At 52.3% G+C, this 70580-nt stretch overlaps 6 non-coding genes and 2 pseudogenes across 6 annotated transcripts; 6 read left to right on the top strand and 2 right to left on the bottom strand.

The window, feature by feature from the left end:
* Positions 1–18358: 18358 nt before the first annotated feature.
* Positions 18359–18452, top strand: TRNAI-UAU (transfer RNA isoleucine (anticodon UAU)). The gene is made up of 2 exons: positions 18359–18396; positions 18417–18452. It is a non-coding gene; the product is annotated as a tRNA-Ile (tRNA).
* A 2454-nt stretch (positions 18453–20906) lies between these two features.
* Positions 20907–20988, bottom strand: TRNAS-UGA (transfer RNA serine (anticodon UGA)). Its single transcript has one exon. It is a non-coding gene; the product is annotated as a tRNA-Ser (tRNA).
* A 6143-nt stretch (positions 20989–27131) lies between these two features.
* On the bottom strand, positions 27132–27213 carry TRNAS-CGA (transfer RNA serine (anticodon CGA)). The gene has a single exon. It is a non-coding gene; the product is annotated as a tRNA-Ser (tRNA).
* Positions 27214–42098: 14885 nt separating this feature from the next.
* Positions 42099–42172, top strand: TRNAN-GUU (transfer RNA asparagine (anticodon GUU)). The gene has a single exon. It is a non-coding gene; the product is annotated as a tRNA-Asn (tRNA).
* Positions 42173–53533: 11361 nt separating this feature from the next.
* On the top strand, positions 53534–53714 carry LOC140896568 (U2 spliceosomal RNA; annotated as a pseudogene).
* An 8213-nt stretch (positions 53715–61927) lies between these two features.
* LOC140896579 (U2 spliceosomal RNA) lies at positions 61928–62102 on the top strand (annotated as a pseudogene).
* Positions 62103–63673: 1571 nt separating this feature from the next.
* TRNAN-GUU (transfer RNA asparagine (anticodon GUU)) lies at positions 63674–63747 on the top strand. The gene has a single exon. It is a non-coding gene; the product is annotated as a tRNA-Asn (tRNA).
* A 3242-nt stretch (positions 63748–66989) lies between these two features.
* TRNAN-GUU (transfer RNA asparagine (anticodon GUU)) lies at positions 66990–67063 on the top strand. Its single transcript has one exon. It is a non-coding gene; the product is annotated as a tRNA-Asn (tRNA).
* Positions 67064–70580: the final 3517 nt, after the last annotated feature.

The following is a 70580-nucleotide window of genomic DNA, read 5'->3' as shown; positions in this document are numbered from 1 at the left end:
CCTCTTCATTCCCCAGGGGGGCCCACAAATATGTTTGGTGCCAGGCCCACAAAAAGTCAATGCTGCCCTGTTCCTAGAATGAACCCTCATTGAGTGGGGCGATCCCCAGGGAGCAGCTCAAACCTCCAAGGTGTCTGGCCAGTGGCAGGACATGAGCACGGCAAGGGAGGGGGGTGGCAGTGACATCACACAGGCCTTTTGCAGGAGCTCAGCCGATTGGTCAAAGGTGGTGGGGAGGTGGTGACCTCACAGACAGATGCTGACATCAGCCAGGCAGGACGGGGAGGGGCCAGGGAAACCTCGGCGACCCCTGTGGCTTCACTTCAGCGAGTCTCCTTCTCGAGGTCTCTCCATGAGGACTGAGAGGGGATCAGGGGTCACGTATGTGAGCACCAGGGGGAACCTCTGTAGAGTTTTCTCCTTTCCTTTCATTGATTTATTGATAGAAAACAGATGTCCCTTGAGAAGGTAAGAGCCTCCTCAGGTCTGAAACCTCTTCAGTCGGATCCATCTGATGCCAGTTGAATTCTAGGTGTGGAAAACACAAGCTTAAGGAGGCAGAATTTTATTCTGCACCTAAATTCTGTCTCTTAGAATCACTGGGGACATGAGGGTTTGTCCTTTTTATTTCACCTTTTCCTCCATTCCTCCCTCCTTTCTCTTCTTCTCTTGCATCTTTTGTCTTTTCTCCTCTTCCCCTCCCAGCACCAGGAGGTGTGTGTGTGTGTTTGTGAATCCACTGATCTTCCTTCATGTGGGAACAGATGATACCGATAGATTCTCATTGCAATGTATCAAGGAAGACTATGCCAGGCTGGGGAAGAAGCTTTAGGAAATTGAGGCTCAAGTGATCTTCAGTGGGTTTCTGCCTATTCCTAGAGGTGGGCAACAAAGGTGTGACAAGATTATGACTATCAACAGATGGCTCAGGCAGTGGTGCTGTAAGGAGGGCTTTGGGATGTATGGCCACTGGGAGGCCTTCATGGACAGAGGACAGTTCTCTCCGGATGGACTTCATCTGAGTAGGGAAGGAAATAGACTTCTCGGATGGAGGCTGGCACAACTGATGAAGAGCTTTAAACTAGGAATCTGGGGGAGATGGTTGGGGGATGTCCAGGTAATCTCCACGCCGGATTTTAATATTGAGAGGGAAGAAAACAGCTGTGAGTAGGAGAATGGACATAAGGAGGAAGGGCAGTGTGGGTCCCAGTCTAATAGGTCATACTGGCTGTAGAATATCAGGGCCTAATCGGGTACAGAACGCGAGCGAGGCCAAACAGCAGGAATGAAGATGTTTGTACCCCAGTGCGAGGAGCCGGGTAACAAAATGGAGGAACTAGAGCTACTGGTGCAGGAAGTGAAACCAGCTATTCTAGGGAGAACGGAAACAGGGTGGAAGAGTCGTCACGACTGGGCTGCAGGGATTGAGGGGTCTGTGCTGTTTAGGAAAGACAGAAATAAAGGCAAAGGTGGGGGAGTCGCATTGTCTATCAATGATGAGGTAGACTGTAAAGAAATAAGAAGCGATGGAATGGATAAGACAGAGTCTGGGCAAAACTCACATTGGGAAAGAAAACTACTAGAGCCTGCCCTGGGATGGTGCTTGGGGTGGGCTATAGACCACCGGGATCTAATCTGGATATGGATAGAGACCTCTTTAATGTTTTTAATAAAGTAAATACTAATGGCAACTGTGTGATAATGGGAAATCTTAACTTCCCAGATATAGACTGAGGGATAAGTGCTAATAATAATAATAGGGCTCAGATTTGCCTAGATGCGTTAGCTGATGGATTCCTTCATCAAGTAGTTGCTGAACCAACAAGAGGGGATGCCATTTTAGATTTGGTTTTGGTGAGTAGTGAGGACCTCATAGAAGAAATGGTTGTTGGGGACAACCTTGGTTCGAGCGATCATGAGCTAATTCAGTTCAAACTAAATGGAAGGATAAACAAAAATAAATCTGTGACTAGGGTTTTTGATTTCAAAAGGGCTGACTTTCAAAAATTAAGGAAATTGGTTAGGGAAGTGGATTGGACTGAAGAATTTATGGATCGAAAGGTGGAGGAGGCCTGGGATTACTTTAAATCAAAGCTGCAGAAACTATCAGAAGCCTGCATCCCAAGAAAGGGGAAAAAATTCATAGGCAGGAGTTGCAGACCAAGCTGGATGAGCAAGCATCTCTGAGAGGTGATGAAGAAAAAGCACAAGGCATACAGGGAGTGGAAGATGGGAGGGATCAACAAGGAAAGCTACCTTATCGAGGTCAGAACACATAGGGATAAAGTGAGAAAGGCTAAAAGTCAAGGAGAGTTGGATCTTGCAAAGGGAATTAAAACCAATAGTAAAAGGTTCTATAGCCATATAAATAAGAAGAAAACAAAGAAAGAAGAAGTGGGACCGCTAAACACTAAGGATGGAGTGCAGGTCAAAGATAATCTAGGCATGGTCCAATATCTAAACAAATACTTTGCCTCAGTCTTTAATGAGGCTAATGAGGAGCTTAGGGATAACGATAGCATGAGAAATGAGAATGAGGCTATGGAGACAGATATTACCATATCCGAGGTAGAAGCCAAAAACTCGAACAGCTTAATGGGACTAAATCGGGGGCCCAGCTAATCTTCCTCCAAGAATATTAAAGGAATTGGCACAAGAAATTGCAAGTCCATTAGCAAGAATTTTTAATGAATCGGTAAACTCAGGGGTTGTACCATATGACTAGAGAATTGCTAACACAGTTCCTATTTTTAAGAAAGGAAAAAAAGTGATCCGGGTAACTACAGGCCTGCTAGTTTGATATCTGTAGTATGCAAGGTCTTGGAAAAAAATTTGAAGGAGAAAGTAGTTAAGGACATTGAGGTCAATGGTAAATGGGACAAAATACAACATGGTTTTACAGAAGGTAGATCGTGCCAAACCAACCGGATCTCCCTCTTTGAGACAGAAACAGATTTTTTAGACAAAGGAAACGCAGTGCATCTAATTTACCTAGATTTCAATAAGGCATTTGATACGGTGCCACATGGGGAATTATTAATTAAATTGGAAAAGATGGGGATCAATATGAAAATTGGAAGGTGGATAAGGAAGTGGTTAAAGGGGAGATTACAGTGGGTCATACTGAAAGGTTAACTGTCAGGCTGGAGGGAGGTTACCAGTGGAGTTCCTCAGGGATCGGTTTTGGGACCAATCTTATTTAATCTTTTTATTACTGACCTTGGCACAAAAAGTGGGAGTGTACTAATAAAGTTTGTGGACGACACAAAGCTGGGACGTATTGCCAATTCAGAGAAGGACCAGGATATTATACAGGAAGATCTGGATGACCTTGTAACCTGGAGTAATAGCAATAGGATGAAATTTAATAGTGAGAAGCGTAAGGTCATGCATTTAGGGATTAATAAGAAGAATTTTAGTTATAAGCTGGAGACACCTCAATTGGAAGTAAGAGAGGAGGAGAAGGACCTTGGAGTATTGGTTGACCGCAGGATGACTATGAGCCACCAATGTGATAGGCTGTGAAAAAAGCTAATGCAGTCTTGGGATGCATCAGGCAAAGTATTTCCAGTAGAGATAAGGGGTGTTAGTACCATTATAAAAGGCATTCTTCACCTGGAATACTGTGTGCAGTTCTGGTCTCCCATGTTTAAGAAGGATGAATTCCAAGTGGAACAGGTACAGAGAAGGGCTACTAGGATGATCCTAGGAATGGAAAACCTGTCTTATGAAAGGAGACTCAAGGAGCTAGGCTTGTTTAGCCTAACCAAAAGAAGGCTGAGGGGAGATATGATTGCTCTCTATAAATATATCAGAGGGATAAATACCATGGAGGGAGAGGAATTATTTAAGCTCAGTACCAATGTGGACACAAGAACAAATGGATATAAACTGGCCAGCAGGAGGTTTAGACTTGAAATTAGACAAAGGTTTCGAACCATTATCAGAGGAGTGAAGTTCTGGAACAGCCTTCCAAGGGAAGCAGTGAGGGCAAAAAACCTATCTAGCTTCAAGATTAAGCTCAATAAATTTATGGATGAGATGGTATGATGGGACAACATGATTTTGGCAATTAATTGATCTTTGACTCTTCGTGGTAGATGGGGCCCAGTGGCCTTTCATGGGATGTTGGATGGGATGGGATCTGAGTTACTACAGAGAATTCTTTTCTGGGTATCTGGCTGGTGAGTCTTGCCCACATGCTCAGAGTTCAGCTGATCGTCATATTTGGGGTCGGGATGGTATTTTCCCCCAGGGCAGATTGGCAGAAACCCTGGGGGTTTTTCACCTTCCTCTGCAGCATGGGGCACAGGTCACTTGCTGGAGGATTCTCAGCACCTTGAAGTCTTTAAACCATGATTTGAGGACTTCAATACCTCAGAGAAAGGTGAGAGGTTTATTGCAGGAGTGGGTGCATGAGATTCTGTGTCCTGCATTGTGCAGGCCAGACTAGATGATCATGATGATCCCTTCTGACCTTAAAGTCTATGAGTTTATGACTGTTATGGCTGGGTCAAAGACAGCCAGACCTACTGGTCAGAGCCAGAGTCCACACTCACAGGACAGGAGTCATGAGTCAGCTGGGTCAGGATACTGGAAGATCAGAAGCAAAAAACAAACTTGCGATCACAACCACAAATCAGATGCCAGGAAATCAAGCCAGGGGAGCGGCAGCAGAAAGAGGCAGCACATGGTCCAGAACAGGGAGCAGCCCTGGTGTTCAGACAGCTTCCTCTTCCTGCTGCTGTCTTACGCAGGGCCAGGTGGCCAATTAGCTGCTCTCCAACTCCTCCAACAGGACCTCAGGAGTGGAGCCTCAAACTGGGGTTGAACGTCGTGGGTCCTAGGTAAGCAATTTTCAGCAGGCTTTCAGGTGGAGGGTTGGAGCGTGGCTGCTTCCGTGAACCCTGCAGACCCGTGGGTCATGACAGTGAGTGATCTCTGCCCGCTCAAACTTCCTGCAGGAAACAGTCTCCAGGATCCTGGACACATCCTCTGAGAATAACATGAGGATATCATGATGAGAAATAGGTCTCTGTACCAGGGCTGGGATCCAGGGACAGGGAAACCTCCCAACAAGGATATGTAGCAGGAGCCCCCTGTTTGTAGCAAGGGCCCCAAGTGGCAGGACGAGTGAACAGTTCTTACCTCCAGGAGATGTATGGGATCTTCCATCTGAGTCTCAATGGGACCCATGTTGCTTGGTTTCACAGGATGAGATAACCTGTCCGCACTGCTCCCTGAGTTGGGCTGGCTGCAGGATATATCTGAGAGGCTGGGACAGAGCCTGAAAGACACGTATGACAAGCAGGGTTTTGTCACCCCAGGGGGAGAACAGAGGGTCTGAACCCCAGAGAATAAGCAACTGAACCAACCACTTCCTATTCTGGATCTAGAGGCGGCTTCAGTTTGTTAGCAGGAGACTGTACAGGAGACCTTGCAGCTGGGGGGTGACCCAGGCACTAACATGGGCATGGAAGTTTGAGGAACAGAGCAGAGGCTTGTGTGGGACTAGGAGGGCAGGGATTGGAGAAACAAGAGCAGAGGATCAAACACGTTGTTAAGGTGGGTCAGGATGATCCCCACTTCAAAGATAGAGAAAGTGAGGCACCAGGTGGGAGAATGACGTGGCCAGGATCATGTTACCACTCAGTGGCAGGGCTGCACTACAACCTGTTCCCTGCTCTCATCCCTGGACCCTGCTGCCCCTTCTGTATGACCAGTCCGGCCATCCTCTCCCAGAGACCATCCCCACCACTCTCCATTACTGGCTTTTTCCACAATGGAAGCAGGCTTGTAACAGAGTTCACTCACCGATAGGTTCCCCTTCCTGACAAGGCCTGGTGCCACAGCTTTCTTGCTGGGCTAACACCCTGGCCAAGAGTCGGTAGGGCACTCTGGCAGTTTTTTGCCTGGGAACTCAGCCCTTCAGCCAGGTGACCATCTTTTAGTCCACTCCTTCCTGGGTCGCGCTCATCCGAAACTAAAAGTCCAAAAATGTCTTTGTCATAAATATAAAGGGAAGGGTAAACCCCTTCAAAATCCCTCCTGGCCAGAGGAAAAGTCCTCTCACCTGTAAAGGGTTAAGAAGCTAAAGGTAACCTCGCTGGCACCTGACCAAAATGACCAATGAGGAGACAGGGGACTTTCAAAAGCTGGGAGGAGGGAGAAAAACAAAGGGTCTGTGTCTGTCTGGGTGATGCTTTTGCCTGGGTCAGAACAGGAATGGAGTCTTAGAACTTTTAGTAAGTAATTGAGCTAGGTATGCGTTAGATTATGATTTCTTTAAATGGCTGAGAAAATAGCTGTGTTAAATAGAATGAATATTCCTGTCTGTGTGTCTTTTTTGTAACTTAAGGTTTTCCCTTTAGGGATTCTCTATGTTTTCAATCTAATTACCCTGGAAGGTATTCACCATCTGATATTACAGAGGTGATTCTTTTCTTTTTTACTTCTATTAAAAGTTTTCTTGTAAGGAAACTAAATGCTTTTTCATTGTTCTAAGATCCAAGGGTTTGAGTCTGTGGTCACCTATGCAAATTGGTGAGGATTTTTACCAAACCTTCCCCAGGAAGTGGGGTGCAAGGGTTGGGAGGATTTTGGGGGGAAAGACGTGTCCAAACTCTGTTTTTTCAGGAACCCAGATAAAGTTTGGTGGTGGCAGTGGAAATCCAAGGGCAAAGGGTAAAATTAACTTGTACCTTGGGGAAGTTTTAACCTAAGCTAGTAAAAGTAAGCTAAGGAGGTTTTCATGCAGGTCCCCACATCTGTACCCTAGAGTTCAGAGTGGGGAAGGAACCTTGACATGGTGGCAGAGTGGTGGGATTAACCTGAAATCATTTTCAGATCAATTTGAGATTTTTTGAACCAGAAAAACAGATTTTAAAAAGGAAATATTTTTTTCCTTTGGGGCCGCTGGAAAGGAGGTCCAACTGAAAGCAGCTAGTTTTTTCTCTGCTTTGGGGCCAGAGCAGAGACAAAAGGGGATTATCTTTGTGAATTGCAGGTTTTCTTTGCCTGGAGGCAGAGTAGTTAACCTCCTGCAGGGAAATTCACAGTCTTCACAAACCTGAGGTTTTTTTCCCCTAAAAGTAAATAGTGGGGTGTTCTATACCCATTTGCCTGGAAACAAAAGTGGTAGGGGTTTTTTTTAGGATTTTGATTTTTTTTACAAGGAGCACAGATTTGAAAAGCAATTTTTTTTCCCTTTGGGACTGCTGGAACGGAGGTTTCCAAGTAGTGGAGGTTTTTTGCTTTGATTTGGGGCCAGAGCAGAGACAAAGGGAATTGTCTTTTTCTGTAGGCTGACAATCACTATCAGAGAATAGGTATCCTATTCCAGCACTGCAAAATTTTACAGCCAAGTTTTGTTTGTTTATTTCTAAACCTCGGATGTAAAGTTAGTTAAAAACAGAGAGGTTAGGATGACAGACTCCACGACTCAACAAAAGCTGGAATTAGCCAGATTTCAGGCTGAGGAAAAACAAAAGGAACATGAAAGACAGATAGAACTCATGTGGCTGGAGAAGGAGGTACAGGAGGCTGCCCACAGGAGGGAAATGGAGGCAAGGAAGCATGTGGAGGAGGAGAAGGAAAAAGAGAGGAAGCATGAACTGGAGATGGAGAAGGTAAAGGCTCAGAAGAATATACCAACAAACCCTAGCAATCCTTCTCCAGGTACCACTTCCCATTACAGAAAGTTCCCCACCTACAAGGCAGGCGATGATACGGAGGCCTTCTTAGAAAACTTAAAAAGGGCCTGCCTTGGGTATAGCATCTCTAATGACCAATACATGGTAGAGCTGAGGCCGCAGCTCAGTGGACCCTTAGCTGTGGTGGTGGCTGAAATGCCTAAAGAACACATGAACAAGTATGAACTGTTTAAATCCAAGGCGAGAGTCAGAATGGGGATAACACCCAAGCATTCTCGTCTGAGGTTCAGAGCCCTAAGGTGGAAACCAGACATGTCAGTTACCCAACTTGCCTACCACATTGTGAAACATTGGGATGCCTGTATATCAGGAGCAAGTGTTGAATCTCCAGTAAATTTGCCCTTCCTAATGCAAATGGAACAATTCTTAGAGAGTGTTCCTGAGGAAATAGAAAGCTACATCCTAGATGGGAAGCCCAAAACTGTAATCGAGGCAGGAGAGATTGGAGCCAGATGAGTGGAGGTGGCAGAGAAGAAGAAAACTGGTTGCAGTTGGAGCGGAGACCAGAAGGGACAACCCCAGACCCCACCCTATTACCAGGGGCCACCCAAGGCCCCACCTACCTCCCAAAGAACCCTCCAGACACCCTATCGTCCCACCACCCCATTCTCCAGCGTCCCACCACCCCATTCTCCAGCAACCCGCCTCGCCCCAGTGACCCGTCAGCTGGACGATGTTTTAAATGTAACAATCTGGGGCATGTAAAGGCCAACTGCCCCAAGAACCCCAACAGATTACAGTTCATTGCACCAGAATCACACCAGGGATCCACAGGCTCAGATACCTCCCAGATACCCTTGGAGAGGAGGGAAACAGGTGGAGCTCACTCTCTAATCCATTTGGCTTAGCTCCAGGCTCATTCTGTAATCAGCTTGGCTAGGCCCCAGGCTGTGCAGACCAGGGGAAAGCATCCTGTTACAGGCCTGGTCTGCCCATTCCTACTCTTACTGGCCTGGGGTCCTTCTTCCCCATTTCAGACCTGGTTTCCAGAGGGTCCGAGTAACACAAGCCCCACTGCCTGGAACTGGAGATTGCTTGTTCTGGTGACTCTGACATTCAGGCCCTTCATCATTCAGAGGGTGACAGGTATGGTGAGGGGGCTGGAGAAACCCCACTGCTGAGCGGAAGGAAGTTAAAGGATGGGGATTCTGGGAGATGATGGGTTCGTTTGCCCTGCTGTGGGAAGTGGAGCTGGAGACTGGAGATACCATGTGAACAAGATTATCTGATGCTCTCTTCATGTCCGAGAGGCTGGAGCCTCCTCCCAGAAACGCTCTCAGGAGTGAAGGTTCAAGGACTTCTCTGGGGAGCTCCTTCCTAGGAACAAAACCAGGGTGGTACAATGATGGAGATGTCTGTCCCAGAGCTAGGAAGCCAGGAATGGCGGAAGCTCCCAGCCAGGCTATGCATCGGGGATCCCATTTCTCCCCCAAGAGACCCACATGCCCCAAAGAGTAAATAGCTCTTACCTCCAAGAGGTCATTGTCCCCATCTTGGGATCAGGCTTTAAGTATTAGGCATAAGTGCACTGTCGCATGCCCTGCTCTCCTGTGCTAACCTTCTCACCACAGCCCGGGCATGCTCTTTTTGTCAATGGGCAGAGCACGTCCTGCGCTGATTTCCCTTTGCAGGATCTCTGACAGGTGTTGCTGCTACTCCATGAAGATTGCCAGCTGCGTCTGTAGCTCTTCTGCACTTCCTACTGCTTCTCTTGGTTTTCTAGGAGCTTCTGGAGAACCCCTAGACCTGCTTTGGCTGCTTAACCAGTTCCTGGAACTGAAGTGGAAAATCCAGTGACCAGCTTGGTCCCTCAATAGGCCCACTTGGAAGGACAGACCTTCCTTCAGCAACCAAGACTTCCATCAGCAACCAAGACTTCCATCAGCCCTCACGGATCACAGGGGGAATTAAATCCTGCCGACTATGCAAATCATAAACAAATCTGTTCATCGTTACATGCTCCCTGGTGACCAGGCACAGAATCACAACCCTCTCGCTGGCCTAACGTCCCCCATTGATGGTCCCTCGAACACCATGGCAGTTTCTCCGCCTCTGGCCAGGTCACCACCTATAGTCCACCCTTCCAGGGCCCAGCTTGCCTCACACTAAAAGTCCAAAGAGGTCTTTCCACAGAAAGAAGCCCTTGTGCCCTCGGTGGGGCTCTTGCTCAGCCTGCAGCCCCCTTGCTGTGTTTGGTAACCCTTTCTGGGTGTATGTATGCCCCCTTCTTTGACACTGGTAGCAGCCCAGGGCCCTGTACCCAACAGCTAGGTCTGCTCTTTTCTCTTTGCTGAAGTTTTCCCTGGCTACTTCCTACCTGTCTTCTCAAGTTCCCCTCAGGACTTTTCTTGCTGCTCTGAGCTTCCTACCTTATTCTCATTCCAGTTCATAGTCCAGCTGGGTTTTTATCACCGCTGAAGTCTGGCCTTATAGGGGGAGCTACATGGTCCCCCTCAGGTAGGGCTCATTCTGTAATCAGTTTGGCTGGGCCCCAAGCCTGCAGCCCAGGGGAAAGCACCCTGTTACAAGCCTTCTCTGCCCAGTCCTGCTGATACTGGGCTGGGGTCCTTGCTCCCCATTTCAGAGCTGGTTTCCAGAGGGGCCGAGTACACACAGGCTCCACCAGCTACAGCTGGAGTTTTTCTTCTTCTGGGGACTGTGACATTCAGGCCCTTCATCTTTCAGAGGGTGACAGGTGTGATGAGGGGGCTGGAGAAACCCCACTGCTGATCAGAAGGAGGTCAAAGAGTCCAGACTCTGGGAGCTGAAGGGTTTGTTTGTTCTGCTTGGGAAAGTGGAAAGCGGAGATGCCATGGGAACAAGACGGCATGGTGCTCTCTTCCAGAAACACTCTCAGGAGTCCAGGATCAAGGACATCTCTGGGGAGCCTCTTGCTAGGGAACAAACAAGTGTGGAACATTGATGGAAACGTCTCTGTCCTGAGGCTGGGATCAAGGGGTGGGGGAAGCTATCAGCCAGACGATGTATCAGGGATCCCATTTCTCCCCCAAGAGACCCCCATGTCCCGAGGAGTCATAGAATCATAGAATCTCAGGGTTAGAAGGGACCCCAAAAGGTCATCTAGTCCAACCCCCTGCTCGAAGCAGGACCAATTCCCAGTTAAATCATCCCAGCCAGGGCTTTGTCAAGCCTGACCTTAAAAACCTCTAAGGAAGGAGATTCTACCACCTCCCTAGGTAACACATTCCAGTGTTTCACCACCCTCTTAGTGAAAAAGTTTTTCCTAATATCCAATCTAAACCTCCCCCACTGCAACTTGAGACCATTACTCCTCGTTCTGTCATCTGCTACCATTGAGAACAGTCTAGAGCCATCCTCTTTGGAACCCCCTTTCAGGTAGTTGAAAGCAGCTATCAAATCCCCCCTCACTCTTCTCTTCTGCAGACTAAACAATCCCAGCTCCCTCAGCCTCTCCTCATAAGTCATGTGTTCCAGTCCCCTAATCATGTTTGTTGCCCTTCGCTGGACTCTCTCCAATTTATCCACATCCTTCTTGTAGTGTGGGGCCCAAAACTGGACACAGTACTCCAGATGAGGCCTCACCAATGTCGAATAGAGGGGAACGATCACGTCCCTCGATCTGCTCGCTATGCCCCTACTTATACATCCCAAAATGCCATTGGCCTTCTTGGCAACAAGGGCACACTGCTGACTCATATCCAGCTTCTCGTCCACTGTCACCCCTAGGTCCTTTTCCGCAGAACTGCTGCCTAGCCATTCGGTCCCTAGTCTGTAGCTGTGCATTGGGTTCTTCCGTCCTAAGTGCAAGACCCTGCACTTATCCTTATTGAACTTCATCAGATTTCTTTTGGCCCAATCCTCCAATTTGTCTAGGTCCTTCTGTATCCTATCCCTCCCCTCCAGCGTATCTACCACTCCTCCCAGTTTAGTATCATCCGCAAATTTGCTGAGAGTGCAATCCACACCATCCTCCAGATCATTTATGAAGATATTGAACAAAACCGGCCCCAGGACCGACCCTTGGGGCACTCCACTTGATACCGGCTGCCAACTAGATATGGAGCCATTGATCACTACCCGTTGAGCCCGACAATCTAGCCAGCTTTCTACCCACCTTATAGTGCATTCATCCAGCCCATACTTCCTTAACTTGCTGACAAGAATACTGTGGGAGACCGTGTCAAAAGCTTTGCTAAAGTCAAGAAACAATACATCCACTGCTTTCCCTTCATCCACAGAACCAGAGTCCATGGCTCTTACCTCCAGGAAGGAGCAGGGTCTTCTATCTAAGCCTCTTTGAGAGCCGGCGTTGCTTGCTTTGATGGGACGAGGTGACCAGTCTGCACTGCTCTGTGATGTGGCTCAGCTCCGGGAGGTTGGGAGGCTGTGCCAGATCCCAGGGCCTGGGAGAGAGCTGGGAAGGAGGCTCCTATTTATTTCCCACCCAGAGACCCCATAGAAGGGCCAAGGGAGAATAAAGGGCAGGAGGTGAAGCTAGTCCTGAGCATCTGTCCAACCCCCACCTCCTCAAAAGTGGATCTTTCCGAGCTTCAGTGGGGCTGGGGCCGTGGCCCTGACACAACGGCCTTTCTGCACCATATGGGGCAGGGAGAGCTCTGCCTGGGAGCAGGGGGAATGGGATGGGGATGGGTGTGAGGGAAAGAGCTCCTGTCCCAGAGGAAGGAATCTGAGGGGGGAGAGAGTGCCGGGGGCTCCATTTCCCCTTCCGCTAGCTCCCCACCTACAGGGACCAGAGCACGACCTGCAGCAGGGAGTGGGAGTTGCTGGTGGCCTCAGAGGCAAAGCCCCTGCAGTGCCTCGGGCACCTGGCGCAAATGCCGGATGACGTGGACCTGGTGCCTAATATTGGCCGTGACGGCCTCCTGCTGCAAGGGATCGAGAACCTGTCATAGACTCAGATGCTCATGAGGAATCAGGGGGGATTAAGGGCACCTGGAACCAGCAGCATTTGCACCCAGCGCCTGCCCACCTCTGCGGGATGGATTCACCCTCCTGACCCCCAGAATGGAGTCTTGTTGTCCTTTCGAGTGACCTCCAGTGGCAACCCCCCGCCTTGTAGGGTGAGCTCCTGCCACCGCCCCCTCAGTGCCCCTGACAGCTGTTCCACCTCCAATCCTCAGCCCAAGTTCTCAGAACCGTCTCCTCCACCTCTACCCAGGCAGGGCAGGGAGGCGGCTCTAGCAGGAGGGAGAAGGGATTCTGGCAGCAGTGAAGTGGGATGGGGGGAGGTTGAGACCTGTCCCAAAGTCATCCTGGCCATTCATGCTGAAGCCACAGCATGGCAGCCCTGGGGAATGGGGCAGATCAGCAGCCCCTGCTGACTGAATCCTCCCGTTCTCTCTAGAGCGGGTCCAACCCTGCCAGCAGCAGGACAAGCTTCCCCCGCCCATGTGTCTCACAACTGCCTGGGCTGTCACCATGACCCGTCAGTCCCTGGCCTCCCAGGCTGCAAGTGATGGGAGCAACTCTGGGTGGTGGCTCGGGTGACAGGAGAGGCTTGCAGAGGGCACTTAGGGGACACTGCTGCTCTTCCCAAGAGCGATAACACCGTGTCCTAAGAACATAAGTCCGTGATGAGGTAATGCTTGTCATTAATTAACCTTGCTAAAGAGCTGGGTTGGAGCTGCTCCAGGGACAAGCTGGCTCCCTCCTGCTCATGGAGGTGAATTCATCTCCCTTCCCAGGAGCACCTCCTCTCACCCTCATTCCCCACCAGGCTCCTTGCTGCCAGGCCAGCGAATGGCCATAGGATGGGAATGAGGCCTGGGCCCTGCCTCAATCTCCTGAGTCTAATGCAACCCCTTACCTTGTCCCCCATCAGCTGCTGGCCTTTCCCTAGGAGGGAGTATGTGAGGAGCAGCCCAGCCTGCCTGACATGCAGCAGGGGGTCGTGGATGGCCAGCACTGCCGTGCGGAGGAAAAATCTTCTCTGCTTCTCTGAAAAGAACTTCCTGAAGACCTAAACCCAACCATATGTGAGGCTTCAGCAGATTGCCCAGAACCAGGCTCCAAATTCTGGACTAGAATGGCATCTCCGTCTAGTGGCTCCAGGAGGCAGCCACCCCCACTCCCATGCTCTGGCAGAGCGTCCTTACCTCCCCCACCCTGGCTGTGTTCTTGTAGCCCAGGTCCTGGTGCCAGTCCTGGTGCCAGTCCCAGACCCACAGGTCTTCGGCCTCATGGATGGTCAGGCCCAGGAAAGAGAGACACACACATTTGTGTCCTTCTAATCCCATTGGTGGCTGCACAGTGGGCAGAGTCCTCGCTGCGTGCCTGGCCCAACACAATTGCAGGGGGTGGTGTAGAACACCGAAAGAGATAGAGAGAGACTCATCCCCCAGCTGGGGTCAATCTGAGAGAAATTGGCTGGGGTCCCAGTCTCACTCTTCTAGCGGGTGCCATTTCCCAGCTGAGTTCCTTACCCCTCTGGTGCAGCAGCAGCTGGTAGAGCCAGTAAACCCCCTCCCTAGCCTGGTGGCTGATGTCCTTCGATGGGTCACAGATGAACAAAGCCAGATTTGCCACATGGTGACACATCCTGGGGAATTCGGCTGAGTTTTAATGGAAGGGAGAGGGAGAGGGAACTCCATCAGCATTTTCCTGTCAGCTCCCAGTCCCCAGCCCGGGCCAGGACTCTCCTTCCCCTTAGCCCCTCTGCAGGAGATGCTAGAGCATAGGAGCTATAACTAGACCCTTAATTTTCTCTCCCTACAAGGGAGCCTGGAGCACAGGGATGTGGGCAGGGCCTTCCATGAGGATTTGCTTCCCTGGCTGCTCCAGGATGACAGGAAGGCATGAATCTGGAGCAGCGTTCCCTTAAAAGCCCAGAGTCCTCACTTAACCAGGACAAGAACTTGACTCAAGCCAAGCTCTTTTCATAGATTCATAGATTCATAGATATTTAGGTCAGAAGGAACCATTATGAGAAAACAATCTTTAGATATTTTTTCCTCAAAAATCCAATTTAAATAAAAAAAATCAGATTATTTGATTTTTTTAAAAAAGTCATTGATTTTTATCCACCCTCTACCCTAGTCTGACCTCCTGCACAATGCAGGCCACAGAATTTCACCCACCACTCCTAAAAAAAAAAAGCCTCACACCTATATCTGTGCTATTGAAGTCCTCAAATCGTAGTTTAAAGACTTCAAGGAGCAGAGAATCCTCCAGCAAGTGACCCGTGCCCCATGCTACAGAGGAAGGCGAAAAACCTCCAGGGCCTCTTCCAATCTGCCCTGGAGGAAAATTCCTTCCCGACCCCAAATATGGCGATCAGCTAAACCCTAAGCATATGGGCAAGATTCATCAGCCAGATACTACAGAAAATTCTTTCCTGAGTAACTCAGATCTCACCCCATCTAATAGCCCATCACAGGCCATTGGGCCTATTTATCATGAATATTTAATTACCAAAACCATGTTATCCCATCATACCATCTCCTCCATAAACTTATCGAGTTTAATCTTAAAGCCAGATAGATCTTTTACCCCCACTGCTTCCCTTGGAAGGCTATTCCAAAACTTCACTCCTCTGATGTTTAAAAACCTTTGTCTAATTTCTAGTCTAAATTTCCTAGTGGCCAGTTTATATCTATTTGTTCTTGTGTCCACTTTGGTACTGAGCTTAAATAATTCCTCTCCCTCTCCGGTATTTATCCCTCTGATATATTTATAGAGAGCAATCATATCTCCCCTCAACCTTCTTTTAGTTAGGCTAAACAAACCAAGCTCCTTGAGTCTCCTTTCATAAGACAAGTTTTCCATTCCTCGGATCATCCTAGTAGCCCTTCTCTGTACCTGTTCCAGTTTGAATTCATCCTTCTTAAACATGGGAGACCAGAGCTGCACACAGTATTCCAGGTGAGGTCTCACCTGTGCCTTGTATAACGGTATCCCAAGACCAAGGGCTCTATCCATATCCAGATTAGATCCCGGCGGTCTCTAGCACGCCCCAAGCACCATCCCAGGGGAGGCTCTAATCGTTTTCTTCCCCAATTTAATTTTTGCCCAGACGGACTCAGTCATATCCATTTCATCGCTTCTTATTTCTTTACAATCTGCCTCATCATTGATCTACAATGCTACTCCCCCACCTTTGCCTTTATTTCAGTCTTTCCTAAACAGCACAGACCCCTCAATCCCTGCAGCCCAGTCGTGACGACTATTCCACCGTGCTTCTTTTATCCCCTGGTTTCACTTCCAGCACCAGTAGCTCTAGTTCCTCCATTTTGTTACCCGGCTCCTTGCACTGGGGTACAAACATCTTCATTCCTGCTGTTTGGCCTCGCTCACGTTCTGTACCCAATTAGGCCCGGTCATTCTACAGCCAGTAGAACCTATTAGACTGGTATCTACACTGCCCTTCCTCCTACCCACGGCTGTATCCTCTCTTACTTCGTTTTCTTTCCTCTCAATGCTAAAATCCGGCGTGGAGATTACCTGGACATCTCCCAACCATCTCCCCCTAATTCCTAGTTTAAAGCTCTCTTAATCAGTTGTGCCAGCCTCCATCCGAGAAGTCTATTTCCTTCCCCACTCAGATGAAGTCCATCCCGAGAGAACTGTCCTCTCTCCATGAACGCCTCCCAGTGGCCATACATCCCAAAGCCCTCCTTAGAGCACCACTGCCTGAGCCATCTGTTGATAGTCATAATCTTGTCACACCTTTGTTGTGCTTCTCTAGGAACAGGCAGAATCCCACTAAAGATCACCTGAGCCTCAATTTCCTTAAGCGTCTTCCCCAGCCTAGCATAGTCTCCTTTAATAGTTTCCAGCGAGAATCTAGCCGTATCATTTGTTCCCACATGAAGGATAATTAGGGGATTCTTTCCCGCTCCCTTTAGAATCCTTTTCAACCTCAGGTCTACATCCCGTATCTTAGCCCCTGGAAGACAGCACACCCTCCTATTCTCCGGATCAGCTCTGGTTACAGGCCTATCTATTCTTCTCAGTAAAGAGTCCCCAATCACATAGACCTGTCTTTTCCTGGTGACGGTGCTATTCTCCAGTCTATCACCTGTTCCCTCTGGCTGCAAGTTCTTTCCATTCCTATTCTCCCTTGTAATCCTCTTTAACCCATCCTGTATCCTCCTGGGGCTCATATTTGGTGTAATCTCCATTAACTCTTCCCCTTTTCCTATAGGACTAGCCGCTCTTCTCTTCTTCCTTGCCCTTCCACCTTCAGTGACTACCTGCTGAGCCCCTTCTTCATTTTCCAACTCTGCATACCTATTCTTGAGCTCTATTTCTCCTTCACTAGCCCGTCTTTTCCTCTGCCTGGTTCTTTTAGTCACATGCTTCCACTGACCATTTTCCTCACCCAGTCTCCCCTCAGAATTCCCCAGCCCTGCTCAGAGCTTACCTCAGGGCTTTGGTCTCCTTCCCCTGGTGAACCTAGTTTAAAGCCCTCCTCACTAGGTTAGCCAGCTTACTTGTGAAGATGCTCTTCCCTCATCTGGCTCTTAATCTGAAGGCTGAAGTTACAATTCCCTGTTCGGGTACTTGGGGCTCCTCTTCAACAGTACAGCACACAGTCCGCTTAAGCCCCCACCCAGTAATCTGGGGAAACTAACCAGGGCCACTGGGTGCCTCTAAGAGGCAGTACTTTCCCCACTCACCAGCACTGAGTGGAGAAAAGAAACTTTAATAAAAAGGAGGAAAATCACCTTGTCTTAACTTTGGAAAACACCACAATCAGGATTCATAACACGACACTATGAGCAAAACACCCGCCCACAGTACGCTGGGCGGTGTCCTTTTGCCTCGGGCTCTGAAATCCAGAGACCAAAAGCTCTTTGGAAGAGCCCCTCCCTTCACTGCACCTCACTCCCAGCTGCTGTCCTGGGTCAATGAAAACCCAGAGATCACCTCTCACCTCCTGGGGGGAAAGCCCCTTTCTCCCTCCCCTGTCTGCCCACATTGCCGGTCACTTGCCATTCCACCCTGTCACTGCTCTGCTGCCCACCCTCTCCCCTCTGGGATGTCTTGCGGTCCCACTAAGAGCGGTGCAGGCTCCCTAAAAGCAGCGGCCACCGGAGCCCGAACAGTAGCCCCATCCCTTCCTCTTGACTCCACGCACCTGCATCACCCCTTCTCCCCAAGGCCCCACTCCTGCGCTGACTCTTCCCCTTAAGACCCTGCCTCCCGATCACTGCTCTCCGCCCCCTCCCCACCCTCCCTCGTCCCTACGGTCATTACAAAGTGGTAAGGCAGAGCCCTTCCATTTCTAAAAGTCCTGGAGCATTGTGCCCCCCCCGTTCACGCACCCCTAGGTCCCGGAGCTTCACACAGCTCTCACTGATCTCAGCTGTTAGCGAGGGAGCCTCACGGCTCGTACAGACTCAGCAGTTTCCTGCCTGAGAGACACTGTCCCAAAGCAGGACTAACGCTTAGACCTGGTTCTTGGGGATTTCAGATCTGTTGATCTGCGTGAAGACTCTCCATTGAGTCTTAATCAGCTCTGGTATCGGACAGAGAAGAACAAGAGGGTCAAATGACCATTTGACCGGGAACCCTTCAGAAGAACCCACCCCACCAAGGACCAACACTTGTCTCCTCCCGCTCTCAGCTCCACTGAGAAGTTTTGGGGGGTCATGCCTCGCCTTTCTCACCCTAGGGGCCTGGGAGAGCAGCCATAGCCAGGTGCCCCAGTGGTGCAATTGGTTAGCACACAGCACTTATAGGGTAGTGCTGAGAGGAGCTATGCTGAGGTTGTGAGTTCAAGCCTCACCTGGAGCACTGTTTTTTATTAACCAAATGGCTTCACCCACTTGTTTGTTTGGCCCTGTGGAGTGTAGAATGCCAGCCCAGGGGATACTGAGGATGGGGGAGGACTCAAAAATGCCCCCTTCAATTATTCCCTCCCCTCCAGAGTGCAGGTCAGAATCTACAATCCTTTCTCCCCCACCAGCCGCTGTGCCAGGATGCCTCAAGTCCTGCGGATCCTTGACACCTGGGGAGGGAAAGAAGCAAGGTAGCCATTTTGTTAGAGGGCTTTCTCTTCCCTTGCCCTCTTCCCCAGTTCTTGTCACGCAAGCAACAAGCAGCAAAAGACCAGAAATCCGAAGTGCAGACAATGCGATGTTTCCTGGGGTTAGTTTCCAAGGAAGCATATTCTGAAGCCCTTCACACCACTGGGGCTTATCTCTATACACTGATAGACTCTGTTCCCCAGTGTTCCCTTCCCAGCTCCGACACTGCAAAGCGTTTACCCCGCGTCCCCCTTCCCGGCTCCGACGCTGCAGAGCCTTGCCTGTGTCTCTCTTCCCTGTTCCCATTCCCCCACTTCGCAAACATGATTCCAATTTCCACTTCCACTTCCTGTTTGACTCCAGATAATATGGTAATATTCTCAGCTATACCTTAACCAATCATTTTACTGAAATGTAATTAACCAATCCTAATATATTGTAAAATAATTCTCTAACCAATTATATCCCACTACACTAATGAACTTACACATAGCAAAATTAATTATACAACAGTCAGAAACAATTAGAGAACCAGACAGATTGACAACAGAAAAGTGGGGGCCATAAAGATAAAAGATATTGAAATGAGGGTTTCACAACCGCAACCATTGAGAAGGGATTTCTTGCCAGACAGGAGGCTCTCTTAAGATCTGTTTCTGTATCTGGTGGTGATGGGCACTATCAGGACAGGATCGTCTTCCTAACCGCCCAATACCACCGTATTTCAATGGGACGGGTTGGGGATGTGAGGATATGACTGTTCGCGTCCCAGTTTATGGCTGCCCCTGCAGTTTAGCCAAAGGCCTTAGCCTAAGAACCCAGCCTCAGACTCTCCTTGGCAGAGAAGGCCCGCACACAGGCAGACCGTGATTTTGATTCATTGTTTTGCACCCCGTAACTAGCTAAGTGATGAAAACACACAGTAAAAATACACTGTGATAAAAAAAAGCCTGTACTCTTAAAGTATAGGCTTTACAGGCGGGCCTGAATATCTCTATTCTAACAAGGATCGTTTGGGAAATTAGCCTTTGCTGACAAGGTTTGTCTCTGTTCCTATTTCACCTTCCGGTGTTATGCAGAGGGATCTTTGGCATATTTTTGCGAGCTTAATAACTATCTCCGAAACTTTATTTACTCAAACTTCAAAATTGGTGTCACCTGATTTTTGCATCGCCCTGTGAAAAAACAGCGGACACGTGGGGCTTTCTGCAGGGCGTCATGATGCTAAAGTTGGGGAATTCAATCGCTGTACTCGTGTGTGGGGGGGTGTTTCTCCACAGCTGACTCAGAGCTTCCAGCCTCGGGCTGCCCCTGCCACACTGCCAGGCACCCCGGGCTGTTAGCTGCACCCACTGTCCTTGCCAGGGGTCCCGGCTGAACCCTGCGGGTGACTCTGCAGGTGGAGAAGGTGCTGTGTAGCGATGTAGAGCAGGTGCAGGAAGGAGCCGGGGTCACTATTCAAATTCTGAATTGCACAATTTTCCAAAGTTGGGAGTGTCCAGAACCAATTCTAACGGGAAGGCGAATGCAGAGCAGTTACACTGAAGGGGCCCAGACCTGCAGTGGGGGCACAGTGGAAATTAATAATGGGCAGATCATTTGTTAAATTAGTCGTCACTGACAAGATTTGTCTCTGTTCTTATCTCACGTTATGGTGTTATTTAGAGGAATCGGTACATATTTTTACTGTAGTAATTAAACCCTTAACTTTATTTAATCAAGCCAAAAACTTTGCGTCACTTATTTTTTCTCTCTCCTAGCAGGAATGAATTGAATTTTGTGACATTCTGGAAAGTGCAGAGAGACTAACTGTGGGGAATTCAGTCTCTGTGTTTGTGAGCTGATGTTTTCCTCTCACAGTTCAGTGTCTGCATGGAAATCCTAAGAGGGATCTAAGGGCTGGTGTACGCTGGACACCTAACTGGCAGAGCTACGTGTCTCAGGGTGTGAAAAATCCACACCCCCAAACCAATACAGTTAAGCTGACCTAAGCCCTGGTTAGATAGAGCTAAATAGAAGGAAAAATTGTTCCGTCAATGTAACTATTACAGCAATGGGAAAACCCCTCCACTCGCTGTAGCAACTGTCTACTCCAAAGCGCTATCGCAGTGTCACAGCAGTGTTTTAAGAAGTGTAGACAACCTCAGAGTGAGACCAGATCTGGCTCCAGTTCACATGCTGCAGCACTAAGATTGCAGTAGTCATAACATTCTTGTGCTTCCATCGTTGGCAGGATTTGAACCTGCATGGGGTGACCCCAATGGAATTCAAGTCTATCACCTTAACCACTCGGCCACAACTACGTGATGTATGGCTATTTCACTACACTATGATTCAGTTCTCACGGAATTGTCACTTCAAATTGCTCAGATCCACTTCCCCAGCACAATCACGGCTGTGCATTAGTGTAAGTGTGTCCATGGCTGAACAGCAAGAATTCCTGCCCTTTTCCCTTCCAGCTGGAGCACGATGAGAGTGTGTTTGTGTTAACAACATTGCTGTAGATCATTGTTCATTCCCCAAATTGACAATTCAGACAGTCCCTTTCCTAGTCAAATCTCCAGCACATCATTCCAATAGCAGGGGGTCAGGATTTCTCTGGGGCATGGACATTTTTCAGGGGGTTGGTGCATGAACTCAGCCTTGCATGTTTCATGGACTAACAAGAGCAGCATAAAGAGCCGAGCCAATGTCTCCCTGTCAGGGATGCAGGTGGCCACATCCCCTCTGTCTGACCATTGCCATTGCAGGAGAGAAGGGTTCACTGGAGTTGAATGCCCTGGCTCAGAAAAGACACATAGGGAGGTTTTGCTGTTCATGAATCTTTGCAAAGGAAATTGTGTCTCTGTGTTTTCCCCAGTGACTCCTACATCCCACCCCCAACATCTTCTGCGTGAACGAGGATGGGTCATTCAGAAAATCATCTTGTTTGGACGTAAAGATGTGAAATGATGGGAAAATTGACCCTTCTTCCGAGTTTAAATTCTGTAACTTCTACATTGGACAATAATACTCAGCTCTTCACTGGCCGTATGAGGTCCGGGGCTGGGGAAGGAATGTGTTCGGAGACATGACTCAGCATGACAGACTCAGGGTTCTGAATCCAACCCAGCCAGCAAAGCACTGACACATGGAAAGGAGGTGTCCACAGATCCCATTCGCCACCACCGCGCAATGGGAGCTGATGTTCAGTTCCACCATGTCTCCGAAGTCCTTTCCGGAGTCACTGTCTCTTGAACATCCCATTGGGGCGGCTCACCCCTCACAGTGATATCCTGCTCCGGCTACAGATTGCATGGCAGCTCCACAGTCCAGATCCCCAGTGGGATTTAGTGGTCTGCCGTATGAGAGACAATAACTCCACCGGAGAACCACAAATGTTCAAACTATAAAAAAGTGACCTCTGCATTGTAGGCCACACTCACTGCTGGGGACCTACACTGGCATAGGGCTGACACTCAGAGGAGCTCTGCGCTTCTGGTCTACATGGAATTATTTGGGCATTAAATCTATCAGGATGAAGGGGTTCGAGTTACCTGTGCCCTGTTCCTTTAAGGCATTGGAGCAATGCTGGGGAGATTGAAGGAAAAGGACCTAGAGGTGACAGTGGACGAGAAGCTGGATATGAGTCAGCAGTGTGCCCTTGTTGCCAAGAAGGCCAATGGCATTTTGGGATGTATAAGTAGGGGCATAGCGAGCAGATCGAGGGACGTGATCATTCCCCTCTATTCGACATTGGTGAGGCCTCATCTGGAGTACTGTGTCCAGTTTTGGGCCCCACACTACAAGAAGGATGTGGATAAATTGGAGAGAGTCCAGCGAAGGGCAACAAAAATGATTAGGGGACTGGAACACATGACTTATGAGGAGAGGCTGAGGGAGCTGGGATTGTTTAGTCTGCAGAAGAGAAGAGTGAGGGGGGATTTGATAGCTGCTTTCAACTACCTGAAAGGGGGTTCCAAAGAGGATGACTCTAGACTGTTCTCAATGGTAGCAGATGACAGAACGAGGAGTAATGGTCTCAAGTTGCAGTGGGGGAGGTTTAGATTGGATATTAGGAAAAACTTTTTCACTAAGAGGGTGGTGAAACACTGGAATGCGTTACCTAGGGAGGTGGTAGAATCTCCTTCCTTAGAGGTTTTTAAGGTCAGGCTTGACAAAGCCCTGGCTGGGATGATTTAACTGGGAATTGGTCCTGCTTTGAGCAGGGGGTTGGACTAGATGACCTTCAGGGGTCCCTTCCAACCCTGATATTCTATGATTCTATGATTCTATGAAGGGCACAGAGCTGGGGAGCAGTGTGTGCTCCAAGGAAAGTTGTTGTGCTCTGGTGACACAGAGTGGGTGTGGAGGTTTTGTAAGCCGTGGGGTTTGTATGCAGATAAAGTTTACTAACCCACAGGTTCAAAGCTGTTCCTGCTCGGGCTACACAGGGCAGTCTTTGCTGAGAGTGTAGCTCAGTAGGTGAATATTTGCCTGGAGGACAATAGGTTCCTAGTTCAAATCCAAGTGCTTCCCTTTTTCAAAAGAAAATCAATTTCCAGACCTATCTCCAGTGTGTTCAGGAGTCCGCTGAATGGGGATGCTTGAAATGATTGTAAACACTCAGCAGTTCCCCTTGCGAATGTAGAAAACCCAGCAGAGCTGTCCAGCAGCTGAAATCCGCTCCAGTCCTCTCGTCTCCAAGAGGGACACTCTGTATTTGGGGCATGTGCGACACCTCTGGGACGGTGACAGGTGAAAAATGCTGGATTCCATGACAGCTGAGACCACAGGAGGGGAAGGTGAATGGCAGCACCGCACAGGGTCATAACACTCAGACCCGGGGCTTCACTGTCGCTACCCTTGTGTTTGCCCTCATTTATATCCTAAGAAACACACACTTCTCCCTCCCCCACACACTGTCACACCCAACCTTTTCCCCTGGAGCCCAACCCAACCCTGCCCTACCCCTGTCCCACACACACACCATGGGACACAGCCTCTCTGTGACTCACCCAGGTTGGGACTTGCCTCTGCATTGCCCCAACAGGGGAGCAGAGAGCCTGAAGGGCCACAGGAGACAGATGGAGATCGGCCGGAATAGAAAAGTCTTCCCTTCGCTTCTTCAGAGTCTCATTAACCTCACCCAGGAGAAGTTCCAGCACCGGGTGGGCTCAAAGCACCAACCTTCCCCTCAGCAGCGGAAGGTGGGAACCAGCTCGATCACACAGAAGGAGGCTCCCCACCTCTGTTGCTGCTGTCCTGCAGCCTTTCCTATGGATTTGTTTTAGGTAATGCAACCCCCTCGCCCCCCAGTCCATCCGTGGAATAATGAGACTCCAGTGAGGCAATGGTTTAGCCCACATTACCTAGAGAGCAGTGCTGTGTAGAGTGATGTTTACGTTACGAGTTCAAACCTCAACCGAAGCACCCACTTTCTTTAAGCGAGTGGCTTCTGCTAATCATTTTGCCCTGCGGAAAATACAATTGCAACCCAGCAGACACCGAGTTCCCTTCCTTTACTGAGTGCAAGGCAGATTCCACACATCTGCAAGGCTCCGCTCTCCACCCGCCACCTGTGTCAGGAGGGGTAAAGCCGAGACAAGAGCTCTGCCCATCCTGTGATTCTTCACCCCTTGACTCCTCCTCAATCTTTGATCCCCAAACCACCTTTGTGCACACTTTTGTTTTGTGTTCTTTGTTTATGAGTTGTTCTCTCTTGGGACTGACAGAGGCCAGACAGAAATCCATCTTCCTCATCCAAGTCTAAGATATTGCAGCCAGTATAGGTAAGCCAGGCAAGGCGGATTGCTTTATCTTTTGTTTTATGTGAATTTTCCCTGTGTTAAGATGGAGGCTTATTCCTGTTTTCTGTAACTTTAAGGTTTTGCCCAGAGGGGGATCCTCTGTGTTTTGAATCTGAATACCCTGTAAAGTATTTTCCATCCTGATTTTACAGAGATGATTTTTATCTTCCTTTTTTTTAAATAAAATCCTTCTTTTAAGAATCTGAGTGATTTTTCCATTGTTCCAAGATCCAGGGGTTTGGGTCTTTGATGATTTTGTAACCAATTGGTGAGGATATTATTCTCAAGCCTACCCAGGAAAGGGGGTATGTAGGGCTTGGGGGGATATTTTGGGGGAAGACGTCTCCAAGTGGGCTCTTTCCCTGGCCTTTGTTTAAAACGCTGGGTGGTGGCAGCATACCGTTCAAGAACAAGGCAAAGTTTGTACCTTGGGGAAGTTTTTAACCTAAGCTGGTAAGAATAAGCTTAGGGGGTCTTTCATGCAGGTCCCCAAGTCTGTACCCTAGAGTTCAGAGTGGGGAAGGAACCCTGACAGCTAGACTGGATGCACCTGGAGCTCACGCCCTAGCTTTTGTGATGCCCAACCCCCAGCTCCTTCCCAGGGCTCTAGCTGAAGCCAGAGCATTGGCCTGAGCGGCAGAGAAGAGGTTTCAGTCCTGAAGAAATCAGGACTTTCAGCACAAAGGGAAAACTGCACAAGCCCATCTGCGAAGGGACTTGCGCCCTCAATTGCCTGATCGGAAGTCAGATGCCTTATCCATTAGACCACAAGAGAAAACCCTTTCCAAGCACTTCTTTTGAAAAGGTGGACACTGTGTTTCTCAGGTCAGCTACTGAGGGGGGCAGAGACTCTCTGGGCACAAGAAGTCGAGTTCCCAGCGAGACGTGAGACTTAATTCTATGGAGCCAGGTGCAGGACTTTGGCAGGGAGGCTTAGGCATGGGGTACTGGGGTGCAGGGGCGGGCCGGCTGTCTAGGTGCAGAGATTTATTGACCCTGAGGTGCAGGAGGGAGGAAGAGGAGGAGGAATCGGCAGTGGGCATGGAGAAAAAGAGGACGGGGAGAGGCTCTCAGCAAGCCTGGCCAGCTCAGTCCATGGAACATCAGGCTCTTAATGGGAGGGGCCAGGGTTCAAGCCCCTGTCCAGGCACTCAGCTCTTGAGGTCCAGGAGCCAAATCATTCCTGGTGGTGTCCAGAGCCATGTGTGGGAAAGGGAGGCTGAGACTTGTGCACCCTGCTCTGTGGCAGGGATCCTGGTAGCTCAGACTCAGGAAAGGCTTCTGTACTCAGAGGTGCTGACTTGGAGACTTCCTGAGGGTTGCTTGACCACCGCCCCCACCCCATCCAGTCTCTTGCCATGCCGCCCTATTTCTTCCTCTCCCCAGTCCTTCCGCACGCCTGACCACTGGCAGGTGGGAGGAGCTGAAGGAGAAGAGGAGGAGCTTGTGGGCCAGGCCTGCTAGCAGGTGGGAGGTGCTGGTGGGGAGCTGGCTGCCAGTGGGCGCTGAGCACCTGTTTTTTTGTTTCTGTTCGTGCTGCAGCCCCATAGCACCCAGGGAGTCGGCGCCTCTGGCTGCACTGACGGCTCCTTTCACACTCTAGAGGGAGGAACAGAATCAGGGTTATGGCTGATCTATGGGGCAGGGGGTGTTAGGTGAGTGGCAGAGGCTTCAGATGCTGAGAGTTTGCCTGACACCTCAGGGGCACAGTGTGAGGTGGTGTCCCAGGGATCTCTATGAAAGGAGCAGAACAAGATTTACTTGAGGTGGGGAGAGACGTGAGAGCATCTCAGGGGTTGTAGAGAGTATTGGCTGGGTTAGAAACTGGCTGTCATAAATATAAAGGGAAGGGTAAACACCTTTAAAATCCCTCCTGGCCAGAGGAAAAATCCTTTCACCTGTAAAGGGTTAAGAAGCTAGGATAACCTCGCTGGCACCTGACCAAAATGACCAATGAGGAGACAAGATACTTTCAAAAGCTGGGAGGAGGGAGAAAAACAAAGGGTCTGTGTCTGTCTGGGTGATGCTTTTGCCGGGGACAGAACAGGAATGGAGTCTTAGAACTTTGTAAGTAATCTAGCTAGATGTGCGTTAGATTATGATTTCTTTAAATGGCTGAGAAAATAAGCTGTGCTGAATAGAATGGATATTCCTGTCTGTGTGTCTTTTTGTAACTTAAGGTTTTGCCTCGAGGGATTCTCTCTGTTTTGAATCTAATTACCCTGCAAGGCATTTACCATCCTGATTTTACAGAGGTGATTCTTTTTTTACTGTTTCTTCTATTAAAATTCTTCTTTTCAAGAACTGAACGTTTTTTTCTTGGTTCTTAAGATCCAAGGGTTTGGGTCTGTGGTCACCTATGCAAATTGGTGAGAATTTTTACCAAACCTTCCCCAGAAAGTGGGGTGCAAGGGTTGGGAGGATTTTGGGGGGAAAGACATTTCCAAACAACGCTTTCCTAATAAAATAAACCCGGATAAACATTTGGTGGTGGCAGTGGAAGTCCAAGGGCAAAGGGTAAAATAGTTTATACCTTGGGGAAGTTTTAACCTTAGCTGGTAAAAGTAAGCTTAGGAGGTTTTCATGCAGGATCCCACATCTGTACCCTAGAGTTCAGCGTGGGGAAGGAACCTTGACACTGGCTAAAACACAGGCCTCGCTGTGAGCAGGATTCGAACCTGCGCAGGGCAACCCTATTGGATTTCGACTCCAACGCCTTAACCACTCGGCCCTCACAGCTGCGAGCACACTAGTGCTTCAATGCCACAGAAACTGGTGAATAATCACAATGCCCAGGCTTGACGTCATCTGAAATATAGAATTCCCACAGCAAACCTGGCTCCGAAAGCACAGGGGGGATTTGGGGTTTGTTCTCTTTGCTTTGCCATGTGCAGTCGCACACAGAGGGCTTTCAAAAGTCTCCCCTCCCACAAAGCGGGAATGGGAAATGATTCTCAACTTGCAGCTTGATGTGAATGAGGATGTCTGGAGCACAGGGCCCAGGACTGACCTGTGCTAGAGAAACCAGTGACACATGGAACCATGGAATAGCAGCAGGACTGTGCAGGAAAATGTCTCACAAGAGGCATTAGTGCATTCGTGGTTTGGTAGCAGAAGTCACAGAGATCGGGGGGAGGTCTAGCTTTGGGTTCTGGCCAACAGAGGGATGAGTTTTATTGTCTCCAAATTTCAGTAGAAAAATTCAGACCCAAACTGTGTGTGGTGGGGGTTTCTGGGGTTTGCATTTGGCTTGTTTTGTTTTTCTCATTTGAAATGTTCTTGATAATTTGTCTGGGAAAACTGTTTGGACAAGGGCAAGGACAAGTTAGAACAATTAAAAATCTCCATGGGAGTGAGGGGGTCCTTCAGCGCCGGGAGAGGGGTGGAGATTTTCATGAGGGGAGTTGAGGCGGTAAATGAGAGGCTTTTGCTCCAGCAGCAGGAGAGGCTTGGCAGGTTCATTTTTACCAAGTGAACCCCTCCCCGCCCAACACACACACAAACACACACACACATTGCTCCCCTGATGCTGCTGCCCCAGCTCAAACCCCACTGTCACCCCCGGCATGTGACCTACAGCTTCCTGCTGACAAAGCCCTTATATATCAGAGACAAACTCCCCTGTTCAGAGTCAATGAGGAGTGAGGGATCTTGGGGCTTTTCATTTCTTAGCCTCTGGCACCATGACATGGCCATTTCAGTTTACTCCTTATAACAGTGCTCAGCGCCTGTCGATCCTGCAGCCTCGGCCTGTCGATTCCGATCTCTAGCCCACTAAAAGTCCAGCAGCACAGCGGGGCTCAGAGGCTGCCTGCCTGCCCTGGCCTCCGGCCCCTCCCAGACCAGGCTGGCTGCTGGCACATCTCTGCAGCCCATGGGGAAAGGGGAGGATGATGCAGCTCCACGCGCTGCCCCCACCCCCAGAACTGTCCCCGCAGCTCCCATTGGCTTGGAACTGGCCAATGGGAGCTGTAGGGGCAGCGTTGCAGGTGCGGGCAGCACATGGAGACCTGCTGCACCCCTCCCTCCCAGGGGCCGCACGCACAGAGATGCCAGCAGCCAGCTGCTGACTGGGAGCCACCTGTGGTAAGCGGCTCCCAGCAGGAGCCTGCACCCCAACCCCCAGCCCGGCGCTCCCTCCAGACCCCACACCCCAACACTCTGCCCCAGACCAGAACCCCTCCTGCACCCAAATTCCCCCCCCGAGCCTCCACCCCACAGCCCCTCCTACACCCCAATGTTGCTGGCACCCAGTGCCAGAGGCAAGCAACAGCAGGGATTCGTTGCCCGGTATGCATCACCCAATAATCACAACTGGGTGAAAAAGCAGAAAAGTTTATTTGAAGCTTCAAAGAAGGTACAGGGAGAATAGAATCTCAAATCCTGCACACAGAGCAGGAAGTTACACAGGCTTTTATACATCCTTTCTTCGACATACTTATCCAAGAGCAAGCTGCCCTAAGTATCCATATAGCCAGCCAATCCAGTTACCAGCTAGTTCCCTTGTTCTCTGTACCATCTGTTAAACCATACATAAAGCTGCTTTATTCAACATAGTTCTTCCATATCTGCCCTGTTTGGCCTTGGTTAGTTTCAGGCAGTCTGACTCTGCAACATATTGTTGCAGATCCTCAGCATAACTGCTGTGAGTGCCTCCAGGCTGGGGGTCCAAGGACACTTGGGCCTAGTGCAAGGGGGCTTCATCGACACTCGTGGTCTTCCATCCCCTCGAGTTACCTAGTGGCCATGCCCAGTGTCCCCAACAACTCCCTCCTTTGAGAACACTCAACAGCCTTGGCTCCAAGTTTTCTCACTTGGGCTACTTATTTCTTTACAATAGGACTTAGGCAGAGACGGGCTCCACCTTACGAAGAGAGGGAAGAGCATCTTTGCGAGGAGGCTGGCTAACCTAGTGAGGAGGGCTTTAAACTAGGTTCACCGGGGGGAAGGAGACCAAAGCCCTGAGGTAAGTGGGAAAGCGGGATACCGGGAGGAAGCACAGGCAGGAATGTCTGTGAGGGGAGGGCTCCTGCCTCATACTGAGAATGAGGGGCGATCAGCAGGTTATCTCAAGTGCTTATATACGAATGCACAAAGCCTTGGAAACAAGCAGAGAGAACTGGAGGTCCTGGTGATGTCAAGGAATTATGACGTGATTGGAATAACAGAGACTTGGTGGGATAACTCACATGACTGGAGTACTGTCATGGATGGTTATAAACTGTTCAGGAAGGACAGGCAGGGCAGAAAAGGTGGGGGAGTAGCACTGTATGTAAGGGAGCAGTATGACTGCTCAGAGCTCCGGTACGAAACTGCAGAAAAACCTGAGTGTCTCTGGATTAAGTTTAGAAGTGTGAGTAACAAGAGTGATGTAGTGGTGGGAGTCTGCTATAGACCACCGGACCAGGGGGATGAGGTGGATGAGGCTTTCTTCCGGCAGCTCGCGGAAGCTACTAGATCGCATGCCCTGATTCTCATGGGTGACTTTAATTTTCCTGATATCTGCTGGGAGAGCAATACAGCGGTGCATAGACAATCCAGGAAGTTTTTGGAAAGCGTAGGGGACAATTTCCTGGTGCAAGTGCTAGAGGAGCCAACTAGGGGGGAGTTTTTCTTGACCTGCTGCTCACAAACCGGGAAGAATTACTAGGGGAAGCAAAAGTGGATGGGAATCTGGGAGGCAGTGACCATGAGTTAGTTGAGTTCAGGATCCTGACACAGGGAAGAAAGGTAAGCAGCAGGATACGGACCCTGGACTTCAGGAAAGCAGACTTCGACTCCCTCAGGGAACGGATGGGTAGGATCCCCTGGGGGGCTAACATGAAGGGTAAAGGAGTCCAGGAGAGCTGGCTGTATTTCAAGGAATCCCTGTTGAGGTTACAGGGACAAACCATCCCGATGTGTCGAAAGAATAGTAAATATGGCAGGCGACCAGCTTGGCTTAACGGTGAAATCCTAGCGGATCTTAAACATAAAAAAGAAGCTTACAAGAAGTGGAAGGTTGGACATATGACCAGGGAAGAGTATAAAAATATTGCTCAGGCATGTAGGAAAGAAATTAGGAGGGCCAAATCGCACCTGGAGCTGCAGCTAGCGAGAGATGTTAAGAGTAACAAGAAAGGTTTCTTCAGGTATGTTGGCAACAAGAAAAAGCCAAGGAAAGTGTGGGCCCCTTAATGAATGAGGGAGGCAACCTAGTGACAGAGGATGTGGAAAAAGCTAATGTACTCAATGCTTTTTTTGCCTCTGTCTTCACTAACAAGGTCAGCTCCCAGACTGCTGCGCTGGGCATCACAACATGGGGAATAGATGGCCAGCCCTCTGTGGAGAAAGAGGTGGTTAGGGACTATTTAGAAAAGCTGGACGTGCACAAGTCCATGGGGCCGGACGCGTTGCATCCGAGAGTGCTAAAGGAACTGGCGGATGTGATTGCAGAGCCATTGGCCATTATCTTTGAAAACTCGTGGCGAATGGGGGAAGTCCCGGATGACTGGAAAAAGGCTAATGTAGTGCCAATCTTTAAAAAAGGGAAGAAGGAGGATCCTGGGAACTACAGGCCAGTCAGCCTCACCTCAGTCCCCGGAAAAATCATGGAGCAGGTCCTCAAAGAATCAATCCTGAAGCACTTAGAGGAGAGGAAAGTGATCAGGAACAGTCAGCATGGATTCACCAAGGAAGGTCATGCCTGACTAATCTAATCGCCTTCTATGATGAGATTACTGGTTCTGTGGATGAAGGGAAAGCAGTGGATGTATTGTTTCTTGACTTTAGCAAAGCTTTTGACACGGTCTCCCACAGTATTCTTATCAGCAAGTTAAAGAAGTACGGCATGGATGGATGCACTATAAGGTGGGTTGAAAGTTGGCTAGATTGTCGGGCTCAATGGGTAGTGATCAATGGCTCCATGTCTAGTTGGCAGCCGGTGTCAAGTGGAGTGCCCCAGGGGTCGGTCCTGGGGCCGGTTTTGTTCAATATCTTCATAAATGATCTGGAGGATGGTGTGGATTGCACTCTCAGCAAATTTGCGGATGATACTAAACTGGCAGGAGTGGTAGACACGCTGGAGGGCAGGGATAGGATACAGAGGGACCTAGACAAATTGGAGGATTGGGCCAAAAGAAATCTGATGAAGTTCAATAAGGATAAGTGCAGGGTCCTGCACTTAGGATGGAAGAACCGAATGCAAAGCTACAGACTAGGGACCGAATGGCTAGGCAGCAGTTCTGTGGAAAAGGACCTAGGGGTGACAGTGGACGAGAAGCTGGATATGAGTCAGCAGTGTGCCCTTGTTGCCAAGAAGGCCAATGGCATTTTGGGATGTATAAGTAGGGGCATAGCGAGCAGATCGAGGGACGTGATCGTCCCCCTCTATTCAACATTGGTGAGGCCTCATCTGGAGTACTGTGTCCAGTTTTGGGCCCCACACTACAAGAAGGATGTGGATAAATTGGAAAGAGTCCAACGAAGGGCAACAAAAATGATTAGGGGTCTGGAACACATGACTTATGAGGAGAGGCTGAGGGAACTGGGATTGTTTAGTCTGCAGAAGAGAAGAATGAGGGGGGATTTGATAGCTGCTTTCAACTACCTGAGAGGTGGTTCCAGAGAGGATGGTTCTAGACTATTCTCAGTGGTAGCAGATGACAGAACGAGGAGTAATGGTCTCAAGTTGCAGTGGGGGAGGTTTAGATTGGATATTAGGAAAAACTTTTTCACTAGGAGGGTGGTGAAACACTGGAATGCGTTACCTAGGGAGGTGGTGGAATCTCCTTCCGTAGAAGTTTTTAAGGTCAGGCTTGACAAAGCCCTGGCTGGGATGATTTAATTAGGGATTGGTCCTGCTTTTGAGCAGGGGGTTGGACTAGACGACCTCCTGAGGTCCCTTCCAACCCTGATATTCTATGATTCTATGACTTTGCATAAGCACTTTGTGATAGCCCTGAAGAGAATGACTTATTAACTTTTGCAAAAGGGTCCTGACACATGATACTGCACAGCATAATGCCAGTAATACAAGCAATACAGGAAAGAGAAGTTTCAATAACAGGTTAAATAAACCACCAAGCCAGTATAGGCAACCTGTGCTCCGGCTCGGGCATACGCCTCAGCCTGTACCACCTTTTCATAGATCTCATAACTGCTATCATTTACATATACACAACATCGGGGCCCGACGAGGGCACAAACCCCTCCTTGGGATGCCAAGAGATAGTCCAAAGCCAGCCTGTTTTGGAGGAAAAAGGTCCTGAGCTGCTGTACCTCTTTATTTAATGTTTTTACTGCTGACCCTAAATCACTAACAAAGTCCTCTAACTCTAAGGCAACTTTCTCAAGTACCATTTGCAACCTTACAGTATAGCGGCATGCCATGGCTGGTCTGGTAAACAGTGGCGCTATTCCCAGTACAGAGCACCCTACAAGCTTCTCGGTTGTGAGGGGATTTTTTATATTGCCCTTTAATGCCGTAGTCAGTTGCCGCAGGGTCTTTTCTCGTGACTCAACAGAGGTATCTCGGGCATTTCTAATCTTTCCTTTGGGCAGTGTGGCAGTTATTGACAGATGAGGAACTCCATGAGCTATATAACAGCTACCTATCCAGTTGGCTGGCAGCAGCTTGTAAGCCTTTCTGCCACATACAAAATAGTGACCCTGTAGGGCCCAGTAAGGACTGTTTTTTAAGGGGATTCCAGGGATATTTAAGGCTGCTTTGGCTGCTTTTCCAAACAGTTCGTATGCCCCTAAGGGGGCATCCCATCCTCCTGATTGAGTACAAGTGGGAGTGTTTCTAATTGTGCCGTTCAAATTACACTCGCTATAGGGGCCACTACAAACCCACCATTGGCTTGCTACATTGGAGATATTAACTGGACGGCAAGTTATATTTCCAAACCTTTCTTTTGTGGTAAGATTATTCGTAAGAGTTTCCCTAAAAGGGGAGGAACCATTACAGCCACACTGCTGGCCTCCCCTGTTGGTCTTTATCCAATACCCATCAGCCCACTGTGTAATAACACAGGAGCTTTTTCCCACAGGACGCCCATAATGATCAGATTGGTTTCGGATAAAACATAACACTCCCTCAGTGAGTACTGCAACTGAATACTCCTGGTCCTGATAGGTGGCTTGCTGTAAAGAGGTCTTATTCCAGAACAGCGAGTCCGTTCCTTCCTGCTCTTTGGTGGTGGCTAATTCTGCTAGGGTCAGGGGCAGCATGTCAAGGGGCATTCCCGTTTTGGGGGACAGAGGAGCCGGAGCACACACCCAGCAATCAGTCTGGTTTGTTAAAGTAGCAACATGGTGTGCAAGTGAAACAAAGGAGTTATGCTCCCGATATGCACAGTTTGGAAATACCAATAGAGAGAATAACAATGTTACCCAATTAATTATTACCAGAGTCTTCCCAACCCAGGGTCTCCAGTACCTGGGTGGGCCCATTTTGGCATTAAGGTGCCTGCTATTTGTGTCTCTTAAACAGTAGCTTTAGCCCGAGATCGTCACTAGATGAGGAGTCAGCAGGTTGGACGGTCCATTGTTCTGCTGACGAGGGGGCGGTTACTGCCTTCAGACGAGAGGGATGGATCCAGTTCTTGTGTCCCTCGATCTTTGCCGCTGTATGGGAGACCAGCAGGACGGTATAGGGTCCTTTCCACTTTTCCTGGAGAGGCTCGTCTTTCCAGGTACGAACAAGTATGGAGTCACCGGGCTGTAAGGAGTGGATGGGAGAGTCCAAGGGGAGAGGCTGGGAATCCTTGGTATACCTGTGAAGAGACAAGAGAACAGCAGACAGGGAACACATATACTGAGACAAAAAAACATTACCCAGCTCCCATTCCCCTGACAGAACCGGGGTGCCATTCATGGGCCATGCCCTTCCAAACATAATTTCAAAGGGACTAAGCCCTAATCTACCCTTTGGGAGAATGCGGATACGGAGTAGGACGAGGGGCAAAGCATCAGGCCATCGCAGTGAGGCTTCTTGGCACACTTTTGAGAGATGCCGTTTAAGGGTCTGATTGGTACGCTCCACGACCCCACTGGCTTGCGGTCTCCAGGGCGTATGGAGTTTCCAGGGGATCTGTAAGGCATGTGAGATGCTTTGGATGATTTTTGACGTGAAGTGTGTCCCGTTGTCAGATTCCATCCACAGGGGGAGTCCAAAGCGAGGAATGATCTCCTTAACAAACTTGAGGGCCACTGTTCTGGCAGTGCAATTACAGCATGGGAAGGCTTCTGGCCATCCGCTGAACCGATCCACTAAGACAAGGAGATATTTGAACCCTTGGGTCCGGGGAAACTCAGTAAAGTCTATTTGCCACACTTGTCCAGGGCCCGGAGTGGGTTCTAGGGCAGCTGGTGGCACAGGATGTCCCCGTCGGGGGTTATTCTTTTGGCAGACTAAGCAGTCCGCTTGTACCTGGGCAGCCAGGGGTCGGAGTCCGGAAGTGATAAAGTATTTTCCCATTAGCTGGATAAGTGCTTCCCTGCCAGCATGAGTGGTTTGATGTAGTTTCTGCAGCACCGGCCGGATCAGGCCCTTTGGTAGGAGGACCTTCCCTTCCGGGGAATGGAGCCATCCCTCCTTTTCCCGGAGACCGAGTTTGTCAGTTAGCTGTCTCTCCTCCCCAGAGTACTGAGGGGTTGGAAGCTCCCCTACTGATGGGATAAGGGCATGCATATGGGCGTTCTCAGTCTGAGGGGATGGCAGGGTGGCAGCATGCTTAGCCTCTCTATCTGCCCGGGCGTTACCTCTGGGCACATCTTGATCTTCCCTTTGATGGGCTTTACAGTGTACCACCACTTCCGAGGGAGTTGTACGGCTTCTAGGAGCCGGAGGATTTGGGGCCCGTACTTGACTGGGGAGCCTTGGCTGTCAGCATTCCCCTTTGCTTCCATAGGCCAGCATGAGCATGCAGCACACCAAAAGCATACTTTGAATCAGTAAAAATGTTGACCCGCTTTCCTTTTGACAGTTCAAGTGCACGGGTCAGGGCTATCAGTTCGGCAAGCTGGGCAGAGGTCCCAGCAGGCAAACCTTCAGCTTCCACAGTGTCATGGAGGGTCACAACAGCATAACCCGCCCTCCTTCGCCCACCTATTACAGTACTGCTACCATCAGTGTACCACTCATAATCTCCATTTGGGAGGGGTACATCCTTTAAATCCGGACGGCTGGAGTACTGGGCATCTATGATCTCTAAACAGTCATGTTTCTGTTCCTCTGTTTCTGGCAAGAGAGTGGCTGGGTTAAGGGAGTGGCAAGGTGACTTCAGAGTTCTCTAACAGCTTAGCCTGGTACCGAGCAATCCGAGCCTGGGTGAGCCAAAGCCCTCCCTTTGCATTCAATAAGGCTCGGACCATATGGGGAGTATAGATTTGCATAACCCCTTCCAATGTTAGCTTCTTGGCTTCCTCAAGCACTAGGGCAGTAGCTGCGACCACCCGTAAACATGCCGGCCAACCCTTTGCAACCTGATCCAGTTGCTTAGAAAAATAAGCCACGGGATGTCTCCATACTCCTAACAGCTGTGTGAGTACTTGTAGGGCCACCCCCTTTCGTTCATGTACATACAACTGAAACGGCTTAGAGAGATCCGGCAGGCCCAAAGCCGGGGCTTCCATCAACTTCCTTTTCAAGATTTTAAATGCCCTGTCAGCCTCTGGGGTCCAATAGAAGGGGTCATGATCTACTCCTTTTACACAGTCATACAAGGGTTTAGCCCACAGTCCAAACTCTTGGATCCATATCCTGCAAAAGCCTGCCATACCCAGAAATGCCCTGAGCCATTTACAAGTGCTTGGGGTAGGGACTTGACAGATAGCTTCCTTTCTTTTGCTTGAAAGCTGGCGCTCCCCTTGCCGTATGTGAAACCCGAGGTACTGTACCTCTGGGAGGGCGATTTGAGCCTTACTCCGTGCTACCCGATATCCCTGGAGTCCAATAAAATTCAGGAGGCTCACGGTGGCTTTAAGGCAGGGGGTTTGGCCCACAGTGGCAATTAACAAATCATCTACGTACTGCAGAAGGAGGGCCTCCTCATTATCCCACTCCTCTAGGTCCCTGGCCAGAGCCTGGCCAAAGAGGGTGGGGGAGTTTTTAAATCCCTGGGCCAACACTCTCCAGCAAAGTTGCTTTTTAACCCTATTTCGGTCTTCCCACTCAAAGGAGAAGATCTCCTGTGACGGGGTGGCAACTGGGATGGTAAAGAAAGCATCTTTCAGATCGAGGACTGAAAAATGGGTATACTGTCCCCCTATAGAAGCCAATAAGGTATACTGGTTAGGGACAAGAGGGTGCAGAGTCTTAACCCGTTCATTGACTGCCCTTAGGTCCTGTACCAGCCGATACGTGCCATCAGGCTTCGGTATGGGTAGAATGGGAGTGTTCCAGGCTGACTGACATTTCCGGAGAATACCATACATTAGGAATCGATCTATAGTGTCCTGTAAACCTTCTCTGTCTTCCCTCTTGATTGGATACTGTTTTACTTGCACTGGGCCTTTCCCTGGTATGAGCTGAATAGTAATGGGGGTCTGGTGGGTGGCCTTTCCTGGGATCCCTGATGCCCACACGAGGGGGTACACCTGGTCTTCCCACGGGCTACATTCTGGGGCTTGCATTGCTGAGGGCTCAACTGCAAGGGTCATGATCCATGCATTCTCAGGGGGTAAGGTATGGGTTATTTCATCCTCAGTAAAATGCAGGGTGACACCTAGGCGGCAGAGCAGGTCCCATCCCAGCAGAGGTGTTGGGCACTCAGGGAGGTATACCAGCTTGTGGGATATAGTCCTGTCTCCCAAAGCACATTCCACTGGGACATACACTGGGCACTTGGTGTCTTTGCCTGTGGCTCCCACCACGTTAAGGGAATCTGCTACTGGCAGCTGAAGGGGTCGATTTACGGCAGTTCGTGCCGCTCCAGAGTCCACTAAAAAATCTATTTCTGAGCTTCCCACCCGCATCTTTACTCAGGGTTCCGGGGGTAGGGTGGTCCGTCTCCCCTGACACCCCTATTCCTGCTCCACCATCGCCATCATAGGGGCACCCCCCTTTTCTTTCCTCTTTGGGCACTCATTCTTCCAGTATCCCTCTTGTCGACACAAGGCACACTGGTTGTGACCCAGTTGTCTCTCCTGCGAGCCCAGACGTTCGCGTCCATGGCCCCTTCCTCCCCGGCCACTTCCCTTAGTGCCGGCCTTTACCACTGTTACCATCAGTCTCACTTGCTTTCTCTCCTTCTCTGTATCTCTCAGATTATAAGCTCAGTTTGCAGTCTCTAAGATTTGTGCCATGGTCATGCCCATTAAAACCTCCTTTTTTTGTAACTTTCTCTTAATATCAGGGGCTGCTCTGCTCGTAAAAATTCCCTTAATAATTGACTCAGCTGCCTGATCTTCGGGGTCTGCATTACTGTTCTGTCGAATTGTGTCCCGAATACACTGTAGAAAGGCCCCTGGGCTTTCTTTTAAATCCTTCATTACTTCATATGGCTTTGCTCAATTATTATGTCGGACAGCCGAGTGACAGAGTCCATGGAAAAGCAATTCCTTATAGGAGGTAAGGCGGGTCATATCCCCAGGGTTATTTGGATCCCACTTGGGGTCTGCTCGGGGGACTTGTGCATCCAGGTCAGGGACATTAATACGATCCTGGTCGTACTGTTTCTGCACCTCCTCCCTTGCCTTGGACACAACCTGTTGTCTTTCAACCTCAGACAATAGGGTTCAGAGGAGGATCTTACAATCATCCCAGTCTGGCTTGTGGCTGCTAAGACATCCCTCAAAAACTGAAATAAACCTGCTTGGGTTGGTGGAAAACTCTCCTGCCTGTGCTTTGAAAGCAGCCAAATCCACAGGATTAAAGGGAACATGAGTATAAACCTGCAAAGTCGTGGCCGGACGCCTGTCCGATCCAGACTGGGAGACTTCAGTTTTGGTGATTAAGGGGTATAGGCCAACCATTGGGGACTTACAAGGTGTGGGTGTAGGGGCCGAAGGGGACACCGGCTCTGCCACAATGGGGGTGGGGGTCTGGGGACTAACATTAGCTGCTACCGAACCAGTCGGAGTCAGATTACAGTGCTGTAAAATATCTGGTCGAGTACATAAAGCCAAAAACAAATGCGCATACATATGTTCATTCCACTTCCTTGTTCTCTGACAGAACAGGAGTAACTGGAGGATCGTGTTGTAATTAATTGACCCTCCTAGTGGCTACCACTCCTGGTCCTCTAGATGATATTGAGGCCAGTCAACTGTACAGAATCGTTTTAATTGACTCTTAGTCATCAGATCCACACCAAAAACCTTCCAGTTTGCTAGAATGCATTCTAGGGGCGTACACCGTGCCCTAACCCCTGAACTCTGTCCCTGTCCCATACCTACAGGGTAACTCTGGGCGTCCCCAGGTTCCAACAGAGCATACAATCCAGATCTCAAAAGGTTCCTACCTTATCCAAGGGACCAGTTCCTCACCATCGCCCGCAGCTGCTTCTCCACTATATGAGTGTGTTGCACCGTTGTGCCCTCTGGGGTCGATCAAATCGCGTCTCCTCCGAGGCCCCCGATGAACTCACCAGTGCGCACTGGGCGTCGGTTCTCGCCGCAATCCTCGACCTCCAGTAGGGGTCGGAGCAAGGCTAAATAGCGGCCTCGTTGTCCACTCAGGGACGCCAAAATCTGTTGCCGGCACCCAGTGCCAGAGGCGAGCAACAGGAGGGGTTCGTTGCCTGGTGTGCATCACCCAATAATCACAACGGGGTGGAGAAGCAGAAAAGTTTATTTGAAGCTTCAAAGAAGGTATAGGGAAAATAGAATCTCAAATCCTGCACACAAAGCAGGAAGTTACACAGGCTTTTATACATCCTTTCTTCAGCATACTTATCCAAGAGCAAGCTGCCCTAAGTATCCATATAGCCAGCCAATCCAGTTACCAGCTAGTTCCCTTGTTCTCTGTACCATCTGTTAAACCATACATAAAGCTGCTTTATTCAACATAGTTCTTCCATATCTGCCCTGTTTGGCCTTGGTTAGTTTCAGGCAGTCTGACTCTGCAACATATTGTTGCAGATCCTCAGCATAACTGCTGTGAGTGCCTCCAGGCCGGGGGGCCAAGGACACTTGGGCCTAGTGCGAGGGGGCTTCATCGACACTCGTGGTCTTCCATCCCCTCGAGTTACCTAGTGGCCATGCCCAGTGTCCCCAACACCAACACTCTGCCCCAGCCCGGAGCCCCCTCCTGCACCAAGCTCCCTCCCAGAGCCTGCACCCCTCACTCCCCGACACTCTGCCCCACACGTGCAGACTGCTAGGCAGCAGCTTTGGTAACAGCACATCAGTCTCTAGGGGTCTCTGTGGTGCAAGGGGTCAGCACGTTCGGCTGTTAACCGAGAGGATTGTGGTTCGAGCCCACCCCGGGAGGACGATAGGCTTGGGCTACTTCCTTGTTCCTCAAGACCTGCTGGAAGCCTCAAAGTCCCTTTTTTGCCACCTCAAAACCATCCCTCTTGGCCTCAATGGTTTCAGCTGGTGGCCCTCAGAGTGCGCTGGATGTGACCCAGAATCCCATCTCGCACCAGCCATGCCGGGGGCTCGGGCTCAATCCTCAAGGCCAAGTGTAAAACGTGCAGCCGGGAACATTTCACTCCCTTCCCACCCAAGCAGCAAGGGAGAAACGGACGAGACACGCCAGCTCAAAGACACCTCCCTCCCACTTCCCTGTTGGCTGCGCAAAGCCCTTGCCTCGACAGGGAAGCGCGGCCATGCTGCCCCAGCCTGAGTCCCAGCCACAGCCTGTCCTGTCCCTGATGACGGAGTGTAGAGCCCCGCAAGTCAATGGCAGGTCGAGTCGGGAGCCTCAGCTCTTTCCCTAGACAGCCTCACAGAGCTGCCCAGCGTCCTGAGAGCCTCCCTCGTGTTCTCCTGCAGCAGCCGCCTGCCGGTGCGGGTGGGAGAAGGGGACGAGGAAGCACGGCTGTCTCAGGCTGGGACAGGAGCCCTTACCACACGCAAGTCTCTTGCCTTCAGCCCAGACAGCCAGAGGTGCCAGGGAGCTCCCTGGCAGGCCCCCGCCTCAGCCACCTCTGGCCTCATGGCCAAGGCTCTTGGCGCTCTGCTGGTCACCGACTCACTTGAAGGCCCAGAGCAAAAAGAAACAAGTGCAGCCCTAGCAGGGGACGGTTTCTATCCACCGACATCTGGGTTATGGGCCCAGCACGCTGCCGCTGCGCCACTCTGCTGGGTCTTCAGCATGTGGATTTAGGGGCAGATTAACCTTTTGTGGGCCCTGGTGCCAAACATATTTGTGGGCCCCTATGTCGTCACTGTAGGCTCTGAGCATGGGTCTGGTGTGGCAGGGCCATTGGTGCCCTAGTGTCCCCGGTCCTGAATCTCAGAGACATTTTTCATTTTGATCACACACCTCTACATGACTAGCTGCATTGCCATACACAGCTCCCTCAGCCCCCAGTTCTTCTCACTGAGCTCTACCCATGTGGGTTTACCAGTGTCCACAGTGAACAGAACTTTCAGAGTGATCAGGGAAGCTCCCCACAGATTTATCTCCTTCCTCATTCAGACCTTCTATAGCCACGTCTCCAGTGCCACCCCATGTCACCAGTCACTGTGTGTGCTCCCACTCTCAGCTCAAAGATCCAAAGCCAGCAGATGCCTGGTCAGTTCTGACAAATCCCTTCCCCAGCACCCATCCTGCCATTCGAGCAAGCCCCTTGCAAACACCATTTCCCCAAAGTGAGGACTTAGCCCTTGGGAATCTGAACACACCAGCCTTTCTCCCTCTGCTCCCGTCTACAAGCTAGTCTACTGCCTGGTCCCCACCACCTCTCCCCATGCTTGTTTCCTTTCTACTTTGGACATGCTCCCCAACCAGCTGGGACTATTCTCCCACTGCAAGGCTCACCTGCTTTCTCATTCCCTGATCCCCTTGACATTCCTTTCCTATGGGTGACCTCTGTTCCTTGAGGTTAATTCCAGTTTCTTTATCTGCTTTAGCTTTATGGCCCCCAGTAGTCACAGAGCCACCTGCAGCTTCTCTGACTATAGCCATGGGGCCAATTGTCAGAGGCCAGCCTTAGATAGCCGCAGCTACTAGTCAAGGGAGGGGTGGCAATTCCAAGGCTGAGCATGCTTGAACCTTGCAACGGCGGCACTAGGACCTCTAAATCCTCAGCACTGGCCCTAGGCAGCTGCAGACTCTGCAGGTAAGTGCTTCCCTCCTCTAGGCCATGGCTTTAAGTGCCTGAGATGCCCATCACCTGCAGCAGAGGCCACCAATTCCCACGCACCCTCAGCTGGCATGTAGTCGTGCAGAAAGTGCAGCCTGGATGATTTTGGAGGCTGGGGTACCAGGAAGTTCCCATCCCTGAGCAGCAGCTCTGCAACAAGCTCACATGTCCCCCCTCCGCTTTGGGACCAGGGCCAGTTCTGCAGCGCTGTGAGAGGAGAGGAAGCGAGTGTTATGGGCCCCGTCTGAGCTCAGGCCTGGCACAATGGAGCCATTGGTGCCACGGTGAATCCGGTCCTGTCCGGACTAGCGCCTTGCAAGCTCTAGCGTGGGCAGGAGATCTGCAGGCTGCACAGCCTTGGTAACAGCAGACAGGTCTCTAGGTGTCTCTGTGGCGCAATGGGTCAGCGCGTTCGGCTGTTAACCGAGAGGATGGTGGTTCGAGCCCACCCAGGGACGCTAGTAACCTCGTGCTATTTTCTTGCTCCTCAAGATGTGCTGGGCACCTCAAAGGCCCCTTTTTGCCACCTCAAAGCCATCCCTCTTGGCCTCAGGGGGTTCAGCTGGTTGCCCGAAGAGTGCGCTGGGTGCGAATCAGAAACCCATCTCCCAGCAGGCACGCCGGGCACTCGGGCTTAATCCTCAAGGTTGACGGCTAAACCTTGAGCCAGGAATGTTTGGTCCCTTCCTGCCTCCACCAAGCAGCAAGGGAGAAACGGACGAGACGTGCCAGCTCGAAGACGCCTCCCCTCCCACTTCCCTGTTGGCTGCGCAAAGCTCTTGGTGTGTCTCATGCCTCATCAGGGAAGCGCGGCCATGCTGAGTCCCGGCTGCAGCCTGGCCTGCCCCGGCTGATGGAGTGCAGAGCCCCACGAGTCAACGGCAGGTCGAGTCAGGGCCGCATAACCCGCCCTTTCCGTGCTCCGGGGCTGGGGAGCCTGGGGCCGCACAGCCCACTCTGGGGCTGGGGGGAAGCCTCGGGGCACAAGCCTCTGGAGGGAGCTGGCTGCTGCAGTGGAACCCAGGGTGTCTCTAGAAGAACTTTTGGAGCTGACCGGGGGAAAACGCCTTTGATAACAGCTAGCTCACGTTTAAACTGACTTTTTTTAAACCATTTTTATCACACTAACTAACCCTTGAATCCTAGTGTCACCCCCCATAAAATGACTTCAGCCTTGTATTTTACCCAGGGTAAAACTAAACATCCCTTCAGATAAAATGGAGTGGAGATCAATCCCTTTTCAGAGTTAATGCACATGAAAGAACCATGTTATGTTTCATCCTGTATGTCCTGGTCCCATCGCCTTTCCCTCCTCTCCGTTACAAGTTGTGGTATTTTGCACAGAAACTTTATTTCCTCAGAGAGACCTGGGAACAAGGGCTGCCTGCTACACGGTACCAGATAAACACCTTTAATAGGAGACAGCCGTCCCTGTCAGCAAATCATCTCCCACCTTCAAAGATGCAGGTGGGGGGAAAGCAGCAGCCTCTCCCTTCAGCGTCCAGCTGTTGCTCCTGGATGCACGGCCTTGGTGTTTGCTGGCGCCACCAGCAGGGGATCGGCATCATGTACCTCCCAGCCCCTTGGGGCTCCAGGCAGCACATCTGCAGGCATGTGGGGCTGGGGGTGTTCTTGACGGGGTAGGAACCTTCAACTCTGCAGGCAGCTGGTGAGTTCCCAACTCACCTACCAGGGGGCTGAGAGGCTCTGGGGGAAGACTTTGGGCTCCAGCTTGCCAGGGCTCCAGGAGTGGGCTTGGGGTTTCAGGGCCCCTCCCTCCCTCGTGTCAGCCCCAGGGCTCTGGGCTTTAGCCTACCCACCTCCAGCCCTCCCCAGCTCCAGCCACAGGGCTTCAGCAGAGGGCTCTGGGCTTCAGCCCATGGGCTATGGCTTCAGACTTCAACCCCCGGGGCAGTGGGGCTCCGGCTTGGAAAAATTGCCACAGCTGCCACCAGCAAAAGTTGGTGGCCGCACTTGGAGGCCACCAAAAAAATGGTGATGGAACCCCTGCTCCAGAGCATGGAGGGGCAGCAGCTAAGGCCAGCGGGCAGCCTGGGCTGGGCAGATGCTCAGAGCAGAGCCCCAAAGGGCTGTCCTGTCTCCCTTCTCAGCAGCAAACCATCAATCCCCCTGACCCCTGAGACAGCAGCCCGGGGCTAAGGGCAGCACCCACTGGGGATTTCTCAACTTGCTCCCACTGGGGTACGCAAGGACCTGGGGGTGTTTCTAGCAGAGCCGTTGGAACTGAAGTAGGGAACCAGCCTTTTATAACAGGCAGCTCAAGAATGGTATCAGATAAGCAGACTATTGCTTTAACTACTAGGCCACCTTGCCCAATGAATGGCCTCTTATTTCCTTGTTTCTAAGGTCTCTGCTTCCTGCGACCTTTTCCCCAAGTTCATTGGCTGGCTGGGCATGGGAGGGTCTGTACTCTTGAAAAAGACCAAGTGCCAGGGACAAAACACTCCAATCCCGCCTGGTGCGGGGAGCCAGGTTTGCTCTTCAAATTCTGTTGTTCGTAAATGTCCAGGTCTGGGAATGTCCCACAGAAGCCTTTCTAATGGGCAGCTGGCTGCAGAGCAGTTAAACTGCACAGAGCTCCTGTGGAGGACAGATGGGAATTAGAAACATTTTGAGGATCGTTTGGGAAATTAGCCTTTGTTGACAAGGTTTGTCTCTGTTCCTATTTCACCTTCCGGTGTTATGCAGAGGGATCTTTGGCTTATTTTTGTGAGCTTAATAACTATCTCTGAAACTTTATTTACTCAAACTGGCGCTGGCGAGATAAGGAACAATTCAGGCTGTCACGGAACTGAGGGCGGGAGATCATTTTTTGACTGGGAGAGGGACACCTCCTCTTGAAGGTGTTTGTCTGGCTGGCAGCCCTGGTTCCCAGGTCTCTCCTGAGGGAAGAAAGTTTCTATGCAAAATACCAAAACTTGTCAGGGAGAGGAGGGAAAGGTGATGGCCACATGATGGGGCCAGCATGAACCATAACGTGGTGCTTTCACGTGGGACGACTCTGAACATTGACTGATCTCCACTCTCTTGGATTTGAAGAGATGTTTACTTTTGGACTTGGGAAACTATGAGGCTGAAGCAATTATATCAGGGGTCTGAAACTCCCAGCCTCCGGGACATTTGTGGCCCGCGAACCTCCCGAATGTGGCCTGCAGAGCCTTAGCGGTTTTGCCGCCAGTTCTCTCCCTTGGCCCCACCTGCTTCCCCCAGACACTCCCCCCACCCCCCGACTCCAGGGGCCCCGGCAGTGCAGCGGAGCTGAGCGGCGTCTTCCTGCTCGCTCCAGAGGCTGCCGGCCCCTCCCTGTGGCCCCGGGGCAAGGTGGGGGGGCTGTGCCTGCACGTGCTGCCCCTCCCTGAGCACCCCTGCAGCCAATGGGGCACTGTGGGGGTGGTGCCTACGGCCAACAGGGAGTGGAGGCTCCCCCCCACCTTGGAGCCCCAGGTAAGCACCGCACCTCCAACCCCCTCCCAGAGTCTGCATCCCCACCCCACATACCCCCTCCCATCCCCAACTCTCTCCCAGAGCCTACATCACATCCCCCAGCCTCCAAACTCCCTCCCAGAGCCTGCACCCCCTTCCTCCGCACACCCCCCGAGCCTCCAAACTCCCTCCCAGAGCCTGCACCCCCTTCCCACACACCCCCTCCCGACCCCAAACACCCTCCCAGAGCCTGCATCCCCACCCCCTGCCCCAGTCCAGAGCCTGCACCCAGGACCCGAACTGCATCCCAGAGCCTGCACCCCAGACCCCCCTCTCCCACCCAAACTCCCTCCCAGAGCCTTAGGCAGGTGGGGGGGTAGAGTTTTTTGGGGGGTGGAGTTTTGGGGAGTGGGTTCTGGGCAGCATAAATGACATTATTGGACCACTGGGAGAATTTGAGGACTGACACTGGCCCTAAGGGAAAGTGAGTTTGAGACCCTGCTTTAAGGGATTGGAGCAATGCTGGGGAGATGGAAGGGCACAGAGCTGGGGAGCAGTGTGTGCTCCAAGGAAAGTTGTTGTTGTGCTCTGGTGACACAGGGCGGGTGTGGGGATCTTGTAAGCCGTGGGGTTTGTGTAGAGATAAAGTTTACTAACCCCCAGGTTCAAAGCCGTTCCTGCTCTGGGCTATACAGGACAGTCTTTATTGAGAGTGTAGCTCACTGGTTGAATAGTTGCCTGCAGGGCAATGGGTTCCTAGTTCAAATCCAAGCGCTTCCCTTTAAAAACTTTTGCAAATGAAAATCAATTTCCAGACCCATCTCTGGTGTGTTCAGGAGTCCGCTGAATGGGGATGCTTGAAATGATTGTAAACACTCAGCAGTTCCCCTTGCGAATGTAGAAAACCCAGCAGAGCAGTCCAGCAGCTGAAATCCGCTCCCGTCCTCGCGTCTCCAAGAGGGACACTCTGTATTTGGGGCATGTGCGACACCTCTGGGACGGTGAGAGGTGAAAAATGCTGGATTCCAATGACACCTGAGACCACAGGAGGGGAAGGTGAATGGCAGCACCGCACAGGGTCATAACACTCAGACCCGGGGCTTCACTGTCGCTACCCCTGTGTTTGCCCTCATTTATATCCTAAGAAACACACACTTCTCCCTCCCCCACACACTGTCATACCCAACCCTTTAACCTGGAGCCCAACCCAACCCTGCCCTACCCCTCTCCCACACACACACCATGGGACACAGCGTCTCCGTGACTCACCCAGGTCAGGACTTGCCTCTGCATCGCCCCAACAGGGGAGCAGAGAGCCTGAAGGGCCAGAGGAGACAGATTGAGATCGGCTGGAATAGAAAAGTCTTCCCTTATAGAGACTTATAGAGCAATGCTGCAGTTGTGAGTTCAAACCCCAGCTAGAGTACTGGTTTTCTGTAAGCAGGTGGCTTCTGCCAATCATTTTGCCCTGTGGAAAATACAATTCCAGCCCAGCAGACACCGAGGTCCCTTCCTTTACCGAGTGCAGGGCAGATTCACACATCTACAAGACTCCGCTCTCCACCAGCCACCTGTGTCAGGAGGGGTCAAGCAGAGCCCAGAGCGCTGCCCATCCTGTGATTCTTCACCCCCTGACTCCCCTTCAATCTTTGCTCCCCAAATCACCTGTGTGCACACCCTCCTGGCTGTGAGACTCAAACCCTGCCTGACTTCTGTATGTTGGTATGTTTTGTGTCTGTCATGTTGATGTGCATGTGCGTCCTGGGTGATTTTTGTGAATGCCTTCCCCAGTTTTGTGTGCATGTGTGTATGATTTTTGCATGCATCTTCTTTTTTGCTTAGTATTCTTTTGGTATGTGGATTTTGTGTTATCTTGTTGTGTGCTTTTTCTGTGTTTTTTGGTGTGGATTTGTTCTTTGTATGTTTTGAGCCATTAATTAACTCTAAGCGATGCTTTGTAATTGACATGGACACCTTACAACACAAACCGCTCAATTGACACTACTTTCTCTGAAAAAAGAAAAGGAGGACCTGTGGCACCTTAGAGACTAACAAATTGATTTGAGCATAAGCTTTTGTGAGCTACAGCTCACTTCATCCGATGCAGTGAGCTGTAGCTCACGAAAGCTTATGCTCAAATAAATTGGTTAGTCTCTAGGGTGCCACAAGTCCTCCTGTTCTTTTTGCGGATACAGACTAACACGGCTGCTACACTGGATACTCTCTCTGAGTTGACACTTTCGCTTGCTTGTAATTGAGATTGACCCTGTCAAGGTTCCTTCCCCATGCTGAACTCTAAGGTACAGATGTGGGGACCTGCATGAAAACCTCCTAAGCTTACTTTTACCAGCTTAGGTTAAAACTTAGAATCATAGAATCATAGAATATCAGGGTTGGAAGGGACCCCAGAAGGTCATCTAGTCCAACCCCCTGCTCAAAGCAGGACCAATTCCCAGTTAAATAATCCCAGCCAGGGCTTTGTCAAGCCTGACCTTAAAAACCTCTAAGGAAGGAGATTCTACCACCTTCTCCAAGGTACAAACTATTTTACCTTTTGCCCTTGGACTTTCGCTGCCACCACCAAACGTCTAACACCAGTTATTGGGAAAGAGTTTGTTTGGAAACGTCTTTCCCCCCAAAATCCTCCCAAATCTTACCCCCTTTTTTCTGGGGAAGGTTTGATAAAAATCCTCACCAATTTGCATAGGTGACCACAGACCCAAATGCTTGAATCTTAAGGGCAATGAAAAAAGCATTCAGTTTCTTAAAAGAAGAATTTTAATAGAAGAAAAAGTAAAAAGAATCACCTCTGTAAAATCAGGATGGTAAATACCTTACAGGGTAATTAGATTCAAAACAGAGAGAATCCCTCTAGGCAATACCTTAAGTTACAAAAAGACACAAAAACAGGAATATCCATTCCATTCAGCACAGCTTATTTTCTCAGCCATTTAAAGAAATCAGAATCTAAAGCATACCTAGCTAGATTACTTACTAAGTTCAAAGACTCCATTCCTGTTCTGTCCCCTGCAAAAGCATCACACAGGCAGACCCAGACCCTTTGTTTCTCCCCACCTCCAGCTTTGAAAGTATCTTGTCTCTTCATTGGTCATTTTGGTCAGGTGCCAGCGAGGTTCTCCTAGCTTCTTAACCCTTTACAGGTGAAAGGGTTTTTCCTCTGGCCAGGAGGGATTTTAAAGGGATTTACCCTTCCCTTTATATTTATGACAACGCTTATGAACGCAAACCGCTCAATTGACTTGACTTGCTCAATTGGTTCTGCTCAATTGACTCTACTCTGTAAACTGATACTTTGTAATGGAGATTGGCACTTTTTGTAACAACAACCGCGGAAAGCCCTTAACTGGCACAGCTGGCATAGGACTAAATTCCTATAAAAATGGACTCTGAGAACTGAGAACTTTGAGTATCCGGTTCTGCCACCACCCTCCAGGAGCATCGGATGCGCATCTGACACGGACTTGGCTCCATTCTCGTGTCCAGGCCACCTGGCCAGTGCTCTGTCACGGGCAACGTCTAGGCTGGTCACTATAACCTCTATGCAGAACTTGTATGACTCAATGTATGAAAGTATCTGTAGATAAGTAAGGAATAAGTAGTGACATAGTTGTGTGTGAAAAGAAAAGGAGTACTTGTGGCACCTTAGAGACTAACCAATTTATTTGAGCATAAGCTTTCGTGAGCTACAGCTCACTGTGTGTGTTTTCTATATTTTTATTATATTTACAATAAATGTGGCATTTTGCCTTGTCCCTTTTACAAGATCCTGTTGGTCTTATTTTATTAGTATAACACAGACACCCTCCCCCAGCTCTCCCTGCGCCCTGGGCTCACATCTGGGTGTCTCCCGAATCCTTGGCGTTGTCCAGCATGTCTCCCTCCACAGAAGTCACCTGGCTTCATCTTAGACGCCATCTTTATATTGCTCTTCTCCGTCCCAGAGCTCCTGCTCTGCTCCTCAGACCCATCTGTCCTCAGCTCCACAGGCAGAGGGGAAGGGGCACCGTGGGAATCACACACGCCCCATTCCAGACACCCCATCGCATCCACAGGGCTCCCAAACCAGGACACCAGGCCCCACCCCGAGGGAGCAAAAAGCCTTTGTGAGCCCAGCACACACCAGACAGGAAAAGATTAACACCCACACCCAGCTGTGACGGTGCTCCCTGTGAGAGCCAGCTGAGGTCACTCAATCACAGTGAACTGCAAACAGACCAGGGCAGACAAACCCCAAACACTGGTGGATATTCCAATAGTTAGATTTACCCAGCCAGCCCAAAACAGCTGCTATAGCACCTCCCTGGTTACTCAGACGTCCAAATAATACAGTTCCCTTAAGGTGCCCAGCCTCAGGCCTCCATCCAGACACACATGTCAAGCATATGATGATCAATTCTGAAAATCTTCTTTCATCACACAAAAGAAATGTTCTCCTGACCCCAAAGGACCAAGCCCCAGACCACAGTCAAATGAGAACTCAGATCTTTCCCCAAATACACGCTTACAGTCAATTCTTATTAACCAACTAAAATTTATTAAAAAAGAAAAGAGAGAGAATTGGTTAAAAGATCAATATACAGACAGACTTGAGTTCAATTCTTGAGGTTCAGACACACAGCAGAGACAAGCTTGTAGTCGCCAAAAGTCCTTTTAGAAATAGTCCACAGGTTACAGTCCGATGTCCATATTCAGGGTGACTCCAGTCAATGACTGGGGATCTCAATCCTTATGGCTCAGGGTTTCCCCCTCTTGAAACCAAAAGCAGGTCTGAGATGAAGAAGGATCATGTCCCAAGGTTTTTATACATTTCCTGTCGGAGAAAACAATTGGCTTAACTTTCCTTCTTCCAAACATCATGGCAATTAGCACAGGATAATTTATCCATTAAACAGTTCAGATACAGGTGATCACAACCTTCAAAGAGACACAGACAATAATACTATGTCACTCAAGAGTCTTCCTAAATGTTAATATTCCTTTTTTGATCTTTGAATCAAAGCTCTGGCCGTAGACAAGACTTGTTTGCTTACATCACAAGACCTGAGCAAACATCTACTCTTCTACCTCTAACAATGCAGACTTGCATTTCAAAGCTCTATTCAATTACATCTCTCCCTACCCAGTCTTTAAAGTTCGGGGGAGGAGGAGGTCAGGGGCGGGGTGATGAGGATGGTGGGGAGAGGAGGAGGAAGTTGGGGGAGGGGTGCTGAGTATGGTGGGGGTAGGAGGAGGTTGGGGGATGGGTGCTGAGGGTGGGGGGAGGAGGCGGTCGGGGGAGGGGCGCTGAGGACAGGGGGGAGGAGGAGGTTGGGGGCGGGGTGCTGAGGACGGGGGGAGGAGGAGGTCAGGGGAGAGGTGCTGAGGACAGGGGGAGGAGGAGGTCAGGGGTGGGGTGCTGAGAATGGGGGAGGAGGGAGGAGGTCGGGGGCGGGGCACTGAGGACGGGGAGGGGTTTGGGGGTAGGGGGGTTGTGGGGCGCAGGCTCCAGGAGAGGTTTTGGGGTGGGAGGGCAGGACAGTTGGAGGTTCGGGGTCCAGCCGGGTGGCGCTTGGCTCAGGTAGCTCCCGGTTGGCAGCTCCGCGGGACTCAGGCTGGCTCCACACTCAGGGGGTGACTCCAGATTCACCCCGAGGCAGCTGATCCTAATCTGGGCAGAGGCCCCAACTCTGTGGGTGCTCTGGGGCTGGAGCACCAGGGGGAAGAAGAGGGGTGCTCAGCACCGATTGGGGTGACCAGCCATTAGGTGACCAAGGGAGCCCAGCTAGCTGGTTGGGGCAGGGTGGTTTACGGGGGGAAGCCCCGACAGGAGACAGGGGAAGCCAGGACAACAAGGTGGAGTGGCAAGTGGTGACCAGACTCTCGCCTCCAGGGTCTAGTCTAGCTCAGGGTCCAGCTCAACTTCCTCCCTGCGCCACTGGCCCCCTAGTCCACTTCTGCCACCAGGTCAACCCAGGAACTAAGGCAGGAACGGGGTGAGGCAGCAAGTCAAGCTGAGCAAGGCAGGCAAAAGTGCATCTTGCCTTCATGGGCCTCTCACAACGATGTCCTTTTTGTGTGCCATGACTAACAAAACATCCCTGACAGAGAAGCAGCAGGCCAAAGGGGAGCCATGCAGCTGCTGAAGTAGCTCAGTTGGGAGCGCGTTAGACTGAAGATCTAAAGGTTCCTGGGCTTTGGCAGGTCCTTTTCTCCCTCTTTGGAGCAGAGGTGGCTTGTTTTCTGGAGCACAGCAGCACCTTTACCTGCTACAGTGTCCAGTCCAAAATATCAGCCCCCCGGTGCAAAAACGCTACCTTAGGATGTAAGCAGGAGGTTTCCAGCACTGGGATACCTGACAGAGAGCTCACTGGGGGGAGTAACAGCTGCTGACTCTGAGGGTCCTGGGCTAAATCCACTTGCAGGTGGAAGCGTTTCAATTTATTTCACTGACAATGAGTAAGGTGACGATTTAATCACAGGTATTTTTCGTAAAAGTCACGGGCAGCTCCCCGCCCCACCCCTGTCTCCAGGTCACCTCCGCCTTTTCCTCCTCCCCTGAACGCGCTGCCCCGCTCTGCTTCTCCGACCCCCCCACCCTGGCTTCCCTCGAATCAGCTGTTCGCGCGGGAAGCTGGGGTGCTGAGAAGCGGGCGGCAGCTTCGCGCTCAGGTCCAGGGATGCAGAGGTGAGCTGTGATGGGGGGGCGCGAGGAGGGCCGCCCGAGCCGCAGCAGGTAACACGGGGGGGGGTGCGCAGGGGAACCGCTCCTCGCCCCAGCTCACCTCTCCCACCCTCGGCCTGAGCGGGAAGCCACGCCCTGCTTCTCAGCCCTCCCCGGCTTCCTGCCGAACAGTTGATTCACGGGAAGCCGGGGCAGGTAGGGGGCGGAGAAGCAGAGCAGGGCGGCGCGTTCAGGGGCGGAGGCGGAGCGGAGGTGAGCTGGGGGTGGGGCAGGGAGCTACCGGTGGGTGCTCTGCACCCACCACATTTTCCCCGTGGGTGCTCCAGCCCTGGCGCACCCACGGAGTCGGCGCCTAAGGCACCACTTTTGATGTGATCAGTGGGGGGAGCGGCTTCCAGTTCCCATCTTCCCCCAGTAGCTCCTACAAGGCAGCTGCCCCCCAGTTGTGTCGTGCATCCAGCACCCGCAGAACAGGGCCCTGATCCCTGTGTGGGACCCGGCTGTGCTACTGCAAATCCCAAAAGAAGGATACCCGCCTCACCCAGCTCCGGGCCACTTGGGGGCAGTGCAAAAGAAATCCAATCTACTGTCAAAGCATGGGGGAGAGGGCAAGGGTTTGGGGATGGCAGTGCTGGGTAATTGCAGGGTAGATACCAGGTGGTATAAAGTGCTGCCTAGAGCTGCTATTTACCCCTTTCCATTGTAAAAACTGACTATTTATTCCTACCCTTTGTTTCCTATCTGCTAACCAGTTACTGATCCATGAGAGGTCTGGAGCCATCTGGAGCAGCTCGTAACTGTGAGTGCCAACCTCAGGGCAGACTGTTAAGGAGCAGGTCACAATCCCCAAATTGCTTGGGTGTTCTATACTTAGATTTCACCAAGTATCAGTGTCACGGAGTCCCTGGGCGATGCTCTGGAACTGCTCCCCATGAAGCCAGGCAGGACTCTGGGGAAGTCTCCTCTCTGGGAGCAGCCTGTCTGCAGGACACACAGCTCACCCGGCTTCCACCTTCCTGGGTCTGACCTCGGAGCATTCAGCCTCCTCTGCCCCCCCGTGCGCTTCCCACAGCGAGTCCGCTCAGGCGGGGTCCTGGGGGGGCCAGAGGGTCCTGCACCCCAACTTCGCAGTCAGACGTGACTCTCAGCCAGCCAGTAAAACAGAAGGTTTATTAGATGACAGGAACATGGTCTAACACAGAACCTGTAGGTGCAGAGAACAGGACCCCTCAGCTGGGTCCATTTTGAGGGGCCAGTGAGCCAGACAACCCCATCTGCACTTCACTCCATGTCCCAGCCAGCCCCAAACTGAAACTCCCTCCAGCCCCTCCTCCTCTGGGCTTTGTTCCTTTCCCGGGCCAGGAGGTCACCTGATTCCTTTGTTCTCCAACCCTTTCACTCTCACCTTGCAGGGGGGAAGGGCCCAGGCCATCAGTTGCCAGGAAACAGGGTGTCGGCCATTCTCTGTGTCCAGACCCTTACACACACCTGCCCTCTAGATCTGCAATGATCATATCCCCTTACCCCACCACCTAGATACTTAAGAACTGCATAGGGGAAACTGAGGCACCCCCACACTATTCAGAGGAAACGTTAAGAACAGTCCCACTTCAGATTATAGGCGATGTGCCTTTTTTGACTTTTTAAACCAAATGTGCTATTTTTGGATAATTTAAGTATTATATGCAGAGGACTAGCTTGAATACAAATGTTAAATCTGTTCCTATCACTTTAATAACTGAGACTTCCTCTATCTGAGGTCTATCTATTCAACTGATTTTTGGAATCGGGAGATGGAATAGCAACTGGCTCCATCCACTGCACACATCACCCTGTTATTGCAGTACTGAACCTCCAGGACCGGTGGACCTCCGTATGGGGAGAATATCATGGTTGAAGAGCAGCAAAGAAATGTGATGTTGTCCATGTCAACATTTGGTTTGTACGAAGAGTATGGTTTGAGTCATAGTTAGTTATTCATTCGTTAGTTATTAGTAACATCTTATTATTAGGCCTCTCAGTTGAAAGGCTGCTCTTGCAGATTTTCCTTTGTCATTGTTTGCAGGTTAGTAACCAGGTTAATAGTTTCTTACTCTACTCTATTTAGGTTCCTAAACCGCTCTCCTTAGAACCCTTCCAGAACTGACAGCACGCTGCAAGATGCTCTGAGGCGAGCACCTCCCACGCCCCGCAGCTGCCCAGGTCCCCGACACTGGTGGTGCTCTCGCTGCTCTGCACACCGTCAGAGAGGAATCTCCATAGACGGGACCAGCATCTCTCCAGAGACCACCCAGAGGGTCACCAGCGCCTCGCCGGACACCTGCCTAGCCTCTGAAACCACCCAGAGAGACCCCAGGTCCCTGCCGGATGCCCGCCCAGCCGGACCTCTCGACCCCACCCGCCCACATCAGGATGAACCAGCCAGCGATGCCGCTGATGCTGCTGGAACCCCCCCTCGCTGCGGACATGCTCATCTCCCCATCTGCTCTCCGCCCCGAAGCTTCCACCTCCTCGGTGGCATCACCAGGCACCTGAAGAGATGCCACAGCAAGAGGGTCGCCTTCAGCTGTGCCCTCTGCAGCCTGCCCTTCGAGACGCAGAAGCAATGCAAGATGCACCAAGTCACCTGCAGGAAACGCCTCAAGGGAACAACACAGTCTCCTGCCCCGGCTCCCAGCCCTCCTGCTGCGCGCCGGCCCACTGCTCCTGAGCCTCAACAAAGAACAGCGATTGTGCAAGCTGCCATCAAGAAGCCTGCCCCCATCGCCAGGCCAGTGCAACGGGGTTCTGCAATCAAGAAGGTACCTGCTATCTCGGGGAAAACCACCCAGGTCCTCGCCAGCAGGAGGCCCGTCTCACCCTCTCACACTGCCAAGCAAATCTCCATACTGAGACGACTCAGTACTACCCTGCCCCCTGCCCAGAAGGATCAGCACCCCATTGCGCAGAGCTGCTCGAGATACTGTCGCCAGAAGAGCCAGTGCCGCCCCTCAGACCGCCCTGCGAACTCCAACTGCTGGAGGAGCCAGAGACTCTCCTCAGACCGCCCCGCGAACTCCAACTGCCGGAGGAGCCAGTGCCGCCCCTCAGACCGCCCTGCGAACTCCAACTGCCGGAGGAGCCAGAGCCGCCCCTCAGACCGCCCTGCGAACTCCAACTGCCGGAGGAGCCAGAGACACTCCTCAGACCGCCCCGCGAACTCCAACTGCCGGAGGAACCAGAGACGCTCCTCAGACCGCCCCGCGAACTCCAACTGCCGGAGGAGCCAGAGACTCTCCTCAGACCGCCCCGTGAACTCCAACTGCCGGAGGAGCCAGAGACACTCCTCAGACCGCCCCGCGAACTCCAACTGCTGGAGGAGCCAGAGACACTCCTCAGACCGCCCCGCGAACTCCAACTGCCGGAGGAGCCAGAGACTCTCCTCAGACCGCCCTGCGAACTCCAACTGCCGGAGGAGCCAGAGCCGCCCCTCAGACCGCCCTGCGAACTCCAACTGCCGGAGGAGCCAGAGCCGCCCCTCAGACCGCCCTGCGAACTCCAACTGCTGGAGGAGCCAGAGCCGCCCCTCAGACCGCCCCGCGAACTCCAACTGCCGGAGGAGCCAGAGCCACTCCTCAGACCGCCCTGCGAACTCCAACTGCCGGAGGAACCAGAGTCACTCCTCAGACCGCCCTGCGAACTCCAACTGCCGGAGGAGCCAGAGCCGCTCCTCAGACCGCCCTGCGAACTCCAACTGCCGGAGGAACCAGAGTCACTCCTCAGACCGCCCTGCGAACTCCAACTGCCGGAGGAGCCAGGGCCGCTCCTCAGACCGCCCCGCGAACTCCAACTGCCGGAGGAGCCAGTGCCGCTCCTCAGACCGCCCCGCGAACTCCAACTGCCGGAGGAACCAGAGCCGCCCCTCAGACCGCCCCGCGAACTCCAACTGCCGGAGGAACCAGAGCCGCTCCTCAGACCGCCCCGCGAACTCCAACTGCCGGAGGAACCAGAGTCACTCCTCAGACCGCCCTGCGAACTCCAACTGCCGGAGGAGCCAGAGCCGCCCCTCAGACCGCCCCGCAAACTCCAACTGCCGGAGGAACCAGAGACTCTCCTCAGACGGCCCCGCGAACTCCAACTGCCGGAGGAGCCAGAGCCACTCCTCAGACCGCCCTGCGAACTCCAACTGCCGGAGGAGCCAGAGCCGCCCCTCAGACCGCCCCGCGAACTCCAACTGCCGGAGGAACCAGAGCCGCTCCTCAGACCGCCCTGCGAACTCCAACTGCCGGAGGAACCAGAGTCACTCCTCAGACCGCCCTGCGAACTCCAACTGCCGGAGGAACCAGAGTCACTCCTCAGACCGCCCTGCGAACTCCAACTGCCGGAGGAGCCAGAGCCGCTCCTCAGACCGCCCTGCGAACTCCAACTGCCGGAGGAACCAGAGTCACTCCTCAGACCGCCCTGCGAACTCCAACTGCCGGAGGAGCCAGGGCCGCTCCTCAGACCGCCCCGCGAACTCCAACTGCCGGAGGAGCCAGTGCCGCTCCTCAGACCGCCCCGCGAACTCCAACTGCCGGAGGAACCAGAGCCGCCCCTCAGACCGCCCCGCGAACTCCAACTGCCGGAGGAGCCAGAGCCGCCCCTCAGACCGCCCTGCGAACTCCAACTGCCGGAGGAGCCAGAGACACTCCTCAGACCGCCCCGCGAACTCCAACTGCCGGAGGAACCAGAGACGCTCCTCAGACCGCCCCGCGAACTCCAACTGCCGGAGGAGCCAGAGACTCTCCTCAGACCGCCCCGTGAACTCCAACTGCCGGAGGAGCCAGAGACACTCCTCAGACCGCCCCGCGAACTCCAACTGCTGGAGGAGCCAGAGACACTCCTCAGACCGCCCCGCGAACTCCAACTGCCGGAGGAGCCAGAGACTCTCCTCAGACCGCCCTGCGAACTCCAACTGCCGGAGGAGCCAGAGCCGCCCCTCAGACCGCCCTGCGAACTCCAACTGCCGGAGGAGCCAGAGCCGCCCCTCAGACCGCCCTGCGAACTCCAACTGCTGGAGGAGCCAGAGCCGCCCCTCAGACCGCCCCGCGAACTCCAACTGCCGGAGGAGCCAGAGCCACTCCTCAGACCGCCCTGCGAACTCCAACTGCCGGAGGAACCAGAGTCACTCCTCAGACCGCCCTGCGAACTCCAACTGCCGGAGGAGCCAGAGCCGCTCCTCAGACCGCCCTGCGAACTCCAACTGCCGGAGGAACCAGAGTCACTCCTCAGACCGCCCTGCGAACTCCAACTGCCGGAGGAGCCAGGGCCGCTCCTCAGACCGCCCCGCGAACTCCAACTGCCGGAGGAGCCAGTGCCGCTCCTCAGACCGCCCCGCGAACTCCAACTGCCGGAGGAACCAGAGCCGCCCCTCAGACCGCCCCGCGAACTCCAACTGCCGGAGGAACCAGAGCCGCTCCTCAGACCGCCCCGCGAACTCCAACTGCCGGAGGAACCAGAGTCACTCCTCAGACCGCCCTGCGAACTCCAACTGCCGGAGGAGCCAGAGCCGCCCCTCAGACCGCCCCGCAAACTCCAACTGCCGGAGGAACCAGAGACTCTCCTCAGACCGCCCCGCGAACTCCAACTGCCGGAGGAGCCAGAGCCACTCCTCAGACCGCCCTGCGAACTCCAACTGCCGGAGGAGCCAGAGCCGCCCCTCAGACCGCCCCGCGAACTCCAACTGCCGGAGGAACCAGAGCCGCTCCTCAGACCGCCCTGCGAACTCCAACTGCCGGAGGAACCAGAGTCACTCCTCAGACCGCCCTGCGAACTCCAACTGCCGGAGGAACCAGAGTCACTCCTCAGACCGCCCTGCGAACTCCAACTGCCGGAGGAGCCAGAGCCGCTCCTCAGACCGCCCTGCGAACTCCAACTGCCGGAGGAACCAGAGTCACTCCTCAGACCGCCCTGCGAACTCCAACTGCCGGAGGAGCCAGGGCCGCTCCTCAGACCGCCCCGCGAACTCCAACTGCCGGAGGAGCCAGTGCCGCTCCTCAGACCGCCCCGCGAACTCCAACTGCCGGAGGAACCAGAGCCGCCCCTCAGACCGCCCCGCGAACTCCAACTGCCGGAGGAACCAGAGCCGCTCCTCAGACCGCCCCGCGAACTCCAACTGCCGGAGGAACCAGAGTCACTCCTCAGACCGCCCTGCGAACTCCAACTGCCGGAGGAGCCAGAGCCGCCCCTCAGACCGCCCCGCAAACTCCAACTGCCGGAGGAACCAGAGACTCTCCTCAGACCGCCCCGCGAACTCCAACTGCCGGAGGAGCCAGAGCCACTCCTCAGACCGCCCTGCGAACTCCAACTGCCGGAGGAGCCAGAGCCGCCCCTCAGACCGCCCCGCGAACTCCAACTGCCGGAGGAACCAGAGCCGCTCCTCAGACCGCCCCGCGAACTCCAACTGCCGGAGGAGCCAGGGCCGCTCCTCAGACCGCCCTGCGAACTCCAACTGCCGGAGGAGCCAGTGCCAAGCCTCAGACCGCCCCGCGAGCTCCAGACGTTACTGGAGGAACCAGCCCCGCAGCCACAGGAAAGCACCGGGCCCTCATCACCAGACGGTCCAGCACGGCCCCCGAGTCCGTTCTGAGGGACGCTGCCTACGGGAGATCTCACCCTCCAGCAGCAACCGCCCAGGCAGCAGTCACTCCTGGAAGGACCAGCGGTGTCCCAGCAACCCCCGAGCCGGATGGTGTCTCTCCAACCACGAGCAACGCCAGCATCCCGCCAGAGATCCCACCCCAGCACCCAACCAAAGGGAATCCTGACTCACGAGATAGAAGGCAGGCCGTCCATGCAGGCTTTGAGCCTGCATGAGACGAGGTCAAGGACCATGAGGGCCAGCAGCCGATGGTGAGGGCTGCCACTCCGTGGCAGACTGCCTGGACCGAGGAGCTACAAGCGGCAGCTTCCTTTGACGACTTTGACCTCCTCGTAGACAGGCTCACCCAAGAACTGTCTGTGGAAACCGCTCCCAGGAGAAGGTCCAACCAGGAGAATGCCCTGCCTGCCCGCAGAACGCCTGCTCCAAACCTCAACACCACCACCAGGGGAGCCAGAAGTAGAGATGCCAGCCGCCGCTACTATCCAGCAGCAGCTTCAAGGATCCAAAAGCTGTACCGGGCGAACCACTCCAAAGCCGTGAGAAAGATCCTCGATGGGCCCTCGCCCTACTGCACGATCCCATCTGAGCGTCTCTACAGCTACTTCAAGGATGTATTCGACCGCACAGCCCAGAATGACGCTCAGCGCCCAGAGTGCCTCCACCCCCTGCCCCGTGTCGACGAAGCAGGTGTCCTGGAAACTGACTTTACGCCCAGGGAAGTGATGGCCAGACTCTCAAAAACAAAAAACACAGCTCCTGGGGAAGACGGCATCCGCTACAGCCTCCTGAAAAAGGGAGATCCCAGCTGCCTGGTCCTCGCCACGCTCTTCAATCAGTGCAAGTGATTCTGCCGGACTCCCAGCTCCTGGAAGAAGGCCATGACAGTACTGGTGTACAAGAAGGGTGAGCGGGATGACCCCAGCAACTGGAGGCCCATCTCCCTCTGCTCCACGATCTCCAAGCTCTATGCCAGCTGCCTGGCGTCGAGGATCACGGAGCGGTCGGTGACCGGGGGAGCCATCAGTTCCACCCAGAAAGGCTTCATGTCCTGCGAGGGCTGCTATGAACACCACTTTGTGCTCCACACCACCATTGAAACGGCCTTAAGGGCGCGGAGGCAGTGCACGGTAGCATGTCTCGACCTGGCTAACGCCTTTGGGTCCATGACCCACCACCACATCTTTGCCACGCTCCAGGAGTTTGGGATGCCAGAGAACTTCCTCCGTGTGATCCGAGAGGGGTACGAGGGATGCAGCCCCACCATTCGCTCGGTCGAAGGGGAGACCACCGAGGTCCCGATCCGGAGCGGAGTTAAGCAGGGCTGTCCCCTCAGCCCCATCATCTTTAACCTCGCCATGGAGCCGTTGCTGCGAGCGATCTCCAATGGCGCAGATGGCTTCAACCTCCACAGTGAGAGGGTGAGCATCCTGGCTTATGCGGATGACCTGGTCCTGACCGCGGATGACCCAGAGAACCTCCAAAGTATTCTAGATGCCACCAGTCAAGCTGCCGATTGGATGGGGCTCCGCTTCAATGCAAAGAAGTGCGTATCTCTCCACATCGACGGCAGCAAAAGGGACTCGGTGCAGACGACAGGGTTCCAGATCCAGGGCGAGCCCGTCATCCCCCTGGCAGAGGGGCAGGCCTACCGGCACCTCCGCATGCCGACAGGTTTCTGTGTCCGGCAGACACCCGAGGACACCATCCAGGAGATCTTGCAGGATGCCGCCAAGTTCGACGCCTCACAGCTAGCACCATGGCAAAAGATAAATGCCCTGAACACCTTCCTGATCCCCTGCATCTCATTTGTCCTAAGGGGATCCGCTGTCGTGAAGGTACCCCTCAACAAGGCAGACAAGATCGTCCGGCAGCTGGTGAAGAAGTGGCTGTTCCTTCCCCAGAGAGCCAGCAACGAGCTGGTGTATATCACAAGCAGGCATGGCGGTGCCAATGTCCCCCACATGGGTGACCTGTGTGACATCGCGGTGATCACCCACACCTTCCACCTGCTGACGTGTCCCGACGCCATGATAAGGAACATCGCAGCAAACGCCCTCCATGATGCAACAAAGAAGCGATCGGCAGAGCCCCCTCCAACCAAGAAACCACCAGCTTCCTGAGCGGTTCCCTGGATGGCGAATTCGGACGGGATGGGCGCGACATCGCTTCACTGTGGTCCGGCGCTCGCAGTGCCATGCATCACCTGGGGAAGCGCATCGGCTGCCGCTGGGAGTTGTGCGAGGAGCGCCAGGAGCTGGGAGTCCCGGGGCCGCAGATCAGGTCTGAGGACAACACCATCGTCACCCCGAGCGCCAGGGGCATGCTGGAGAGGACCCTGAAGGCGGCCATCCACTCACTGTACATGGAAGCTCTGAAGCATAAACCAGACCAGGGTAAAGCCTTCGACTGACCAGCAAGTGGGACGCCAGCAGCCACTTCCTTGCCTGGGGGCGGCTTCACCCGTTTCGGTGACTGGCGGTTCAGCCACTGCACCCGGCTCAACTGCGTCCCGCTCAATGGGGCTGTCCACCACGGGAACCGAGACAAGCGTTGCAGGAAGTGCGGCTACTCCAACAAGACCCTGCCCCACATCCTGTGCAGCTGCAAGCCCCACTCCAGAGCCTGGCAGCTGCGCCACAACGCCATCCAGGACCACCTGGTGAAAGCCATTGCACCAAGCCTGGGGGAGGTCGCCATGAACTGCGCCATCCCCGGCACTGACAGCCAGCTGCGACCCAACGTGGTAGTCACCAACGAGGCCCAGAAAAAGATCATCCTCGTCGACATCACGGTCCCCTTCGAGAACAGGACCCCGGCCTTCCGAGAAGCCCGAGCTCATAAGCTGGAAAAATACGCCACTCTGGCCAACACCCTGAGAGCGAAGGGCTACGAGGTGCAGATGGACGCCCTGATCGTCGGAGCCCTGGGCGCTTGGGACCCCTGCAACGAGCGTGTGCTGCGGACCTGTGGGATCGGTCGACACTACGCGCGGCTCATGCGGCGCCTCATGGTCTCGGACACCATCCAATGGTCCAGGGACATCTACATCGAACACATCACCGGCCACCAACAGTACCAGGAGGTGTGAGCTGGTTCGACATCGTGCATCCACTATGGGAAAGGGACTGAGAGGCTTTTTCCATTGGACCGTATGAACTGGAATCATAAACTCCCTGAACATTAAATCCCACCAAATGAGGGTAGATCCATCCCCATCATCGTATCAGCTCATTATACTCCACACCTGAACATAGCCATTATATGGACAACATACCCCCATATCTCAATGTCTGTACTTTGATCGGTTAAACTTTTACCCCCAATCAGAGAGATTGCAGATTATGTATTCCTTATGCCACCAGCTCCTAAACCGAATTTCACACCCCTTGATAATCTGTACCTTAACCCCTCATAACCAGAAATTTCTATGCTTGAACCCTGTACCGTTTTCTTTTTATTTCAACATTATCTTAATAAAATTATTAAATCTGTTCTTATCAGTTTAATAGCTGATATGTCCTTTATTTGAGGACTGTCTATTAAATTGATTTTTGAAACAGGGGGACGGACTAGGAGCTTGCTCTGTCCACCCCACGCATCGGCCTGGTATTGCAGTGTCTCCAGGAACGGTGCAGCTCCTTTTGGGGAGAATCTTCTGGTTAGAAAAGCAGAAAGTTTTACTGTGACAAGGCTTCTTGAGAGCAGATTTCTTCAAGGGGCTGGAAAAAATTGGAACCTTCTAGTGCTTTACTTTCTTTATGACAAACTGTTGTTACAATTTCTTGGGAGTGTTTTGCGAATCGATAGATGTGAGGTTCTTTGTCTTGCTAGAGGATTGTTTAAGAAGTTGGGATCTTTCTCTCTCATAACACTCAGACCCGGGGCTGAGAGTTTTGAGAAAGACTTGGAGAGTTGGAGGGCAGAGAGTGAAGAGTTGGAGGACATAGTCTCCCCACCTTTAAAAGTTGGGGGCCAGGCCCCACTCCCTCCCCCACATTCCAGCACCTCTGCTTCTGGGACTATTTTATTCTTCAGCCATCTCTCTCAATTAACCATTTCCCTCCTTCAGCTCAGTGACAGCCCCACACTCTTTGCTTCCTACACGCAAAGATTGACACAGAGACCTTGCAAGGAAAACCTCCCCAAGGAGTCAGAAGCACCTGAAGTGCTGGAAAATAGAGGAGATTTGACAGTGGGACCCAGAGAGGTTCCCCAGCAGATGAAGGGGATCCTCTGCTGCCCAGGATCACCAATTGTAGGGAAGAACCAATTGGGTTTGCTTTTGGGAAGCTGCCAGGAATCAGATCTAAAATGATTATTCAGTCTGAGATATGGTTACAGCATCCATAACCCCAGTGTCACAACTCTTCAAATAGCTAGAACCTTATATTTTACCAGCCACAGAACGAAAGGGATTTGAATTAAACCCCTGTTCAGAGTCAAAGAGGAGTGAGGGATCTTGGGGCTTTTCATTTCTTAGCCTCTGGCACCATCGCATGGCCATTTCAGTTTACTCTTTATAACAGTGGTCACCACCCGTCGATTGCGATCAACTGGTCGATCCTGGAGCCTCAGCCAGTCGATCCCGATCTCTGGGCCGCTAAAAGTCCAGCAGCGCAGCAGGGCTCAGAGGCTGCCTGCTTGCCCTGACCCCGGGCCCCTCTCAGACCCGACTGGCTGCTGGCACATCTCTGGGGCCCGTGGGGAAAGTGGGGGGTTAGGCAGCTCCATGCCCTGCCCCCACCTCCAGAACTGTCCCCGCAGCTCCCATTGGCTTGGAACCGGCCAATGGCAGCTGTAGGGGCGGCGCTAGCAGGTGAGGTCAGTGCACGGAGACCCGCTGCCCCCCTCCCTCCCAGGTGTCGCATGCACAGACGTGCCAGCAGCCAGCTCCTGACTGGGAACCACCTGTGGTAAGCACCTCCCAGCCGGAGCCTGCACCCCAAACCCCAGCCCGGGGCTCCCTCCAGACCCCGCACCCCAACACTCTGCCCCGGCACGGAACCCCTCCTGCACCCAAATTCCACCCCCAGAGTCCACACCCCACAGCTCCTCCTACACCCCAACACCCTGCCCAGCCCGGAGCCCGCTCCTGCACCAAGCTCCCTCCCAGAGCCTGCACCCCTCACTGCCTCCCACACCCCAACACTCTGCCCCACACGTGCACGCTGCTAGGCACCAGCTTTGGTAACAGCACATCAGTCTCTAGGTGTCTCTGTGGCGCAAAGGGTCAGCGCGTTCGGCTGTTAACCAAAAGGCTGGTGGTTCGAGCCCACCCAGGAACGGTGGTAACCTTGTGCTACTTCTTTGCTCCTCAAGACCTGCTGGGAGCCTCAAAGTTTCCCTTTTGCCACCTGAAAACTGCCCCTCTTGGCCTCAGTGGTTTCAGCTGGTGGCCCTCAGAGTGCACTGGATGCGACCCAGAATCCCATCTCCCCGCAGCCATACCAGGGGCTTGGGCTCAATCCTCACGGCAGAATGCAAAACCTTGAACCTGGTATGTTTCGCTCCCTTCCCACCTCCACTCAAGTGGCAAGGGAGAAACGGATGAGACGCGCCGGCTTGAAGACGCCTCTCTCCCACTTCCCTGTTGGCCCCCCTCTCAGCCACCTCCAGCCTCATGACCTAGGCTCTTGGCACTCTGCTGGTTGCTGCCTCACGTGAAGGCCCAGAGCAAAAAGAAACAAGTGCATCCCTAGCAGAGGATGGTTTCGATTCCCCGACATCTGGGTTATGGGCCCAGCACGCTGCCGCTGTGCCACTCTGCTGTGCCTTCAACCACAGCCCCCAGCATCTGGATTTAGGGGCACATTAACCTTTTGTGGGCCCTGGTGCCAAGCATATTTGTGGGCCCCTATGTCTTCATTGTGGGCTCCGAGCATGGGTCTGGTGTGGCAGGGCCATTGGTGCCCTAGTGTCCCCGGTCCTGAATCTCAGAGACATTTTTCATTTTGATCACACACCTCTACATGACTAGCTGCATTGCCATACACAGCTCCCTCAGCCCCCAGTTCTTCTCACTGAGCTCTACCCATGTGGGTTTACCAGTGTCCACAGTGAACAGAACTTTCAGAGTGATCAGGGAAGCTCCCCACAGATTTATCTCCTTCCTCATTCAGACCTTCTATAGCCATGCCTCCAGTGCCACCCCATGTCACCACTCTCAGCTCAAAGATCCAAAGCCAGCAGATGCCTGGTCAGTTCTGACAAATCCCCTCCCCAGCACCCATCCTGCCATTCGAGCAAGCCCCTTGCAAACACCATTTCCCCAAAGTGAAGACTTAGCCCTTGGGAATCTGAACACACCAGCCTTTCTCCCTCTGCTCCCGTCTACAGGCTAGTCTACTACTTGGTCACCACCACCTCTCCCCATGCTTGTTTCCTTTCTACTTTGGACATGCTCCCCAACCAGCTGGGACTATTCTCCCACTGCAAGGCTCACCTGCTTCCTCTTTCCCTAATCCCCTTGACATTCCTTTCCTATGGGTGACCTCTGTTCCTTGAGGTTAATTTCAGTTTCTTTATCCGCTCCTAGCTTAATGGCCCCCAGTAGTCACAGAGCCACCTGCAGCTTCTCTGACTATAGCCATGGGGCCAATTGTCAGAGGCCAGCCTTAGATAGCCGCAGCTACTAGTCAAGGGAGGGGTGGCAATTCCAAGGCTGAGCATGCTTGAACCTTGCAACGGCGGCACTAGGACCTCTAAATCCTCAGCACTGGCCCTAGGCAGCTGCAGACTCTGCAGTTAAGCGCTTCCCTCCTCTAGGCCATGGCTTTAAGTGTCTGAGATGCCCATCACCTGCAGCAGAGGCCACCAATTCCCACGCACCCTCAGCTAGCACGTAGTCGTGCAGAAAGTGCAGCCTGGATGATGTTGGAGGCTGGGGTACCAGGAAGTTCCCATCCCTGAGCAGCAGCTCTGCAACAAGCTCACATGGCCTCCCTCCGCTGTGGGCCCAGGACCCTGGGAAGACAGTGGAGTTACCCTGTGTATAACCAGTTCTGTCCAAAGCTTGTTGAAGTGAGTGGGAGTCTTTTCATTATCTTTAATGGGCTGCATACATAATCAAAGGACCCCATTCTCGACTCTGGGAGCAAAGCGCATTCTGTGCTGTACTGGTTTACTATGGTAACAGGAAGTGAATAAGCAACACCTTCTACAACACCTAACTTTTTCTGAGAGGCCTCCTGCCCAATTACGAAATGTAAACCTGCTTCGCTTACAAGGGCTGAAAATATCTGGTAGTGTGGTCACAAAAGCAAGGCCCTTCTGAATACAGGAGGAATTTTCGATGTGCACAGAACACAGACGGGACTGGTCCCTGCACGGTTACAGAACTGCGGTAAAGTGGAACAATTTTCAGCTTGTGTGATTGGAGGATATCTGGATCCATATGATAAGACTGTCCTACATAAATGAGGAAAAAGTGAGGTGCTTTTGTTATTCTCTTGTTCCACTCTTTCTTTCTGTGGGGAATTTGCCAGTGCAATATTACTGTCTTCCCTTTCAACAATCAAAACTAAAACAAATGAGAATGGCTGTTGAAAATAGCAATTCCAGTCCGAGTTAGCACTGGGGAGATGCCAGCATTTGTTGCTCAATTTTATCCTACTTTTTCCACAGCACGTTTCAGTGGATCAGCATATTTGATTGAGGAGAAATGAAGTAACAAGCACCCCAAATTGAGCTTGAGCATCCTGAGTTTTGAGAATGTTCAAATGTGGAAGGCAGGTGCTCGATTCCCTTTCTGAATATTGGATAAATCAAGAAAGGAAAAGCCAATTTCTGCTTCCCTGGCTCAGAATGGAAATCCTTCTACGGGCCTGGTACTGTATCTACAGCTGCCTAGGTCCTCGAGTAGAGCCTCCCCTCCCTTACTTTTCATTTTCACTTCTTGTGGGATCCACAGACCCCCCCGCCCCTTGCTTGGCTTCAGACAGAGAGGGGCACTGTCCATTCAGTCCACCCAGTTCCTCCTTTGGGGGCTGCCAGGCGAGGTCACACCAGCATCCCTCATCCAGCCTGGGGAAGTCTTTGAGGGTGATATCCGGACCAAAGCCTTCTACTCCTTGGGCACACTTGTTCCCCATTCACAGCGCCACCCCCTTCGAGCAGCCAGCTCCCCATTCACAGCAAGCTGCAGCGCATGGGGTCTCAGCTTCCCCATTCCCTCCCGCTCCCTTTCCTGTGGATAGTGGCCAAGGGAATGCTGGGAAGTGTAGTTCCTTCCCTGCTCCAGGGCTGGCTCTCTAGGCAGGGAGCTGGCCAAGGAACTGCAGCTCCCAGGGCCCCGTGGGCTCTCAGCTCCCAGGCTGGATCCCTGCTGCTCTGAGGCTCCACTTTGGCAGCGCTGCGAGAGGGGAGGAAGCGAGTGTTATGGGCCCCGTCTGAGCTTGGGCCTGGCACGGTGGAGCCATTGGTGCCACGGTGAATCCGGTCCTGTCCGGACTAGCGCCTTGCAAGCTCTAGCGTGGGCAGGAGATCTGCAGGCTGCACAGCCTTGGTAACAGCAGACAGGTCTCTAGGTGTCTCTGTGGCGCGATGGGTCAGTGCATTCGGCTGTTAACCGAGAGGATGGTGGTTTGAGCCCACCCAGGGACGCTGGTAACCTCGTGCTATTTCCTTGCGCCTCAAGATGTGCTGGGAGCCTCAAAGGCCCCTTTTTGCCACCCCAAACCCGACTCTCTTGGCCTCAGGGGGTTCAGCTGGTGGCCCGCAGAGTGCGCTGGGTGCGAGTCAGAAACCCATCTCCCAGCAGCCACGCCGGGGGCTTGGGCTTAATCCTCAGGGTTAAGGGAAGGGAAGCCTGGCTGTTTAAAAATAGCCAGAGCTTCGCGAACCAGCTGAGCGGCGGAGAACCAGCTGAGCAGCGGGGACAGCAGAGCAGCTCACAGCAGGAGTTTGCCTGGGACTGGTAAGTATCCGAGTGTGTGTTTGTTTGCTTGCTGAGAAAGTATCCGAGCGTGTGTTTGCTGGGGGGGCAGTGTGAGAGCCTGAGTGAGTGTCTGATTGGCTGCTAGCCTGCAGGGGGCGGGCAGTAGGGTGTCTGTTTGTTTGCGACAGGGAAGCCTGGCTGTTTAAAAATAGCCAGAGCTTCGCGAACCAGCTGAGCAGCGGAGAACCAGCTAAGCAGCGGGGACAGCAGAGCAGCTCACAGCAGGAGTTTGCCTGGGAGTACACCTGGAGGGAGCCCAGTGAGGCTTACGTCTTGCAAACTGCTCTGAGGAAGCTCATAGTAGGAAGGTGATATGGAAGGGGGGGGTTCAGCTGTTGTGACCTGCACTGGATGTGCCATGTTTGTCTTTCTTCCACAGGACAGAAGCAACTTTGTCTGTACAAAGTGTAAGCTGGTCTCCATATTGGAAGAGAAGATTGAAGGTCTGGAGCAACAGATAACAACCCTGCGTTGCATACGGGAAACTGAGGATTTTCTGGACAAAACTCAGGATAGGCTTCTAGGGGCACAAAGCTCTACAGATATAGAGCAGGTTGCACAGAGGAGCCAAGAGGCCAGTGAAGAAGCTTGGCAACATGTGACCTCCAGAAGAGGTAAGCGGAATGTCCGGGTTCCAGTAACACAGACACAGGTAACTAACCGCTTCCATGTTCTCTCCACAGGTATCGTTGCGGAGAGTGGACCAGATGATATGTCTGGGGCGAGAAAGCAGAAGGAGACTCCACTGGTTGGAAGGCATGAGATGCTATGTCCTGAGGTTGGGAGTTCCACGACCACCACTCCCAAGAGGAGAAGGCGGGTGGTGGTGGTCGGGGACTCTCTCCTCCGGGGGACTGAGTCATCTATCTGCCGCCCTGACCGGGAAAACCGAGAAGTCTGCTGCTTGCCAGGGGCCAAGATTCGCGATGTGATGGAGAGACTGCCGAGACTCATCAAGCCCTCGGATCACTACCCCTTCCTGCTTCTCCACGTGGGCACCAATGATACTGCCAAGAATGACCTTGAGCGGATCACTGCGGACTATGTGGCTCTAGGAAGAAGGATAAAGGAGTTGGAGGTGCAAGTGGTGTTCTCGTCCATCCTCCCCGTGGAAGGAAAAGGCCTAGGTAGGGAGCATCGAATCGTGGAAGTCAACGAATGGTTACGCAGGTGGTGTCGGAGAGAAGGCTTTGGTTTCTTTGACCATGGGATGGTGTTCCATGAAGGAGGAGTGCTGGGCAGAGACGGGCTCCATCTTACGACGAGAGGGAAGAGCATCTTTGCTAGCAGGCTGGCTAACCTAGTGAGGAGGACTTTAAACTAGGTTCACCGGAGGAAGGAGACCAAAGCCCTGAGGTAAGTGGGAAAGCGGGATACCGGGAGGAAGCACAGGCAGGAATGTCTGTGAGGGGAGGGCTCCTGCCTCATACTGGGAATGAGGGGCGATCAACAGGTTATCTCAAGTGCTTATATACAAATGCACAAAGCCTTAGAAACAAGCAGGGAGAACTGGAGGTCCTGGTGATGTCAAGGAACTATGACATGATCGGAATAACAGAGACTTGGTGGGATAACTCACATGACTGGAGTACTGTCATGGATGGTTATAAACTGTTCAGGAAGGACAGGCAGGGCAGAAAAGGTGGGGGAGTAGCCCTGTATGTAAGGGAGCAGTATGACTGCTCAGAGCTCCGGTACGAAACTGCAGAAAAACCTGAGTGTCTCTGGATTAAGTTTAGAAGTGTGTGCAACAAGAGTGATGTAGTGGTGGGAGTCTGCTATAGACCACCGGACCAGGGGGATGAGGTAGATGAGGCTTTCTTCCGGCAGCTCACGGAAGCTACTAGATCGCATGCCCTGATTCTCATGGGTGACTTTAATTTTCCTGATATCTGCTGGGAGAGCAAAACAGTGGCGCATAGACAATCCAGGAAGTTTTTGGAAAGCGTAGGGGACAATTTCCTGGCGCAAGTGCTAGAGGAGCCAACTAGGGGGGCCGCTTTTCTTGACCTGCTGCTCACAAACCGGGTAGAATTAGTGGGGGAAGCAAAAGTGGATGGGAATCTGGGAGGCAGTGACCATGAGTTGGTTGAGTTCAGGATCCTGACGCAGGGAAGAAAGGTAAGCAGCAGGATACGGACCCTGGACTTCAGGAAAGCAGACTTCGACTCCCTCAGGGAACGGATGGCCAGGATCCCCTGGGGGACTAACTTGAAGGGGAAAGGAGTCCAGGAGAGCTGGCTGTATTTCAAGGAATCCCTGTTGAGGTTACAGGGACAAACCATCCCGATGAGTCGAAAGAATAGTAAATGTGGCAGGCGATCAGCTTGGCTTAATGGTGAAATCCTAGCAGATCTTAAACATAAAAAAGGAGCTTACAAGAAGTGGAAGGTTGGACATATGACCAGGGAAGTGTATAAAAATATTGCTCGGGCATGTAGGAATGATATCAGGAGGGCCAAATCGCACCTGGAGCTGCAGCTAGCCAGAGATGTCAAGAGGAACAAGAAGGGTTTCTTCAGGTATGTTGGCAACAAGAAGAAAGCCAAGGAATGTGTGGGCACCTTACTGAATGAGGGAGGCAACCTAGTGACAGAGGATGTGGAAAAAGCTAATGTACTCAATGCTTTTTTTGCCTCTGTTTTCACTAACAAGGTCAGCTCCCAGACTGCTGCGCTGGGCATCACAAAATGGGGAAGAGATGGCCAGCCCTCTGTGGAGATAGAGGTGGTTAGGGACTATTTAGAAAAGCTGGACGTGCACAAGTCCGTGGTGCCGGACGAGTTGCATCCGAGAGTGCTGAAGGAATTGGCGGCTGTGATTGCAGAGCCATAGGCCATTATCTTTGAAAACTCGTGAAGAACCGGGGAAGTCCCGGATGACTGGAAAAAGGCTAATGTAGTGCCAATCTTTAAAAAAGGGAAGAAGGAGGATCCTGGGAACTACAGGCCAGTCAGCCTCACTTCAGTCCCTGGAAAAATCATGGAGCAGGTCCTCAAAGAATCAATCCTGAAGCACTTGCATGAGAGGAAAGTGATCAGGAACAGCCAGCATGGATTCACCAAGGGAAGGTCATGCCTGACTAATCTAATTGCCTTTTATGATGAGATTACTGGTTCTGTGGATGAAGGGAAAGCAGTGGATGTATTGTTTCTTGACTTTAGCAAAGCTTTTGACACGATC

The sequence above is a fragment of the Lepidochelys kempii genome, chromosome 12, assembly GCF_965140265.1.
Source record: "Lepidochelys kempii isolate rLepKem1 chromosome 12, rLepKem1.hap2, whole genome shotgun sequence".
NCBI lineage: Eukaryota > Metazoa > Chordata > Testudines > Cheloniidae > Lepidochelys > Lepidochelys kempii.
Note: the sequence above shows the minus strand (reverse complement) of the source record. Positions and strands in the feature narration are given on the sequence as shown.